Source organism: Podarcis vaucheri (assembly GCF_965113315.1).
Source record: "Podarcis vaucheri genome assembly, chromosome: 2".
In the NCBI taxonomy this organism is placed as follows: domain Eukaryota; kingdom Metazoa; phylum Chordata; class Lepidosauria; order Squamata; family Lacertidae; genus Podarcis; species Podarcis vaucheri.
Window position 1 is genome coordinate 25,262,856 of NC_138760.1, and position 54,058 is coordinate 25,316,913.

At 47.0% G+C, this 54,058-nt stretch overlaps 2 protein-coding genes across 2 annotated transcripts; one reads left to right on the forward strand and one right to left on the reverse strand.

Annotated features, from left to right (window-relative positions):
• Positions 1–4,184: 4,184 nt before the first annotated feature.
• On the forward strand, positions 4,185–14,591 carry LOC309526498 (tubulin alpha-1C chain). The gene is made up of 4 exons (XM_082212683.1): positions 4,185–4,337; positions 9,585–9,807; positions 9,907–10,055; positions 13,511–14,591. The coding sequence occupies exons 1-4, from the start codon at positions 4,335–4,337 to the stop codon at positions 14,483–14,485; spliced, it is 1,350 nt and encodes a 449-aa protein (XP_082068809.1). The 5' UTR covers positions 4,185–4,334; the 3' UTR covers positions 14,486–14,591.
• Positions 14,592–25,372: 10,781 nt separating this feature from the next.
• Positions 25,373–40,063, reverse strand: LOC309526500 (tubulin alpha-1C chain-like). Its single transcript, XM_082212685.1, has 4 exons — positions 39,924–40,063; positions 28,203–28,425; positions 27,045–27,193; positions 25,373–26,453 (listed from the first exon to the last, which is right to left on the reverse strand). The coding sequence occupies exons 1-4, from the start codon at positions 39,924–39,926 to the stop codon at positions 25,479–25,481; spliced, it is 1,350 nt and encodes a 449-aa protein (XP_082068811.1). The 5' UTR covers positions 39,927–40,063; the 3' UTR covers positions 25,373–25,478.
• Positions 40,064–54,058: the final 13,995 nt, after the last annotated feature.

Genomic DNA, 54,058 nt, shown 5'->3' on the forward strand with positions numbered 1-54,058 from the left:
ACTAGCTGCGCAGATCAGAGACAGCGTCCAGGAGAGCCGACCCACACAAGGGCTTTTGTACCTAGTGCCCTCACCCCCTTTCGAATCTGGGGGTGAATTATGGGCACAGCAGGCAAGGCAGCGTTCCCCATTCCCTTGGGGTAACGAGGGAGGCTGCATACTTCCATAACAGCCTCTTAATTACCTCATGTGAGCCAGAGAGATGGTATTGTCGGCCATCTTCCGATGTGCCCCCTAGCGGCCCCCAATGCTTGATGTTTTTACAGTGGTTCCTCGGGTTACAAACGCTTCGGGTTACAGACTCTGCTAACCCGGAAGTAATACCTCGGGTTAAGAACTTTACCTCAGGATGAGAACAGAAATTGTGCGGCGCCAGCAGGAGACCCCATTAGCTAAGTGGTACCACAGGTTAAGAACACTTTCAGGTTAAGAACAGACCTCCGGAACGAATTACAGTGGTGCCTCGCAAGACGAAATTAATCCGTTCCGCGAGTCTCTTCGTCTTGCGGTTTTTTCGTCTTGTGAAGCACGGCTATTAGCGGCTTAGCGGCTATTAACGGCTTAGCGGCTTTAAGAAAAAGGAAACAAACTCGCAAGACGTTTTGTCTTGCGAGGCAAGCCCATAGGGAAATTCGTCTTGCGGAACGACTAAAAAACCGAAAAACTCTTTCGTCTTGCGCATTTTTCGTCTTGCGAGGCATTCGTCTTGCGAGATACCACTGTAAGTTCTTAACCAGAGGTACCACTGCATTATGTTTTTAGATATGCTGCAAGCCACCCAGAGCAGCTGGGGAAACCAGGGTTGAGGCTAAATGACTCCGCTGCTTCCAACCGGGCTTGGTGGCTTGGGGGTCCCATGATCCAGGCCAGGAAAGCCGTCAACCCACAGTTGGGCCATCTCCAAGAATAGGAGTGCTCCTGCAAGCACTTAAATCAGTGTTAAATGAAGGGTTAATTGTGCAAGGCCACCCACACCTCCTCAAACGGTGCACGGCTGGAGATCTCTTTGGGGGGCACCTGGTTCCTGTGCCCCCCAGATTGTGCGCCCAGGCCACACCCACCCCTCCACGCTACTTCACTGGTGCCAGGAGAGGATTGCAAGTGTGGCAGGAAGATGCAAGGGCAAAGAAACAAGTACCGTATTTTTTGCACCATAACACTCACTTTTTTCCTCCTAGAAAGTAAGGGGAAATGTCTGTGCGTGTTATGGAGGGAATGCCTACGGGTGGCGGGTGGGATCTGCTGCAGTCGTGAGCAGAGGATCCATGGTTCCCCTTCCTTCCCTCCTCCGTGGTTACAAAGCATGGATCCACATGGATCCTCAGGATTTTTGCATTGGGCTACTCCAAACTCACTGTCAGATCACATGTCTGTGGCCACAGCATGAACCACAAAAATCATATATCCACTATTTCGTTTAGAATATTTTTTTCTTGTTTTCCTCCTCTAAAAACTACGTGCGTGTTATGGTCTGGTGCATGTTATAGAGCGAAAAATACGGTATTTTGTGGTTTTATATTTTGATTTTGTTCTGTGAACTGCCTGAGACCTCCAGATATAGGGCAATATATAAATTCAATAAATAACAATAATAATAATAAACATTTCAGCATAGTATAGTATAGGATAGGATAGTATTTTTTTAAAGTTGTGTTATAAATCAAACATGGCTAGTTTTTTCCTTCAAGGGAGCAGAAAATCCTTTTTATGTATGCAACAACAACTGTGCAGGTGCTTTCTGCCCAGAGGTAGAACTGAAGGAAGATAAAAGTTCCAACCAGAGAAGAATGAATATACAAGATGATGGACTATGCTGAAATGGCAAAACTGACTGGGAGATTTAGAAACCAGGAAGACAAGGAATTTAATAAAGAATTGGGGTGTGTGTGTGTGTAATTATAGATTACGTAGAAGAACACTTTAAACATTTTAAAACGTTAGCAGGATCGATATAACACGTAATACTTATAAGGTTAAAATAAGATAAGAACAAAATTTGGATAAATGTCATAAGATGCAGTAGGAAAAGGTTTGCAATGGAAACCATGAGGGGACGGAGGGAGGCCCAAGGATTCGGGGAATCCTATACTGTGTGTGTGTATATATATATATATATGTGTGTGTGTGTGTGTGTGTGTGTGTATAAAGGTAAAGGTAAAGGGACCCCTGATCATTAGGTCCAGTTGTGGCCATCTCTGGAGTTGCAGCGCTCATCTCGCTCTATTGGCTGAGGGAGCCGGCGTACAGCTTCCAGGTCATGTGGCCAGCATGACTAAGCCACTTCTGGTGAGCCATGGGAGCGCAAGGAAATGCCGTTTACCTTCCCGCCAGAGCGGTACCTATTTATCTACTTGCACTTTGATGTTCTTTCAAACTGCTATGTCGGCAGGAGCTGGGACCCAGCAACAGGAGCTCACCCCGTCGCGGGGATTCGAACCGCTGACCTTCTGATCGGCAAGTCCTCGGCTTTGTGGTTTAACCCACAGCGCCACCCACGTCCCTCATATATATGTATATGTATGTATAAAATTGATTACATTTGAATGAAAATTATATTTGTAAAAACGGGTGGGGGGTTAAAAAATGAGTTATTTCCTCCCCCCATGCTATTTCTTTATCAATTAAAGGGGGGGGAAATCTATTTTTTTATTCTGAAAGTGTGGCGCACAGGGAGGAAAAGTTTGATGCGTCACGAGCCTCTTCCCACCCCTCTTTGTGTATGTGTGCGTGTGTGTCTTTCGTTGTAGCGCACCAGCAGGGCTTTCCCTTTGGAATGTGCAGCGCCGGCAATTCCGAAGCAGGAATCGCGGAAAACTGTCGCTCGCTCGCTGTTCCCAACCCGGCTGATTCCTCCTTCGTTGTTCTTCTTGGGCTCCTCCCTCAATTACCTCATTCATCACCCTTCCGGATCTCCATCCCTCCGTAGCTGCGCTATGGGCGCAGCCAGGATTTTTGTTGGAGGGGGAGGGCAGGTTCTTTGTTGTGGGGGGAGAGCCTTTTGCTAGGAGAAGGCAGAACCTCAGCTGTGTGGTTTTACTGATTTTTGATTATTGGGGGGGGCAGATGCACCTCCCTGCCCCTCCTTGGCTACGCCCATGCGCTGCCCCCCACCCCACATCCCGCAGCGCATCACCACCAATGGGGCGCAGCAGGAAATAGATACCGGCGGGAAGAGCAAGGGCGCAAAGCGCATTTTGCGCAACTTGCGCAGGGGCGGGTCTCTTTTTGTCCAACACATTTAATTGCCTGCCGGAAGAATAACGGTCTGTTAAGCCTCACGAATATCCCTCTTGTTAGGTTGGAATTGAGTTTCAAAATAAGCAGGCTTCCATTTTTTGAACAACTATATGGTGGGGAGGGGGGGTTGCCTACTTAAAGTAAGGCTGTCACACGTCCGGATCGCCCCGGACATTACCGGGGGGGGGATCTCTAAATTTTTTTTAGTGCTTTGGTAAGAAAAAGCTCGACGATTTTGGGGGCGTTCTGGTTTTTACTTTTTTGAAATATGCCCAAACTACTTGAATGAAACATTTGGAGGTGGGGGGGCGGGTAAGCCCCGCCCCACATCCTCGATCACGTGGCACGGTGCACGCACACCGTTTGAATGGCAATGCCTATCAACCTTTGGAGCCGACTCTTAGGGGCCGAGGGGTCTTCGGAGCCCCTTCAATAAAATATTTAAGGGGTTTAAGCCCCCCATCCCAGTTTATATGGACCCACCCCAGTTTATAGACATTGCCATTCAATAGTGTGCGTCCACCATGCCACGTGATCGATGATGCGGGGTGGGACTTACCTGTCGTCCCCCCAGTATTTTATTCAAGTTGGCACCCCTGCAATCAGTTTGGGAGGGGGGGCTCAGATATTTTGTTGGAGGGCCAATTTTGGGGGGGGGGCACAGAACCTTAGTTAAGTATTTTTTTTTATCTGTGGGGGCAGCTGCTCTCCTCTTGGCTACGCCCTTGGCTCCTATGAATTCCTCTGTGAAAAGCGGGGTCCTTGTCCTCCCCCCCGCCTCCATTCATGGCGGTAGCCGCTTCTCCCCTCCTCATTCGCTGTCCCGCCCGCCTTCACCTTTCGGGAAATTCGAACCCGCCAATCAGGAGCCGGTGAAGGGGCGGGGTAGGGCGCCGCCTTCTCCCTCCGCCAAGCCCCGCCCCTGCTGCCGACGACACGCTTCCCAACCCTATAAAAGGCCCCGCCCCAACCCGTCCCGCAGTTCGGACGAAGTTTTGGCTCACCGGCGGCTCCCTCAACGGGTCGACTAGTGAGGAAGACTCGGTTCCTCCTTCTCCCGCTTCGTTGCTTTTTTGCTTCCTTGCCGTCGAGGAAACATGGTAAGTAGCGAAGAGGAGGAGGAGGTTGCGGCGGCTTGGAGACAAAGGTTTCGCGTGGGTTCGTGCCTGGGAACCAGGAAAGCGAGGCAGGGTGGGGTGCAGCGGTGCCAAATTGGCCCCACAAGCGTGAGTGCCCATGCGACATGCATGGCCCTGGCACCCAGGTTAGTGGGTGCTCTCCACAGGGAATTTTGTGGGCGCTCGGGCATCCAGGGCCATGGGGTGGGAGGCGAGGGGTCGTGCGAGGAAGCAGCGCCCTGTGGGTGTCGGTAGCCAGCTCGGGGCTCCTGGGACGCAGGGTGTCGAGGAGCGGATGGGGGCCAAAAGGCGCTGGCGAGGCGGTGATGCTTTCTTCTCCCTCGTTGTCCCAGGAGGAGCTCCCGGGAAGAGCGTTTCCGCGTGCAGGAAATCGCGCCGCGCAGACACGTGTCCGCTCGGCTGCGTGTGCGCACATCCGGAGGAGCGTTGCCCCAGTCGTTTCCGCGCAATGGCTTGGGGGAGCGAAGGGAGCGAGTGGCCTGAAACTTGCGCGCACGCGGTGGGACGCCTAGCTTCCTTGGTGTATGAAAAGCCCCTAAATGGCCTTACAGTGGTACCTCGGGTTATATATGCTTCAGGTTAGAGACTCCGCTAACCCAGAAATAGTGCTTCAGGTTAAGAACGTTGCTTCAGGATGAGAACAGAAATTGCGCAGCGGCGGCAGCGGGAGGCCCCATTAGCTAAAGTGGTACCTCAGGTTAAGAACAGTTTCAGGTTAAGAACGGACCTCCAGAACGAATTAAGTACTTAACCCGAGGTACCATTGTACTCCTCTTTAACCTTTAACGCACCATTTAGAAGCATAAGGTGCCTCATTTGCCCAGATTCTGATAATTTTTCGGGGGCGGGGCGCTTGGGATTCAATTGCGTCTCTACGGGGCTTGTTAGGATCAGTGTCGGAAGCGGGTTCTGGGGTGCGTTGCTTAGTCCAGTCGTTACCAAACTAGACGATGAGAATATCTGAATAGTCTCAGTTCGCCTCGATTTACCCTTCCTTGGAAATGGGTCTATGGAACACAAGGTCTTTTGCAAAAAATCCTCAAGCAGCAGGATGTGGCCGCTTAATCCCGGCATGACAGCCTCTTCCCCACCCATGTGCGTAGTGGGGGGGTGGTAGGTGAGGGCAGCTGCCCGCCCCCCCAGATCAAGTAAAACAATAGAAATACTTAAGTGACGAATCACGTAGGTCCTGTGCCCCTAACAAAAGGCCTGCCTCCCCCACCCCACAAAATTCCTGGTTACGCCCATGTCCAGAACTTTTTTTCCCCTTGCTTCCGTAACTACGTGTTGAGTCACTTCTTCCAAGCAGAGTTGGAAAGCGGGAGTCCAAGGCGAGCGGCCCGCCAGAGAGAACGCGCGGGAAGAGCCTTGTTGAATAAGCAGCTTGTTGCGTCATTTCCCCGGGCGGTTGAATGCAGAACCTTGTGCGCTTCATTTGCCTGTTGGCAAAAGAAGGAAACGCTGCAAACCAATCCTGCCCCCCACCCCCCCATACAAGAAAAAATAAACACACACTCTTGTCCCCAAATGCCCATTGCAAATCAGCCAGGCTAAGCGGCTTAGGTTGCGCTTAAGAGGCATCCTTAGGCAAGGTAATCCTTTTTGGGGTTGGGTCGCATCTTGAAAGCAAAAGTGGCCAAGTTTGAACTTGCCAGCTGCGAAGCTTGGCTCTGGCAGATAGATACTGCATAGAAGGGGCATTATGTGGCATTGCATAATGTCCAGCTACCAGCAGGCAGGGCAAAATTGCTTAAAAGTTGCTGGAAAGCAAGGCGTGTTCAGCCAAAGTGAGTTAGGAGGGACAGATCTTCAAAGGGCATAACAGCTCCATTTTGTGGCTCCGTTGAAATACAAAAGATGCAGTTCCAGCATCAGTTATTGTTTTTAATTTAAATTAAGAGATTACTCAAAACAGAGCTGTTGAGTAGACTTTTTAATTTTTTGTTTCAAATCTGAATTAACTGGAGGAAATTAAGGGTGTATCCTTGCACCAGATATCATGAAAATGGTACCTCCACCTGTTGGCAGTAGAGTCTGATCCCCAGGGCAAATGGGGCATTGCCCCCCCCAGCCCCAAGTCTCCCACCTTGCAGTTGATCCAAGGAGCGGCGCTGCCTCTCACTTGCCTAGTATCTCTGCTGCCTTTGTAGAACACTTATGGGGAACAGTATGAGAAACAAAGCTTTTATTTGGCTCCCTGTCTTGCACACTGCCTGTTGGTAAACCTGTGCTCCACAACTTGTCGGAGAGACACGTTAACCCCCTTTGGAACCCTGATCCCAGTGTTCTGGGTTCCAGAAACTGAGGCTACCTAATAATGCACAGGACTTGAAACCAAATCTGCTCCTTGCTCTCCTCCCCCTTGTTTGCGCTGTGGGAAGGATAATGGGGCTCAGTTGCCTAGCACTCAATTGCCTGCCTTGGTGGGGGGAGGCTTTGGGCCTCTTCTGCTTAGCTCTTGCTGCGTGCTGGCAGCAACTAGCTAAAACAAGCCAAATCCTGTTGGGAGTTCAAAAGAGCTGGCTCTGAAACATCAACTCATTAGCATCTGGATGAGCTATCCGAAGAAGCAAGCATGAGCAAGCTAGGAACCGTGTCTCGCTTAAACTCCTATAATCTCCAGGCCTTAGTCCTTTTGACCAATGGAACAACTTTGAGCACAGCGCCTGTAGTCATGGGTGTTCAGCGTGGGGGCAGTTGCTCCCTCCCATTAGGACCCATAATCCCCTGATTCTCCTATCAAAAAGAAAGTTATATTTGCTGCTTTGTCCTGGATAGTTGAAAAATTTCAGGGGTTTTAAAAAAGAAAACACCACTCAAAAACTTTCAGGGTGCGCTGGTTTTTACTCTTGAAATATGGCAACTCTGTATTTGCTGCGTTTGTGTAACCTAAAGCATGAGGCAAAAATGTGATACTATACAGATTTTATAGTCCTGAGGGATACATTGTGCTGCTGCTGCAGCAGACACAATGACTCAACAGGCACCGGGTTGTTTGAGTCACACCCAAAGCCTGCAGTGCCGATTAGGAATGAGTAACAGTGTCTTGCATACAATTGGTGCTTCAGGGTTGAGTTACAGTGTTGTCGTGTAGGGCATCGGTTGGTCCCATTGCACACCCTTGGCCAAGCTCATCTGGCTAGTCTGAGGTAGGACCTCTTTCCTACCCAGGGGACAAGACTACTACCTCACACTTCAGTCTGTCTCTCCTGCTCATTTATCTCACCGTCTGCATGTTCAAGTAGGTTTATGAACCTTAAGAAGGGACAAGATTGTTGCAGTTCTATATAACGCTTCAGGAGTTCACTTGTGGAAAATACAAATAAACTGCAGTGACCAGTGTCCCTATTATTATTATTATTATTATTATTATTATTATTATTTTATTATTAATTCCCCACTCATGTGGCTAGGGTTTCCCAGCCACTGTGGGCAGCTTCCAGCATATATGAAAACATAATGAAATGTCAAACATTAAAAACTTCCCTGACAGCCTTCAGATGTCTTCTGAAAGTCAGATAGTTGTTTGATTGGGAGGGTGTTCCACAGGGTGGGCACCACCACCAAGAAGGCCCTCTGCCTGGTTGCCTGTAACCTCACTTCTCACAGTAAGGGAACCGCTAGAAGGCCCTCAGAGCTGGACCTCGGTGTCCGAGCTGAGTGATGGTGGTGGAGACACTCCTTCAGGTACACTGGGCTGAGGCCGTTTAGGGCTTTAAAGGTCACCACAAACACTTTGAACTGGGAGCCAGTGAAGATCAGGGCCAGTGTTTTTAGGGGTGAGAGACTCTGGGCACCCCCCCAAAAAAAAGCTCAACAACTGTGGGCAATGGATAGGTCGCTGCCAATTTTATAATACTGGGAGTAGATCGCAGTCTCTAGAGAGTTGGATATGCCTGTACTAGGTGCCATCTATATAACATTTTCATAGAAATTTCTCTTACATACTGTGGATTTTATATCCGTATTCTGTAATCGTTCCCATGCTTCCATTTCTACATTATGATGAATACCTATTGCCCAGTGTCTTGTTTGTTTTGTTTCCCATTGTACATTTTAGACATCACAAAGGCCTACCCTTTCTAAAGGAAAAATGAGGTATCCCATTCTGTAGGTGCTGGTGTCTCGTTTAAGAGTTCCCTTCTCTTCAGATAGGATGATGGGGGAGAATTGGTTTTCACCAACAGTTTCTGGGTAAAAACTGTTGGCTTCCAAAGCTGTCACAAGCCACTTTCTTCTTATCAATCATCAAAAAAATGGATTAAAGTCGCAACAGACTGGCATGTGGACAAGTTCCTTCTTTTAATGACTCCCGAGTATTATCAGCTTAGCTTTAAGAAAGTGAGTGAATTTTCCACATGTCTTATTTCCTAGGCAATGGATTTTGTTTGCATTCTGGTTTCTGGGTCTTTGGCATACAGTGTTCTAAAAATCTGTGGTTAAAGCACAATTTCTATAAACACAGCTTGAATTCTGCAAGTTTGAGGCCACAGAAGTGGGGCAGGATGGGGGACTGCTTATTCCCAGCTGTACCATGGCTCTGCCTTGGGGATGATGACATTGCATTGTGAGCAATTCATTAGCTGCTTACTTCCTAGTAGACTGCCGACTAGGTAAAGTTAAAGGACCCCTGGATGGTTAAGTCCAGTCAAAGGTGACTATGGGGTTCCGGAACTCACCTCGCTTTCAGGCCGGGAGAGCCGGCTTTTGTCCACAGACAGCTTTCTGGGTCATGTGGCAGCGTGACCAAACCACTTCTGGAGCAACGGGACACCAGAGCTCATGGAAATGCCGTTTACCTTCCCACTGCAGTGGTACCTATTTATCTCTTTGCATTGGTTTGCTTCCAAACTGCTAGGTTGGCAGGAGCTGGGACCGAGCAACGGGAGATCACCCCGTCACCGGGATTCAAACCCCTGACCTTCTGATCGGCAAGCCCAAGAGGCTCAGTGGTTTAGACCGCAGCGCCACTGCCGACTAGCACAGCTTTGCTCATTGTGTGCGTGCACAAACTGCTCTAGATACATCACTTCATTCCTTTCTGAAGTTCTGAAGGCAGGCCCTAAACTCACACTTAAGACGCAGGGGTAGGAATGGGGGATTTAAAATAACATGGAATTGGTTGGACAGGGGAGTTCCATGTCTGTGGGGGGGGTGTCTGCATTGAGGAAGGATGCATGCATTCATTTTAACCGCTTCTCTCTGCAGCGTGAGTGCATCTCCATCCACGTTGGCCAAGCCGGAGTCCAGATTGGCAATGCCTGCTGGGAGCTCTACTGTCTGGAGCACGGCATCCAGCCTGATGGGCAGATGCCCAGTGACAAGACCATTGGGGGAGGAGACGACTCCTTCAACACATTCTTCAGTGAGACGGGAGCTGGCAAGCATGTGCCCAGGGCGGTCTTTGTGGACTTGGAACCAACTGTGATTGGTGAGCAAACAAGGCACTTTCTAATAGCTTTCTAGCTGTGTTTGTGTCTACAGGAGGGATGCCAGAGGTCTTGATGCTTCCAATTGCTTCTCTCCGCAGATGAGGTGCGCACTGGCACCTACCGCCAGCTCTTCCACCCTGAGCAGCTCATCACTGGCAAGGAGGATGCTGCCAACAATTATGCCAGGGGCCACTACACCATTGGCAAGGAGATAATTGACCTGGTCCTCGACAGGATACGCAAGCTGGTGAGTTGATGTCTGCAGCCTGTGAGACTGGAGGATGGGGCTTCTAAACACAACAGGAAAGATGTTTCACCAAAACACCCATTATAAATGGGGGAAGGACATTTCTTTAATATGTTCCTTCTTGTTTCCTCTGTTCCGGCTGTGAGCATGGTTGTAGCAAGAAAAAGCACTGCCCATGTTAACAGGGAAAGGCCAGCTTTTCAGAAATAGACAAAACCCTTTAAAAAAATGATAAATGTGGACCCTCCAAAATTGATAAGTGAAGACTGAGTGTGCTTGGAGTCCATAGAATTCTATGTGCCAGGAGGAGAAAATATAAAAACAAAGGGGAGAGGGGAATGGAATGGCAAAGGGGGGTGGATCCTGACACCCCCCCCACTCCTCCCACTGCAACATTTTGTTGCAGGTTTTGCTTTATGTCCAAGCTGTGTTAAACTTTTGAGCAGGTCCTCCCTGCCTGTACTGTTTGTGCAAGTCTGCCGTTTTCCTTCACCTCCTTAAAGGCAAGAATAAATTGTATAGTCAGTTGTACACTGCTGCTAATTAATACTTCACATCCACTGTATCCTGCTTTTCCCCAAAGAGCTTAGGATAGCAGAGGTGGTGGTGGTGTGATCAGGCAATAGTTTGTTAGGTTATTTTGATCTGTCTTCCAAAGCTAAGCGCTGGGGCAGGAGTAGGATAGTCATAAATTTAGCCGGACCAGTTGGTCTACGAAGGGGAGCTTAATGGTTGAGATGTTCTCAGTATAACGTCTAGCCCTTGAATTAACAGGCCATGGTTGTTAGGAAGCTACAGGGACATAGTATTAAGCGAGGCTCAGTGTCTCTGTCCCCCTCTCCTTCATCCCATTCAGAAGTCTCTGCTGCACTGCCTAGGAGCCTTCAGCAGAGACTTACTTCTGTTGTGTGGTCTTCTGAAAAGCTGACTGGGGGAAGGAGGTCTTCACAGGATCTTCTAAAGACAAAGGAAAGGATGCTTGAGATAGACTTAAAAAACCCCAACTCCAAATGTGAATGTGCAGTGGTTCTTCTCCCCTGCCTGCCCTCAAAGAGCCTCTGAAGGCAAATTCTTTGATCTTGGCAGGCAAGAGAGGAATGTCACTCTACAGCTGCCAAAATTGGGCTTGCAGGAAAAACCTGGAGTGGATTTTTGTGAGAGGAAGCCCATGGTCTCTAGTCCTTGAATGCATTTGGGAATGCTTTTCCCCATCGCTACATGCACAATATTCCAAGCAAGGGTGTGCATCTTATTGGACTTAGGGGTGTGTGGCCGCGCAAATTGGAGTCTTTTCTTTTTTGTTGCCTAATCTCAAGTTTTTGGTTATTTTTGCCTGTATTGTGTTTTCTCTGCTTCTCCTGGAGCTTGGGGGCAGCTTTTTAATGAGCCTTTGTTCCGTTTCACTTGCAGGTGGGATCTCCCAAACACCTACTCCACAAATAGCAAAGGAATAATATCCAAAGTAGTACTAAGTAACCCCTAGCTCAAGCAGAACACTTTCACAATGAGACTTCCCTCCTCTTTTCACCCCAGAAACTGTTCCAGGGGTTCCTCAAGCCACCTGGATCATATTTTGGGGTGCACGTGGGAGGGCGAGTTCCATTGCGCAAGCCAAAGTTTTTCCGCTCGCATAATTATTTATTTGGATGCCACCCAAAGAAACAATTGCTTGGTTAGAAAAGCAGAAATAGAGCTTTGTGTAAAGTGGAAGAGCTCTCTGTATAGCTCTAGTCATGGGAAAATAAAATTCCTAGGCTGTGAATGTGCTCACAGGAACCTTGTTATTTAAATTCTAATCTTTCAGCCTATGGAAATAAAACAAGCACAGAGAGTTGTGGGGGTGGGGAATTGTACAGTTTAAGGAAGCCAGGAGTGGCATTGTTGAGTTTCTGAAGATAAAAGCTCTTGGGCTTATCTGTATGGGAGACTGTTAGCTCTGCTCTTTATCTTTAGCAAGAGTTGAAGAGGTAGGATTGTACAGGCTGTAGTTTCTCATAAATATTTGGAGGGGAAACTGCTCTGCGTATGCTAATAGGCACCCTGCTGCTTTAAGGCTAAAGAACAGTAACTGAGTAAAAATGCACGCAGCCAAGCTGTTAATCTGCTTGTTGTATTGAGGTGCTTTTTATAGGCAATCATAAGCATAGTTGCCTTTTCCCAGGAAGTTGGAGATTGCTGAGTCTCTGTGATCTCTAGCTCTAAAATGGGGCTTCGTGATTTAAGAAAGTTGGTGCCATTTGCTGCGTCTTATATAAACCACAGCTCGAAGAAGAATTATTGGACGCATGCTTTGTGGCTTACCTTGTGGCTTCAGTGGTCTTCTGTAAAATGAGCATTGTTCAAAGGGAGACTTTGATTAATACCATTCCTTACTTCATGGGTGAGGAAGCTTTGGACTTCTGGAAATGGTTAAGCAAAAATGTCCCTGTCATCCCAGACCATGAGCTATTTTGAGTCCAGCAGTGTATGGAAGCCACAGGTTCGCATCCATGCCTTATGCAGATTGTCCCAGTGGTGTGCAAAAGGTCATTTGTTTCAGCCCCTGTGTCCCAATTTTGGATGTTGCTCAGGCTGGTAACTCCCAAGTTGTACAAGAGAGGAAAGAGATAGATCATCAGTCTGTCCTTGATGTGTGGACGTGGTACATTGCTCAGTCAACAACTCATGGGCAATTATGTTGAAGGGGGTAAGTGCTGTGGGTGGGAAGGAGATAATCATAAAGAATAGTCTTCTTGTGTTGTGATCTTAAATTAGTGTTAGGGTCAAAATTCTTAAATAAGCAAAGGCCCAGGGATTATCTTCTGCTACAACAGAGTTAGCTAGCATTGTGACATCTGGACGTTGTTAGACTACAATCCCCATCATTGCTTACCACCTTATAAGATGGTGAGTGCCAAGACTGCTTGGGTTGATGGGAGATAGACCCCACAGCCTTTGGAGGACACTACGTTGGCAACTGGAGGAATATGCCATCTTCAAGGAAATTGGATTTTGCTCTCTCTAAACCCCCAGTAGCAGAGGAGGTGGTGTGATCATGCAATGATTTGTGCGGTTAGATTGATCTGTCCTCCAAAGCTAAGAGCTGGGGCAGGAGTAGCATAGGTATTAATTTACCAGGACCAGTTGGTCTAAGAAGGGGAGCTTAATGGTTGAGTTGTCCTCCATATAAGGTCTAGCCCTTGAATTACAGGTCATAGTTGTCTGGAAGCTACAGGGACACAGTATTAAGTGAGGCTCAGTGTCTCTGTCCCCCTCTCCTTTATCCCATTCAGAAGTCTCTGCTGCACTGCCTAGGAGCCTTCTGCAGAGACTGCCTTCTGCTGTATGATATTGTGAAAAGCTGACTCTTACTGTCTCCAAACCCCCAGTAGTCTCCATATTAAGTGACTAAGGCTTTTCAGCAAGACCATGTCAGGACTTGTGAGAATCCTTTAAAACCTCTCTCTTTCCAACAGGCCGACCAATGCACAGGTCTCCAGGGCTTCCTGGTCTTCCACAGCTTTGGTGGGGGCACCGGTTCTGGGTTCACCTCTTTGCTGATGGAGCGCCTGTCCGTTGACTACGGCAAGAAGTCCAAGCTGGAGTTCTCCATCTACCCAGCTCCCCAAGTCTCCACAGCTGTCGTCGAGCCCTACAACTCCATCCTGACCACCCACACCACCCTGGAGCACTCCGACTGTGCCTTCATGGTAGACAACGAGGCCATCTATGACATTTGCCGCAGGAACCTGGACATTGAGCGCCCCACTTACACCAACCTCAACCGCCTTATCAGCCAGATTGTGTCCTCCATCACGGCCTCCCTGCGATTTGACGGTGCCCTGAATGTAGACCTGACAGAATTCCAGACCAATCTGGTGCCCTATCCCCGAATCCACTTCCCCCTGGCCACCTACGCCCCGGTCATTTCAGCTGAGAAAGCTTACCATGAACAGCTGACGGTAGCAGAGATCACCAACGCTTGCTTTGAGCCGGCCAACCAATTAGTGAAATGTGACCCTCGTCACGGTAAATACATGGCCTGCTGCCTGTTGTACCGTGGGGATGTTGTTCCCAAAGACGTCAACGCTGCTATTGCCACCATCAAGACCAAACGTAGCATCCAGTTTGTGGACTGGTGCCCCACCGGTTTCAAGGTTGGTATCAACTACCAGCCCCCCACGGTGGTCCCCGGGGGCGACCTGGCCAAAGTGCAGCGTGCCGTCTGCATGCTGAGCAACACCACAGCCATTGCTGAGGCCTGGGCTCGCCTGGACCACAAGTTTGACCTGATGTATGCCAAGCGTGCCTTTGTCCACTGGTACGTTGGGGAAGGGATGGAGGAAGGCGAGTTCTCGGAGGCCCGGGAGGACATGGCTGCCCTAGAGAAGGATTACGAGGAGGTTGGGGCAGACAGTGCCGATGGGGATGACGAGGGCGAAGAATACTGATTTCTGTTTGTATCCGTTTGTTTTCTACTTCTCGCTCCTTGTCTCCTTCTGGATGCCTTCTGCTGCCCATTGTGTTAGACTCATTAAACAAAATGTTTAGCTGAAAGCAGTCTTGTTTCTTTCTTTATAGAACAAACCGTGCCCTGTCCTTTTGAGTTGTAGGCCTGGGTCCAAGATTCAGCACTGGAAGCCATGTGTCTGCAACCCTGTTGCTGAGGAACACGGGCAAGAAAGGGCTATTATGCCCCTGTCCCTGTTTGTAGGCTTCCCATCAGTGTCTGGCTGGCTACAGTGGGAACAGGCGGGCACATTTGGAACTCAAAGTCCCATGGGTGTCGGTCAACAACTGGGTGTGCTGGCGGTGGAGAGGGCATAACACAAGATGGCTGTCTTGGCAGTGTGGCTTGACAAATAGCTGCCACATTTAAAAGAGCAGAAAAGGGGCATATAAAATGGTGCACCCCATGTCACCCAGAGAACAAGGATGGCATCCTATATTGGTCCCTGCCGCACTCCGTCCCATAGACAAGTTACTTGCACTTCTCCTCTTGTTGTTTGTTGAATTTATATACTGCCCTATACCTGGAGGTCTCAGGGCAGTTCACATAAAAAGATCACGGTATAGAAAATAAAAATAAAAGCAATAGCCCAGTAATAAAGGTAAAGGGACCCTGACTGTTAGATCCTGTTGCGGACAACTGGGGTTGCGGTGCTCATCTCACTTTGCTGGCCAAGGGAGCCGGCGTACAGCTTCTGGGTAATGTGGCCAGCATGACTAAGCTGCTCCTGGCAAAACCAGAGTAGTGCACGGAAACGCCGTTTACCTTCCCGCCGGAGTGGTACCTACTTGCACTTTGACATGCTTTCGAACTGCTAGGTTGGCAGGAGCAGGGACCGAGCAACAGGAGCTCACCCCATTGCCCTTCTGATCAGCAAGCCCTAGGCTTTGTGGTTTAACCCACAGTGCCACCTGCGTCCCATTCATTCCTTTGTGCCGTACAATTGCCTATCAATCAGATTCATTCTGTTCGTTAGGTCACTTTATACCTAGCCCATTCAATAACCCAAGTTGCATTTTATGCTACCTGCAACTTCTAGACCAGCTTCTAGGGGGCAGCCCCACATAGGGTGCATTGCAGTAATCCAATCTAGAGACTACAATAGTAAACCGCCTATCTCAGTCCATGAATGGCTGTAGCTGTCTTGCCAGTCAGACCTGGGAAAACGACTTCCTCTTATATAAAGGTTTTACGAACCATATTCTACGGAATTTGTATAGAGTTTGGGAGAAATATAAAAATCTGCTGGAAAGGAAAACACCATTATGGCTATCTGCTATTAAGGCTATTACAAGTAAGAGAGTTAATATGGATAGTGGGCAACTTACAGGGAATTGCTATACTTTACAGAGGGGGAACCTAAACTGAAATCAATGGAAAGTGTAAGGAGCCATTTCATAGACTGCCTACAATATCATCAGTTACGTGAAATGTTTAAAATAGGCAGGAAAAAATGTTTTTTGGGGGGGCAAAAGCTCACAATTTGAAAAAGAACTTCTACAAAAGAAACTTTTATCTAAAATGTACAATCTGTTCTTAGATTGGGAAACGAGACGAGTTTGTCAAAGCGCCTCTGAAACATTGGGCAATAGATACAGGACATAATATAGATTTTAATCTCTGGGGAAAACTTTGGGAAAGCGTTCTGAAGTTTACAGCATGTTATTCCTTGGAAGGAGAACTACCTGAAAATGATATACAGGTGGTATCTAACTCCTGAGTAGACTTGCTAAGATGTATAAGACTGAATCTGATAAGTGCTGGAGATGCAATGAGCCCGAGGGTACATTCTGTCATATGTGGTGGACCTGTAAAAGGGTAAAAGAGAACAGTGGTACCTCCAGTTGCGAACTTAATCCGTTCCGGAGGTAACTGGAAACCGCTCGTAACATGAGGTGCGCTTTTCCTAATGGCGCCTCCCACTGCTGCCGCGCCATCGGAGTGCAATTTCCCCTCACATCCCAGGGCAAAGTTTGCAAGAAGGGGCATCTACTTCCAGGTTAGTGGAGCGCATAACCCAAAGAATTTGTAAGGGGGACAGTTCACAACATGAGGTATCACCGTATTGGGAAATAATTCATAGTTAACTGAAAAAAAATGTTTAAAAGTACCTTTCCAAAAAAACCCCAAACAACACCAGAGTGCTTTTCGTTGGGGATAATTCAGATGGAAATTCCCAGGTGTCAAAAAAGGTTATTTATGTATGCCACTACTGCAGCCCGTGGTTTGTTATCCCTAAAAATGAAAAACGAACAAAGTCCCAACTAAAGAAGAATGGAGACTTAAGCTGATAGGTCTGCAAGCTGCACCTATTCCAACATATAGAATAAGAGAACCAGAAGAACATATGTTTAAAGAAAATTGGAAAATATTTATTGAATATATGGGGGGGGGGAATTGTGTACATATGAAAACTCTGGCAGCAATAAGATAAATTCAACAGTGCAAATAAGTTTTGATGGATGCAATAATGGAATACTGAATGGTTTAGTTTATATAAAATATGCAGGGATTTATGTTACGCAAAGTGAACCATGGAAAGAGAAGGGAAGTCACTGTTGTTTAAATGAATACAGTGGTACTTCTGGTTATGAACTTAATTCGTTCCAGAGGTCTGTTCTTAACCTGAAACTGTTCTTAACCTGAGGTACCACTTTAGCTAATGGGGCCTCCTGCTGCCGCTGCGCGATTTCTGTTCTCATCCTGAGGTAAGGTTCTTAACCCGAGGTACTACTTCTGGGTTAGCGGAGTCTGTAACCCAAAGTGTTTGTAACCCGAGGTGCCACTGTATTCTAAAATGTAAAACAGAAAATTTAATAAACAATTATGGGGGTGGGGAAGGAAAAGGCCTTTCTCGCCACTGAGGTCATCTAGGAGCACCCTCAGCTTGTGAACCTGTTCCTTCAGAGGGAGTAGCATGTCGCTCAAAACAGGCCGTGGACCAAATGATCCAAAATGGCTAACTGCCCACCCACAGCGCTTCCACCTTGGCAGGATTCAGAGCCTGTTGCTGGCCATCACGCAGCCCACCTCTGAGTCTAGGCACTGGTCCAGACCTCGCATGACCTCTCTTGATTCAGATGTGGCAAAGAAATTTATTCCTACTCATTATTTACTTGCCCCTGTGATTGAGTTTGTTGGATCGTTAAACCTTCTATTTGTGGCCAAACGTTTTCAAATTGATTTACTAAAAAAATAAAAAAAATCAGTCAATTAAGTTTACAGGAATTCATTCATTTCCTGCCCAACCCCTACACCCCCCAAAAAAAATCTCCCACCCTTCCTTCCTTATCTTCCCCCCTTCTCCAGTGACACAATGCTTTTGCACTGGTGGTTATGCCCTCCCCTTGTTTTCCTCAAGTTTCTCCTGATCCAGCCTTGTCAGTGTTCTGCTCTCACCACTTATTGTCCAGTTTCTTCCAATAACTCTTCATCCTCGCCTTCTCCATCTAACTCAGGTTTCCTCAACCTCGGCCCTCCAGATGTTTTGAGACTACAATTCCCATCATCCCTGATCACTGGTCCTGCTACCTAAGGATCATGGGAGTTGTAGGCCAAAAACATCTGGAGGGCCGAGGTTGAGGAAGCCTGCATTAGGCATTTGTAGTTTGCTTAGCGCTTCCACACTCAAACCCTGAAATAATTGGATCTGATCTCTGCCATAGTGTACACATCCCATCTGACACACATTGTTTAAAATGGTATCTTTTGTCCAGCTACAGATGAATAGTTCATTTGCATTTATTGGACAAACTTGGAATACTTTAGTTGAAAGCAGTGTCTCGGTGGAAATCGGCTAAATGTCAAGGAAAATCTGGACCTATGGCAACTGATGTCAGCAGTGTTATTTTTGCCAATTTTCCTTAAAAAATAGCTTTTAAATTTTTAAAACATTTTTTAAACAATAAATTTTATTTTTGAATTTTCTATTTTACATTATCAAACAAACTAAATACATAGACATATAATCCCTTTTTGACTTCCTCCCCCCCATGTGGACTTTAATATAATGTTTTCCCCTCTGCACCTCTTTTAGAACTCCATTCTCATAAATCCTTTGTCAATCCATAGTTCAAATTTTTATCTACAAGTTTTATGTCAATCCTACCAATGTACGTAATTGTACAAATGTGATCAGTGGTTGGCCTCCACCTTTCGTCAACGCCTTCATTCCTCAAATTCCCTCCATGAGAAAGTTAGGCTAAGGATCTGCCCTACATCTCCCAGTGAAGACAGAGGCAAGTTATTCGTTCAGCCCAGGGCTGGTCCAAGACTTTTTGGCACCTGAGCCCCACCCCAGCCAGGGAAGAAAGAGTGTGTGAAGTGAACATGGGAGGAATAAATATACAGTGGTGCCTCGCAAGACGAAATTAATTAATTCCGCGAGTTTTTTCGTCTAGCGAATTTTTCGTCTTGCGAAGCACGGTGTCGGAAAAGTTTTGGAAAAGCTTCAAAAATCACCAAAAGCCTCAAAAAAGGCTACCACACGGCGTTCTATGAGTTGCTCCTCGAAGTCAAGTCACAACTGTATTAACGGTGTTAAGAAAAAGGAAACAAACTTGCAAAAAATGCAAGACGTTTTCGTCTTGCGAAGCAAGCCCATAGGGAAATTCGTCTTGTGAAGCAGCTCAAAAACCGCAAAACCCTTTCGTCTAGCGAGTTTTTCGTCTTGCGAGGCATTCGTCTTGTGGGGCACCACTGTATCCACCAGAAAGAGGAGGAGACTAGCAGCATCAATGTTTTAAGCATAATCTTCAAATTCTTCTTGAAAACCTGTTTTGTCAACTTGCATTTCTTTTACCAAAGTGTGGGTCTCTTCTCCCCATTTGGACAAGGCCTCCACTTCCTAAACAAAGCCTCCTTTCCACTTCCTAAACAAAGCCTCCTTTCCGCCTTCTTTGACTGATCATGAACTACATTAGTGTCCTCTTGGCCTTGGTGGTACCTTTCCTGATCAGTAGCACACGTTCTGCCTGAACTCCTATTGCATCCCTTCCAACATTTCTCTGATTAAAATAGGAATGTCCTATTCCATAATATGCCTGTTGTCTTTGCCCATGGAGTTTTCTTGGCAGGGATACTGGAGTGGCTTGCCGGTTCCTACTCCAGGTGGATCACGTTTGGTCAAAACTCTCCACTATGACCTGTTCATCTTGGGTGCCCTGCTCGGCATAGTTCATAGCTTCTCTGAGTTATTCAAGCCCCTTTGCCACGGCAAGGCAGTGATCCATGAAGAACTGCAAGAAGATCAAACCTCTCAATTCTTAAGGAAATCAGCCCTGAGTGCTCACTGGAAGGACAGGTCCTGAAGCTGAGGCTCCAATACTTTGGCCACCTCATGAGAAGAGAAGACTCCCTGGAAAAGACCCTGATGTTGGGAAAGATGGAGGGCACAAGGAGAAGGGGACGACAGAGGACGAAATGGTTGGACAGTGTTCTCGAAGCTACCAGTATGAGTTTGACCAAACTGCAGGAGGCAGTGGAAGACAGGATTGCCTGGCGTGCTGTGGTCCATGGGGTCACGAAGAGTCGGACACAACTAAACGACTAAACAACAACAACATTCCATAATAATAATCATTTTATTACTTGCACCCCTCGTATATGTCTCTGTTGCCCCAGCCAGTCTGGGCGGCTTCTAACATACATGAAGCATAATTAATTATTTTAAAACTTCCCTATACAGGGCTGCCTTCAGATGTTTTCTAAAGGGTGTGTAGTTATTTATCTCCTTGGATAAGGGGTCACATAATTCCATACCCTCTAATATTTATCCGATGAAAATAGGGATGTCCCAAGAGCACGGAGCCTTGGGCTTGCCAATCAGAAGGTAGGCGGTTCGAATCCCTGTGATGGGGTGAGCTCCCATTGTTTGGTCCCTGCTCCTGCCAACCTAGCAGTTCAAAAGCACATCAAAGTGCAAGTAGATAAATAGGTACCACTCTGGTGGGAAGGCAAATGGCATTTCCGTGTGCTGCTCTGGTTAGTCATGTTGGCCACATGACCCGGAAGCTGTCTGTGGACAAACGTTGGCTCCTCGGCCAGTAAAGCAAGATGAGCGCCGCAACCCCCCGAGTCGTCCGCGATTGGACCTAACGGTCTGGGGTCCCAACTCATGCTGGCAGCCAGTGTGGTGTAGTGGTTATGAGTGGTAGTCACGTAATCTGGGGAACTGGGTTCGTGTCTCCGCTCCTCCACATGCAGCTGCTGGGTGACCTTGGGCCAGTCACACTTCTTTGAAGTCTCTCAGCCCCACTCACCTCACAGGGTGTTTGTTGTGGGGGAGGAAGGGAAAGGAGAATGTTAGCCACTTTGAGACTCCTTAAAGGGAGTGAAAGGCGGGATATCAAATCCAAACTCTTTAAGGAAAAATGAGACATTCCAGGATCAAATCAGAAACCACTATCCCTGGAAAATAGAGACACATGGAGGGTCTGCTATTGTTGTGGTTTTCCAAACAGCTTATGGAGAAATCTAATGCTCTTGATTTTCCCATTCAGCTTCCATTTTACTAAACCCCTCATTTTTGTCTAGTCAAATGTGACTTTTATACTTCCCGAGCAATTATCCCCTCATGTATGCATTGAGTTGAACAACACTTTCATCCCACTGACTGCATCCTAGGACAGAGTCATTTAGGGTAGAAATTTTACTTCTTTGTCATGCCTGGAACACACATCTACCCAATCTCATAGCCTCCAACATTTCTCTGATGAAAATCAGGACGTCCTATTTAATAATAATAATAATAATAATAATAATAATAATAATACCTCACCCATTTGACCAGGTTCCCCCAGCCACTCTGGGTGGCTTCTAACATATATAAAAAACTTTAAACAATAAAAAAACTTCACTATACAGGGCTGCCTTCTCCTAAGGGTTGCATAGTTACTGATCTCCTTGGCTTGTGAATAGCATAACTCCATACACTCCAACATTTCTCTAATGAAAATAAAGTAAAGTAAAGGTAAAGGGACCCCTGACCATTAGGTCCAGTCGTGACCGACTCTGGGGTTGCGGCGCTCATCTCGTTCTATGGGCCGAGGGAGCCGGCGTACAGCTTCCAGGTCATGTGGCCAGCATGACTAAGCCGCTTCTGGTGAACCAGAGCAGCGCACGGAAACACCGTTTTACCTTCCCGATGGAGCGGTACCTATTTATCTACTTGCACTTTGACGTGCTTTCGAACGGCTAGGTTGGCAGGAGCAGGGACCGAGAAACGGGAGCTCACCCCGTCGCGGGGATTCGAACCGCCGACCTTCTGATCGGCAAGTCCTAGGCTCTGTGGTTTAACCCACAGCGCCACCCGCGTCCCCTCTAATGAAAATAGGGACGTCTTAAGGAAAAGCGGGACATTCCAGGATCAAATCAGAAACCAGGACGGCTTCTGTAAATCCAGGACTGTCCCTGGAAAATAGGTTCTGCAGTCTATGTGAAGGAAGGGAAGATGGATGTAAGAAGGAGCAAGCAAAGAGGCAGCTGTTCAAAATATCACCTAACCAGACATAGCCAACTCCACATATGGCTAACTGGAGTCCGTCCAATGATGCTTTTGTATTTAAGCAGATACAGCAGCAGCAGAAGCTGAAGGAGGCAGCAGTCATTAATGTAATCCATTCAGATTCGCCCTTGCTGGAGTATCCTGCTGTCTGGAAGAAACCACTTGGCAGGAGCTTGCTTTCTCATGCAGAGGCGGCTGAATTCCGAGCTGCAGACTTAGCAACCCGCACCCATCCATTTATTCCACTGCTTGTTGGGGCTAGAACAAGCTCTGCAGATTGGAAGCTTACTGGCAAAGGACAAAAATGAAGCAGAACTGTTTTGACACTCAGAGGAGTCCTGCAGGCCTCATTCCTAACCTACAAACTCCTTGATGTCAGGGTACTTTTGTAGCAATACAGGAAAGACTGCTGACACAATCTACAAGGATACCCTGGTTCTCAAACGCCTTGCTACTCAAACAACTTGGAACCCAAACACTGCAAACCCAGAAGTAAGGTTCCGGTTTGCGAACTTTTTTCGGAAGTCAAACATGCTCCATTTTGAGAGTTACACTTCCAGTTTGAGTGCCACACTTCTATTTTGAGTGTTACGCTGAGGTTTGTCTGTTTTTGCTATTTATTTTGCGGTTTTTGTTTTGTTTTGTGACTGTGTGGAACCCAGTTCAGCTACTGATTGATTGATTGATTGTGTGACTGCAGTACATTGTTTATTGCTTTCATTTTATGGAACAATGGTCTTGTTAGTAAAATTCATGTTAAATGGCTGTTTTAGGGGTTGTTTTTAAAAGTCTGGAATGGATTACTTTTTTGCATTACTTTCTATGGGAAAGCGCTCTTTGGTTTTGGAATGCTTTGGTTTTGGAACAGACTTCTGGAACGGATTAAGTTTGAGAACCAAGGCACCACTTTACTGAAAAGTACTCAAAAATGAAGGGGTTTCAAAGAGCAGCAATATACGGCTCCAGAAACACATTTTGGAAATGCAGGTTTTAATTCCAGCACGATCACGGCATGTAATAAGGACTTGTACTTTCTCATTCTAATATGCAACTTCTGTATGTAGTTAGTCATCAACTTCTAAGACAGCCTTCAGAACCGATCTCAGCACATCTTCTTTGTTCCATTTCCCCACTTTTTCTAGTCACCTTTTAGCCATTTTTATTAGATTCGCTTTTCTAGGGTGGCTGGTGTCTTTATAGCAACAGGGCATAGCCCGGGAGTTAAATGCTAGCAACTGAGATTTATCCCCCACCTACTCACCAAGATTAAGTTCTGTATCTTGTAGCCCTGGCAGGGCTTACTTCGCCGACAGAAAGAGCTTGCGTATAGCTTTATTACCTCCACTGAACAAAACAGGCACGCAAAATAAAACCCATGTGCTACTCTAGTGGGAGGGGAGATGGCATGTTGCCCATGCAACTCCTTATGAAACAGCCAGGGCCGTCTTACCCATAGATGCTAGGGGTGTGGGGCACCCAGGTGCCAGGCTCTCAGGGGAGTAACCAAACAAACCCCTGTGTGGCAAAGAGAACGTCAGCAATGTCTAGGCAACACAATGACCATATACACCTTGTGGTCTCTTCCAACTCTATGATTCTATGATTCTATATGTAATAGACAATCTTTACAGAATTGCTTCAAACCGTAACAAGTACAAAATGAAATCTTTAGTCTCAAAGTCTCTGAAAAATCTTTAAATGAAGCGAGGTGCCAAACTTTGTACGATGAAAGACAAGCTGTGAAGCTTTGTGTATTCGGCAATTATGATGTCCAACACTGAACAGTGATTCTGGATATTGACTACTGGTTCGTAGAATTCTTTGTCAGCATGGTTGGAGGATATAGAATTGCTTCATAAACTGAAAATAAAATTTTACAGACGATCATATTTGCTCCAGTGTGCTCCAGGGGTGAAATGTTAGAACCATCAAAAAGGTGATCAAAATATCACAAACCTTACCAGGACCCAAATGCTGCAAAACCGGTGTAACTAGATATAATGAGATTCAAATTTGCCCTTTCACAGAAAGTTGTAGCGCCTCCCTCCAATTTAATAAAGATTGCAGTGAAGGCCAAGCAATCTGTTTGCAGACCTTCTGGTGCATTTTGTTACAAAGGCAATGCTTACAAATCCATAAAGTCACATAATGTAAAGAACGGTCAAGAATATCTATGGGGCTTGTTGCATTGGGGGTGGTCAATCTTAGTAACCAGTCATAAGTTAAGGAGAACGTGGACTAAGGTCAAAGGTCCATCAGCAAACTCCTATTTCTCTTTGCTAGTCAGTATACAGTGGGACGCGGGTGGCGCTGTGGGTTAAACCACAGAGCCTAGGACTTGCCAATCAGAAGGTCGGCAGTTCGAATCCCTGCGACGGGGTGAGCTCCCATTGCTCGGTCCCTGCTCCTGCCCACCTAGCAGTTCAAAAGCACGTCAAAGTGCAAGTAGATAAATAGGTACCGCTCCGGCAGGAAGGTAAACGGCGTTTCCGTGCGCTGCTCTGGTTCGACAGAAGCAGCTTAGTCATGCTGGCCACATGACCCAGAAGCTGTATGCTGGCTCCCTTGGCCAATAAAGCGAGATGAGCGCCGCAACCCCAGAGTCGGTCACGACTGGACCTAATGGTCAGGGGTCCCTTTACCTTTATACAGTGGTACCTCGAGTTAAGTACGTAATTTGTTCCGGAGGCCCATTCTTAACCTGAAACTGTTCTTAACCTGAAGCACCACTTTAGCTAATGGGGCCTCCCGCTGCCGCCGCCCAATTTCTGTTCTCATCCAGAAGCAAAGTTCTTAATCTGAGGTAATATTTCTGGGTTAGCAGAGTCTGTAACCCGAGGCGTCTGTAACCTGAGGTACCACTGTAATTTCTTTGATACCATTTTAAAGATGTTACTTTGGAGCAGGCCAGAGGAATCTTGTTGATGCAATGGCCAAGTTTCTCAGTATCAAATCCGTAAGCAGGAAAGTGGAGTCATGCGCCCCAGCAGGTGAAAAGATTTTACAACAGAATTGCTAAAGTGCTGCAAATATATAGGTCAGTGCCCTTGCATGCTTCAGTGGACAGCAAATGCCTGTGTTGTCCTGGTGCAAAGACATTCAAGCTTTGCCAACCCTAAGAGCCTGGCCAGTCCAGCTCCACTCATTCAAAAAGCATGTTCTCAGCTGACATTATCTATAGCAGGACCGAGTCCTACAAACCCTTTATGCAACTCTAAAGGACAGGGCACAGACACATGGTCTCCAATGCTGAATCTTGGACCCAGGCCTACAACTCAGAAGGACAGGACACAGTTTGTTCTATAAAGAAAGAAACAAGACTGCTTTCAGCTAAACATTTTGTTTAATGAGTCTAACACAATGGGCAGCAGAAGGCATCCAGAAGGAGACAAGGAGCGAGAAGTAGAAAACAAACGGATACAAACAGAAATCAGTATTCTTCGCCCTCGTCATCCCCATCGGCACTGTCTGCCCCAACCTCCTCGTAATCCTTCTCTAGGGCAGCCATGTCCTCCCGGGCCTCCGAGAACTCGCCTTCCTCCATCCCTTCCCCAACGTACCAGTGGACAAAGGCACGCTTGGCATACATCAGGTCAAACTTGTGGTCCAGGCGAGCCCAGGCCTCAGCAATGGCTGTGGTGTTGCTCAGCATGCAGACGGCACGCTGCACTTTGGCCAGGTCGCCCCCGGGGACCACCGTGGGGGGCTGGTAGTTGATACCAACCTTGAAACCGGTGGGGCACCAGTCCACAAACTGGATGCTACGTTTGGTCTTGATGGTGGCAATAGCAGCGTTGACGTCTTTGGGAACAACGTCCCCACGGTACAACAGGCAGCAGGCCATGTATTTACCGTGACGAGGGTCACATTTCACCATCTGGTTGGCCGGCTCAAAGCAAGCGTTGGTGATCTCTGCTACTGTCAGCTGTTCATGGTAAGCTTTCTCGGCAGAGATGACTGGGGCGTAGGTGGCCAGGGGGAAGTGGATTCGGGGATAGGGCACCAGATTGGTCTGGAATTCTGTCAGATCTACATTCAGGGCACCGTCAAATCGCAGGGAGGCCGTGATGGAGGACACAATCTGGCTGATAAGGCGGTTGAGGTTGGTGTAAGTGGGGCGCTCAATGTCCAGGTTCCTGCGGCAAATGTCATAGATGGCCTCGTTGTCTACCATGAAGGCACAGTCGGAGTGCTCCAGGGTGGTGTGGGTGGTCAGGATGGAGTTGTAGGGCTCGACGACAGCTGTGGAGACTTGGGGAGCTGGGTAGATGGAGAACTCCAGCTTGGACTTCTTGCCGTAGTCAACGGACAGGCGCTCCATCAGCAAGGAAGTGAACCCAGAACCGGTGCCCCCACCAAAACTGTGGAAGACCAGGAAGCCCTGGAGACCTGTGCACTGGTCGGCCTGTTGGAAAGAGAGAGGTTTTAAAAGACCCCAGCTCAAAAGTTTAATTCAGCTTGAACATAAAGTGAAACCTGCAACAAAACATTGCAGTGGGAGGAGTGGGGGGGTGTGTCAGGATCCCCCCTTTGCTATTCCATTCCCCTCTCCCCTCTGATTTTGTATTTTCTCCTCATTCTAGCATCTAGATTTCTATGGACTCTAAGCACACTCAGTCCTCATTTATTGTGTTGTTTTTATGACATTAACTGCTCTGAGCTCGGCTTCAGCTGGGGAGGGTGAGATACAAATAAACAACAACAACAACAACAACAACAACAACAATAATTAGTTTTGGAGGGTCCCCATTTGTTCTTTTTTTAAAGGGTTTTGTCTATTCCCAAAAAGCTGGCCATTCCCTCTTGACACGGGCAGTGCTTTTTCTTGCTACAACCATGCTCACATCCGGAACAGAGGAAACAAGAAGGAACATACTAAAGAAATGTCTTTTCTCCATTTATAAAGGGTGCTTTTGTGAAACGTCTTTCCTGTTGTGTTTAGAAGCCCCTGAATACTTCCTTCCCCCAGTCCCACGGGCAGCAGACGTCAACTCACCAGTTTGCGTATCCTGTCGAGGACCAGGTCAATTATCTCCTTGCCGATGGTGTAGTGGCCCCTGGCATAATTGTTGGCAGCATCCTCCTTGCCAGTGATGAGCTGCTCAGGGTGGAAGAGCTGGCAGTAGGTGCCAGTGCGCACTTCATCTGTGGAGAGAAGTGACCCCGAGTGAAATGGTATTTAAGACCATCTGCCCTTGGGGAATCATATTTGTTGTACACCAGGACAAATACACGCCTAAGGCTTCTGAGGAGATTTGGGCGGCATGCCCACCATATAGGTAAAGCACATGACTTCTCCCAAGGAATCCTGGGAACTGTAGTTTGTCAAGGGTGCTGGGGATGTTGGCTCTGTGAGGGGGAAACTACAGCTGCTATGATTCTTGTGGGTGGGGAAGAGAATGGGCTTTAAATACATGGTAATTTAAATGTCTCCACCCCCATCGTTCAGCCCAGACACTGAGGTCCAGCTCCGAGGGCCTTCTGGCAGTTCCCTGCCTGCGAGATGTGAGGTTACAGTGAACCAGGCAGAGGGCCTTGTCGGTAGTGGCACCCGCCCCATCAGATGCCAAGGAAATAAACAACTATCTGACTTTTAGAAGACATCTGAAGGCAGCCCTGTTTAGGGAAGTTTTTAATGTTTGATCTTTCATTGTGTTTTCAATATCCTGTTGGAAACTGCCCAGAGTGGCTGGGGAGGCCCGACTAGATGGGCGGGGTATAAGTAATATATTATTATTATTATTATTATTATTATTATTATTATTATTATTATTATTAGACATCCCTATTTTCGAATCCTCGTGACGGGGTGAGCTCCCATTGCTTGGTCCCTGCTCCTGCCAACCTAGCAGTTCGAAGTGTCAAACTGCAAGTAGATAAATAGGTACCACTCTGGCGGGAAGGTAAATGGCATTTCCGTGCGCTGCTCTGGTTCACCAGAAGCGGCTTAGTCATGCTGGACAAACTGTCTGCGGACAAACACTGGCTCCCTCGGCCAATAAAGCGAGATGAGCACTGCAACTTCAGAGTCAGTGGCGACCGGACCTAATGGTCAGGGGTCCCTTTACCTTTTTACCTTTATTTTCACTGGAGAAATGTTGGAGGGTATGTAAGCTACAGCCCCACCTGTAGCCTGTCTTGTTTGTATGCTCACCAATCACAGTTGGCTCCAAGTCTATGAAAACAGCCCTGGGCACGTGCTTGCCAGCTCCCGTCTCACTGAAGAACGTGTTGAAGGAGTCGTCTCCTCCCCCAATGGTCTTGTCGCTGGGCATCTGCCCATCAGGCTGGATGCCGTGCTCCAGACAGTAGAGCTCCCAGCAGGCATTGCCAATCTGGACTCCGGCTTGGCCAACGTGGACAGAGATGCACTCGCGCTGTGAAAAGAAGCAGCTATAGTAGTAGCTCCAGCAGAAATACAGCTCTCAGGGAGGTTTCGGTTGAAGGACCAGTCACCACTTGACAATTTCCCCACGTGTCAATCAATTACCACCTGTTCCCATGCAAATTCAAGTTTGTGAAATTAAGCGTGTCCTGTACTTAGAAAACATTAACCATTCCCCCCCTCCCCTCCGTGGGCAAGGTACACTTCATCAGCTTAAACTCATGTGCAAGTCAACCTGTAACTACTTATCCACTAATTCACAGGGTGACTTTGGGCCGCTAATTGCAGCAGCCTCGTTTATCTTCTACTTCAGAAGTGGAGGCGTTTGACTTGCCTCCAGAACTGCAGAGATGAAAGAGCAGTTCTCACAAAGGCACTAGCCACTGTTTCTGAGCAAATCTTTGCTAGATAGCTGCTTAGTTAATGGTAGGGCTGCCATCTTACTAAAAAGTAAAAACCAGGACATCCCAAAGGTTGTTGAGTTTTGGGGGTTTTTTTTTACAAAAACACCTACAATCTCGCTTGAGATCCAGAACAAAGGGCCGACCGACATCAATTCCCCCGCCCCCAACATCAATTCCATCTTTGAAATCCCAATAATGTTACAAGTGTAAAATACATTGCAAGTGTCATGTCTTTTGCTACTTGTAATGTGGCAGATATTACGGACAAAATGGAGAGATATAAAATATGGATTATGAATTAATATGCAGTTGAACGGGGGCAATAGGACCCGTGGAGGGGAAGATGGAAAATTCTAAATATGGATATGTATTTTATATTGTTATAATTCTATATTTGTAAAACCAAATAAACTTTATTTCAATAAAAGAAGTCCTGATAATGTCCTGGGAAAACCAGAAGTATGGCAGCCCTGGTTACTAGCAGGCTGTTGTGTAATTTTCATGCAACAGAACAGTCCATTCATAAACCCCTATCATTAAGGAAGTCTTCTTGCCCCTTCAGAATTGAAATGCATGTTATTAGAAACTGTGTGCTTACTGATGACTTGTAGAATATTCTGAAGACTCGACAGCACGAAAGCAAAGGCAGCCACAATTCATTGACTTAGAAACAGGATATGTGAAAAATACACTCCACTTTTAATAAGTGAGATGTTGATATTTGGAGTTCTTTTCAGCAGGGTTGCCATATTTCAAAACAGAGCTTTTTTTTTTTTTAACCCCCAAAGTTGTTGAGTTTCCCCCCCACAAGATCCTGGACAAAGCACCACATTTTGGAAATTCTCCCTGGAAATATGGCAGCCCTATTTTCAGAAGAATGACGTTCTCACTTCATGCTTCTGTTTGACCATTGGTAATAGAGACACATGACAGCTTTTGCAGCTAACAGCATCTGCCAATCTGAAGAGAACTCAAAATGGAATTCCTACAGCTTCAACTGATATGCTTTGCCTTTCACCTTTGAAACAGGAATAATAATAATAATAATTTATTATTTGTACCATAGGCGCCGACTCCATGGGGCCTGAGGGGGCCCGAGCCCCCTCAAAAATTCGTTTGGGGGGGCTCTGCCCCCCCAATAATCTCGGGCGCCTCTCCAGCAGAGCGCCACCGCCGCCCCTCCCCCAGCCCAAAATGCACAGGGTCAGGCTGCATGCCTCCTGCCCTCCCTCCTGAGCAAAAGCTCCACCCAATATCCTTCGGAGCTGATTAATAGGCGCAGCACGCTCTCCCCTATTCGCTCACGAAGAGGCGGCGCCACTTTATCTGCATATTCATGAGCTTATTTATTATTCATGAGCTTTCGCGGGCTCCCCCAATGTTTTTTATAAGTCGGCGCCCCTGATTTGTTTCCCCAGCCACTCTGGGCGGCTTCCACAGGGACCAAAAATACACTAAAATGTCACACATTAAAAACTTCCCTGAACAGGGCTGCCTTAAGATGTCTTCTGAATGTCAGGTAGATGTTTATTGCTTTGACATCTGATGGGGGTGGAGACGCTCCTTCAGGTATACTGGGCCGAGGCCGTTTAGGGCTTTAAAGGTTAACACCAACACTTTGAATTGTGCTCGGAAACGTACTGGGAGCCAATGTAGGTCTTTCAAGTGTTATATGGTCTCGGCGGCCGCTTCCAGTCACCAGTCTAGCTGCCGCATTCTGGATTAGTTATAGTTTCCGGGTCACCTTCAAAGGTAGCCCCACATAGAGCGCATTGCAGTAGTCCAAGCGAGAGGTAACCAGAGCATGCACCACTCTGGCGAGACGGTCCGTGGGCAGGTAGGGTCTCAGCCTGCGTACCAAGTGGAGTTGGTAGACAGCTGCCCTGGATACAGATTTGACCTGTGCCTCCATGGACAGCTGTGAGTCCAAAATGACTCCCAGGCTGCGCACCTGGTCTTTCAGGGGCACAGTTACCCCATTCAGGACCAGGGAATCCTCCACACCAGGCCCGCCCCCTGTCCCCCAAAAACAGTACTTCTGTCTTGTCAGGATTCAACCTCAATGGAAGACTTCCCCATCTCCACAAACATTCCAGATTAAAATGTTGTCCCTTTCTTGGTGCCTGAATAGCAGTCTACTGGATGGGCAATGTTAGCAGTGCTCATTCCAAGTATTCTTTAATCCTCAAATCTGGAGTTCTTCACCACACAGACTTGTAGTATAAATAGTCAGAGGAATTGGTTAGGGTGAATTTCATTCCTGAAGGCCATTTTGAAGTCATTAATCCTATTCAGAGGTTTAAATGGGCAGCACAACTTCAATGAGCTCAGCAGTTTCTAAAAAAATTTTTTAGCAAAATGTATCTGCCACTTGACTTTTAAAAGAAACACATCAAATCGGTTCATAGAACCTCAAAGCAGTTTACACAGCTGCCCTTTGTGTTTAGGGGTAAGTATGCCCCAATTAATCCTATATTTGGTCTTTCAAGAGAAAGGTACAAACCTCAAAACGACCAGCGGTGAAGTTTTTGCAACAGATTGTTTAAAAGAAAAAGAACTTATCAGAGGCATTCTGTGCTTTTGCTCTAGACAAGACTTTCAAGGCTATACTAACCCTTATCCTGGAATCCTTCTCGCTTAATAATCCCATGTAAATATGCACAAGATGGCAGTTTTAACTCCAGAGGAATGCAGTGGACGTCACTCAAGGAGACATTAAGTAGGATTGTGTAGCCAGTGTGAGAAACAAGACGGATAGGTCAGAGGAAATTCAACTATGGTAGCAATTTGTGAATTGTTCATGCAAAGCAGAACATGTTTTGCATTCTGTCCTTGTTTGAAGACAATGTGCCTCTATTTCCTGGCCTTAAAAGCTTAGAAGGTTCATAAGTAATGTTCTAGCCCATGGGTAGGCAAACTAAGGCCCGGGGGCCGGATCCAGCCCAATCACCTTCTAAATCTGGCCTGCGGATGGTCCGGGAATCAGCGTGTTTTTACATGAGTAGAATGTGTCCTTTTATTTAAAATGCACCTCTGGGTTATTTGTGGGGCATAGGAATTCGTTCTTTTCTCCCCCAAAATATATTCCAGCCCCCCACAAGGTCTGAGGGACAGTGGACCGGCCCCCTGCTGAAAAGGTTTGCTGGCCCCTGTTCTAGCCAGTACAGTGGTACCTCGGGTTAAGTACTTAATTCGTTCCAGAGGTCCGTTCTTAACCTGAAACTGCTCTTAACCTGAAGCACCACTTTAGCTAATGGGGCCTCCCGCTGTATAAGACCTGTAATGTATAAGACCTGTAATAAGTGTTGGAAATGTAAAGACAAAGAAGGTTATTTCTATCATATGTGGTGGGAATGCAAAAAAGTGAAAGATTTCTGGGAAAAGATATATAATGAGATGAAGAAAATTTTAAAATATACATTTTTAAAGAAACCAGAGACCTTTCTGTTAGGAATATTAGGAAAGGAGATAAGGAGAAAAGACTGTAATTTTTTTCAATATGCAATGACTGCAGCAAGAGTGTTGCTGGCACAGAAATGGAAACAACAGGAAATACCGATGGTGGAAGAATGGAGAATGAAACTGTTAAACTACGCTGAGTTGGACAAATTGACTGGGAAAATTAGATACCAAAGAGACCAAAGGTTCATCGAAGACTGGGGGAAATTTGTGGAATATCTGGAAAATATAAGTGAGGGACAGATAACGCTAGAGGGGTTTAAGAAAGTTCTATGAAAAACTAAGAAGTATTGTCTAAAGAGAAAGAAATTAAGGATATTACTAATGTCAATACATATTATGAAATGCGTATTAAGAATAATAACTATGGGTGATTTTGGGGGAAGCTGAAGGAAGTCCAGAAAAGAAGTAATTTGTGAAAATTTGATGTGAAATCTACTGTTTGTTTTATTTTGTATTAAATTAATAAAAAATATTTTTTTAAAAAAAATATTTCTGTTCTCATCCTGAAGCAAAGTTCTTAACCCGAGGTACTATTTCTGGGTTAGCGGAGTCTGTAACCTGAAGCGTATGTAACCTGAGGTACCAGTGTAATGCATATGGAGCGTCTGTACTTATTGAAGGTACTCTGTCCATTATGATCTGTCTCCCTGCCTGATATTCTTCAACTAGGCTGGTGCTGCTTAAGGAGGAACAAGATGTTTGCATTTATATATCAAACTTCCATGTAGTAGGCATTTCCCTGTAGAAAAGACTGGTCAAGTGAACAAGCAGTGCCTGGAAGCATGAAACCTAATACAGTGGTACCTCGGTTGATGAACTTAATCTGTTCTGGAAGTCCATTCATAAACCAAAGTGTTCTTAAACCGAGGTGAGCTTTCCCTACTGAGGCGTCCTGCCACCGGTGCCCTTCCACCGTTCGGCTTCCATGGCAAAGTTCGCTAACTGGAACTCTTACAGTGGTACCTCAGGTTACAGACACCTCAGGTTACAAACACTTCAGGTTACAGACTCCACTAACCCGGAAGTAGTACCTCAGGTTAAGAACTTTGCTTCAGGATAAGAATAGAAATCGGGCGGCAGCAGCAGGAGGCCCCATTAGCTAAAGTGGTACCTCAGGTTAAGAACAGTTTCAGGTTAAGAACAGACCTCCAGAATGAATTAAGTTCGTAACCAAAGGTACCACTGTACTTCCGGGTTTGCGGAGTTCGTTTACCCAATAGTTCCTAAACAGGCCTGTTCATAGACCGAGGTACCACTGTATACAGTATACAGTGGTACCTCGGGATGCGAAGGGGATCCGTTCCAGAGCCCCGTTCGCATCCTGAATAGAACATGCAGATGCAACAGCGCGTCTGTGGGTCGTGTTTCGCCACTTCCGCGCATGCATGTGACGTCTTTCTGACTGTCTGCGCATGCACAAGCGGCGAAACCCGGAGGTAACGCTCTTCATTACTTCCGGGTCGCTGCGGAGCACAACCCGAAAATACTTATCCTGAAGTATATTTATCCCGAGGTATGACTGTACAGTTGCAACAGTCTTGCCCCTTCTTAAACACCACTACTCGAAGAATACGCAGACACAGAGATGAATGAACAAGTGACTGTCCTGGTCAAAGAGTACACTGGAGTGTCTCCAGGTAGAATTATGTTTACAAGACTCCTATAGTCCCTTTAAGTGTATTGTTAGCAGTAGGCATAAGTTCCAGTCCTTCTGCCCTGCCCCCCCCCAATCTTCTGCCCCTTCCCCAACCTTTCTAAAATCTTAATTTTAAACTGTTTGGACTTTGAGGCTGCTGGGCATGCTTCACAGCACCATGCAGTAACCTGTGATCTTAATTTGCCCAAAAACAAAAACTTACATCTATTTATGAATAAAATTTGGCATGTGCAATTGCAGGCAAATTTATGCCTTGGGATTTGCCCTGAATCTCTCAGGGCAATGCCCTGGTCCTTCATATATCTCAGCTGCTAGTTGTTGGAAGTCCATTGTCCACATATTTTCCATGGGCAGCTTTGAAATCTCATTACTTGTTCGGATCATTCATGTACATCCCTAGAGTAGCGAAGTGTTTGCAGCTCAACAAAAGGCCAGGCTAAGTTGTTGCTATGTCACTGAACATCCCAGGCATTTGGAAACTATGGCTGGATAGGTCTCAGCAATGGTTAAAAGTGCAGACCCCTTAATACAAGGAGTCCCCAGCAGAAACAGCTGTGGGGATAGTTGTTTAACTAGGCCTATAATAAGATAAGAGGGACGCAGGTGGCACTGTGGGTTAAACCACAGAGCCTGGGACTTGCCGATCAGAAGGTCGGCGGTTCAAATCCCCACAACGGGGTGAGCTCCCGTTGCTTGGTTCCTGCCCCTGCCAACTTAGCAGTTTGAAAGCACATCAAAGTGCAAGTAGATAAATAAACGGCGTTTCCATGCGCTGCTCTGGTTCGCCAGAAGCGGCTTCATCATGCTGGCCACATGACCCGGAAGCTGTACGCCGGCTCCCTCGGCCAATAAAGTGAGATGAGCGCCACAACCCCAGAGTCCGCGACTGGACCTAATGGTCAGCGGTCCCTTTACCTTTACAATAAGATAAGAAGCCAAAGATAAAGTGGTATTGGAAGCTGGTGATTTTTGGAAACCAGCGTGGATAGCGGAGAGGAAGATGAGGAGCAAATTGTACTCTGTTTTGGACTAGCTCACCAGACCTTAAGAGCTCCAATTTCCAAGACTCATTTCCTCAAGTGCAGCACCAGGAAATCTCTTTAGACATTTCTACAGTGCTTGAAGGGACGCAGGTGGCGCTGTGGCCTAAACCACAGAGCCTAGGGCTTGCCAATCAGAAGGTCAGCAGTTTGAATCCCTGCGACGGGGTGAGCTCCCATTGCTCGGACCCTGCTCCTGCCAACCTAGCAGTTCAAAAGCACCTCAAAGTGCAAGTAGATAAACAGGTACCGCTCCGGCGGGAAGGTGAACAGCGTTTCCATGCACTGCTCTGGTTCGCCAGAAGCGGCTTAGTCATGCTGGCCACATGACCCGGAAGCTGTCTGCGGACAAACGCTGGATCCCTCGGCCAGTAAAACAAGATGAGTGCCGCAACCTCAGACGTCTGCAACTGGACTTAACGGTCAGGGGCCCTTTACCTTTACCTTTACAGTGCTTGAATAGTCTAGTCCTGTGGTAGCATATTACACTGATCCTGGTTTGACTGCACTGGCTACCAATGAGTTTCTGGGCCCAATTCAAAGTGCTGGTTTCGACCTATAAAGCCTTAAATGGATCAGGACCACAATACAGTCATACCTCGGGATGAATACGCTTCAAGTTAGGCAGATTTGGGTTGCGCTCTGCGGCGACCCGGAAGTAACGGAGCGCATTACTTCCAGGTTTCGCCACGCGTGCATGCGCAGACTGTCAAAATGACGTCACGTGCATGTGCAGAAGCGCCCAATCGTGACCCGCGCAAGCGCAGACACGGGTTACATTCACTTCAGCATGCGAACGGGGCTCCGGAACAGATCCCGTTTGCATCCCAAGGTACCACTGTACCTCAAGGCCTGCCTCTTTCCATATGAACCTACCTGGACCCTGAGGTCATCTTCCGAGGCCCTTCTTTGTATGCTTCCTCAAGAGATCTAGAGCAGGGGTCAGGTCCACTGTCCCTCAGACCTTGTGGGGGGCCGGACTATATTTTGACGGGGGGGGGGACAAATTCCTATGCCCCACAAATAACCCAGAGATGCATTTTAAATAAAAACACACATTCTACTCATGTAAAAACACACTGATTTCCAGACTGTCCACGGGCCGGATTGAGAAGGCGATTGGGCTGGATCCAGCCTCCGGGCCTTAGTTTGCCTACCCATGATCTAGAGCAGCCTTTCTCAACCTGTGGGTCCCCAGATGTTGTTGAACTACAACTCCCATCACCCCTAGCTAGCAAGGCCAGAGCTCAGGGATGATGGGAGTTGTAGTCCAACAACATCTGGGGACCCACAGGTTGAGAACTGCTGATCTAGAGTGTGGCAACACAAGAACAGACCTTCTCTGCAGTGGTTCCCCATTTGTGAAATGCTCTCCCCAGGGAAGTTCACCTGGCACCTTCGTAAAACACTCCTTTTTAACCAGGCCTTTGGTTTATTTGATTGACATCCTTTGCCTTTTTAAAGTGTGGTTTTTTTGGGGGGAGGGTGTTATTGCAGTGTTGTTTTTATTTTGATTATATATTCTGTGGTTTTACATTTTTTTATTTTGCTCTGTGAACTGCCCTGAGACCTCTGTGTATAGGGTGGTATATATATTCAATAAATAAATAAATAGCTAACATATCCCAATATCGCTGGAGTGCAACTCCCAACCATGATGAATGGCCTTGCTGGCTGGAGCTGATGGAAACAGGTGAGTCACCCAGTAACCGTCTGGACTCCAAAATACACTTTATTGGATATTTGTATATTTCTATTTCTTTATTAAATTCATATACTGCCCTTCATCTGAAGATCACAGAGCAGTTTACAGCAGAAAGATACAAAAGGAAAACACAAAATACATATAAATGACAAAAAACCTCCTATAATGACACTTGGTTGTGTTTAGTCTAATTTCACAGAAAGAGAATCTTTTCCATCATATCTGGACAAACAATTAATTACTGTACAGACTATTTAAATGTAATAGCCGAGTTGAAACCGCAAAGAGATAGTTGGAAGTCAATAAAACTAATAAGGGACTCAAACTAGTATGAAGGTAATTTCTTCTTATAATTTTGTGTATAGATTATTTAAGTTATGGTTTGTACTCCTTAAATAATGTTGTTGATAAATATTTTTCTGTCTTGTTTAGGGTTTCCCCCCTTTTTTCCTTTTTTCCTGTTCATAAGCTGAGTTTATCTTTTTTCAATGTTTCACATTATATCCTTTTGCGCTGCTACCTTACGCATCTTTTATTTACTTTTTTGTAAACTTTGGAAATGTATTGAAATAAAAAATTAAAAAATAAACACATGACCAAAAAAAACAATAACACCCACTCACAAACAAATGCTGTAATTTATTTATTACATTAATGGCTATCCCTGCCATCAACTATATTCTAAGATTAACTGTGTTACATTTATGGCATCTTCAATTTGAGCCTGTTCTGCTTCCATTCTTTTAATAATCTGCACAGAGAGATGCCAGACTGTAACAGCCACAATTGCAGGCCCTGTGTTCAGAGCTCTTCCCTTGATTAAAAAAAATAGGCAAGGTCTGGATATTATAGGGGAGCCTGAGTTCAAGGGAGTCGTGGTTCCTAGTCTGTAATGCTTGCTTCCTCAGGAGTGCCCATCTAATCTAGATGCTAATGGGTAGATGTTTCGAAACCAACTATTTTGAATTCCTGACTAGATTAGGCTTGCTGTAGCTGGTTGTTTGCGGTGGAGGCAGTATTCAGCAACAGCTGAAAACAGAAGAGAAGACTACCCACACGACAGATCCAAGGCGGGGTGGGGCTTACCTACCCCCACCCCGAATATTTTATTGAAGTTGGCATCCCTGGTGCAGACGTATATAAACTTTATGAAGTAAATAAATCACTACTTGCTGAGCAGCCTCATACATTTTTTATTGACGCTGGAACTGCATCTTGAGTGCTTTACTACATCCCTTTTCGGTTATAAAAATTCTACCTTCCATTGTCCTTCCTTGACTCTGGCTGTACGTGCCACATCTTCCAGCACATGTTAAAAGAAGTTTTGTCCTTTTCACCAGCAGCTGGGCATTATGTAATGCCGCAGAAAGCCCCTTATAATAATAATTTATTATTTGTACCCCGCCCATCTGGCTGGGTTTCCCCAGCCACTCTGGGCGGCTTCCAACAAAGATTAAAAATACATCAAAATGTCACACATTAAAAACTTCCCTGAACAGGGGTGCCTTCAGATGTTTTCTAAATGTCAGGTAGTTTGACATCTTTGACATCTGATGGGAGGGCGTTCCACAGGGCGGGTGCCACTACCGAGAAGGCCCTATGCCTGGTTCCCTGTAGCTTAGCTTCTCGCAGTGAGGGAACCGCCAGAAGGCCCTCAGCGCTGGACCTCAGTGTCCTGGCAGAATGATGGGGGTGGAGACGCTCCTTCAGGTATACTGAGCCGAGGCCGTTCAGGGCATCTCTTTGCAAGAGCAGCTGGCAAGTCCAAACTTGGCTACTTTCGCTTTCAAGATGCTACCCAAGCCCAAAGGAGCTTGCCTTTTAAGTCTTACCCAAACAGCTTAGGCTGGCACTTTTGCAATGGGCATTTGGAAACAGAGCGGTTTTTAGAGAGCTGTGATTTGGAGAAGCTCTCTGGTTCACAGCACTTCCTTCTTTTAACCCATAGCCAAAATAAGCAAGCACAAGTTTGGTTCTTCGACAGGCCCCTTCCACCACATTCTCCGCACCCTGCTTGTGTAGATCTTTTGAACCCTGCTGTGTTAAGCATCTTAGCATGCCATGTCCAAAGTCAAGAAGGGAGATGGTGCCAGGAAACTGTCATTCTGAGCTTAAGAGGGTCACGTCCTGCCGCTGAGCATCGCAAAAGCAAGATAACCGCGCAGTCGGGAGGATCTTGGAAATAGCTTATTTGCAGATCCATGGAGACCCATTTCTCAGAATGAATAAAGGGAGGTTTCTAGCAACCCCTCCCTGTTTCTCGCGCATACTATTATCCTCCTGGGCCTGTCTTGTTGCTCCTTGACTACCCATGAATCCTGCTTCTGGCTTATCTCCTACCAGGCTCTACAGAGCTGCAAGAGAGCAACAAATACACTCCAAGCCCTCTCCCGCAGGATTATCAGTATCCAGCGCCTGACTCAGGCAGAGAAGGCACCTCACGTCAGCTAAATCGAGATTCAGAAAAGTTCCCCAGAGCTGGGTTCGCCCATTGGGTGGGAGTGGATGTCTATATTATTATTATTATTATTACACATGAGAAAGCTGGCAACAGAGCTGCGCATCCTGCCCACATACCTAAATCTCAGAGCATTATTTTGCTCACCCCACCCCTGCCGTGCGGCAAAAGCCTGAATGCGGCTCCTCAAGACATCAGCCCAGCAGACACGTGTCTGCGCGTTACGATCCCCACGTCCTACACGCAAATGCTCTTCCCCGATGTTTTTTTGTTTTCCTAAGCGCTGGGCCCCATCGCAGGAGTCAGAGAAAAGCTCCAACGCAGCCGATGGGGCCAGGGGCCATCTCCCGAGGGGAAGGGAAGGGCGACTCGACGCCACACCTCCCCATTCACACGAGATCTCAACCTGGCGCGCTTCAGCCACACCCGTGACCGGCTTACCGCTACACACGTGTTCCGGGAGACCCAGCTGGCTGCCAACACGCGCAGGACACGGTGCCAACGCCCTGGGGTGCCCGAGCACCCACAAAATTGCCCACGAAGGGGCCAGGCACCCACAAATTTCGGGGCCAGGGCTGTGCACGCTGCATGGCACCCACAGGTCCAGCTGACACTCCCGGGACACAGTCCTGCGCGCCTTCCCAAGACCCACGAGGAAACACGCATTGCGCTTTAACCAGCCTTGTTTTCCCTTTCCCAAGGCACCAAAATCCCCAGAACCGAAGCCGAGGTGAGGCTACAGGAGCATCCGCCCCACGACTTACCATGTTTCCCGGCAGGCAGGATAAAGACCAAACAGATAAAGGAGAAAGAGAAGGCTGAGAAACGGGATGAGCTCCGCCTTCCTCACGAACCGACCCGTTCAGGGAGTCGCCAGTGAGCAAAAACTTCTTCCCAACTTTAGCACTTTTATAAGGCGTGAGTGACGTAGGCAACGGGGGCGGGGCTTCGTGGCTGGAACAGAAGGGGGGAGAGGGAGGCGCACCGCCCTCGCTCTGACCCCTGATTGGCACGTTCGAATTCCCCGAAAGGGAAAGGCGGGGACGAGCGAGCGCAGAAGTCGAACCCAGAGCTTGACCCAAGCTAAAGGCGCTTTCCACCTCCACGAAACAGAGCTGGGGTGCCAACTTGAATAAAATGTGCGGGGGGGGCAAGCAGGTAAGCCCCGCCCCGCGCAATCGATCACAAGACACACACACACACAATGGCAATGCCCACCAACTTTTTTGGGGGGTGTCAGCCCCCTCAAATATTTTATGGAGGGGGAGGATCTCAGCCCCACGCTTCCCATGCCTGCAAATGAAAGCATTTGCAAGTTAATTCCATCTTAAATAACAGGACTTATTCTTATCTGAGCCAGCTTTTCCTGCCTGTGGTTCTGGAGGGATGCATTGGGCCATGACTGACCATTAGGTCTAGTCGTGACCGACTCTGGGGTTGCGGTGCTCATCTCGCTTTATTGGCCGAGGGAGCTGGCGTACAGCTTCCGGGTCATGTGGCCAGCATGACTCAGCCGCTTCTGGCAAACCAGAGCAGTGCACGGAAACGCCGTTTACCTTCCCGCTGGAGTGGTACCTATTTATCTACTTGCACTTTGATGTGCTTTTGAACTGCTAGGTTGGCAGGAGCAGGGACCGAGCAACGGGAGCTCACCCCGTTGCGGGGATTCGAACCGCCGACCTTCTGATCGGCAAGCCCTAGGCTCTGTGGTTTAACCCACAGCATGTCTTACTTGAAAGTTAATTCCATCTTAAATGAAATGACTTATTCTTATCTGAGAAAGTTCTTCCTGCCTGTGGTTCTTGAGGGATGCGTTGGGCCATGACTGAAGTATTGGGCTGAGCACAAAGACTTTATTGTTTTTATGTCCTTCCCCCAGATCTTCCTACTGTTCTATCCAATTCTGCAGTCTCGTGAGAAATCTTGCAAGCTGATTCTCCGCCGTGCAAGGGCTCCCAGCCCTGCTTTAGGCTGATTTAATGTTGATAGCTGTTACCTGACCTACGAGGTTTCGCTGCAATTAAAGCAACCTGCCATCTTCATTCCCCCACAGCACTCCAGGATGGTTGTGCCCTGAGGATATGTGCCAGTTGTCATTGATGTTCATAAATAAATAGCCATTGTTCCCTGGGCAACAGGGATTTTTTTTCCCCTGTGGCTTTTTCCAGATCAACATTTGCGCCTCTGGGCAAGTCTTCTTGAGTGACACACACATACAATCAAATCAGTTGATAGCTGAAAGCAAGGCTGCAATCTGTGCTGCAGATCTGGAAGCTGTTTCAGGGACTCTCTGAAATTGCAGGTTGTTAGACTAAACTCTGAGTGCAAAAGGAGCAGGATGGCGGCGGTGGAGGAATTGCTCCTAAAAAAAGGTCCAGATTTGATCAGTGTCTGGATGAGAAGCTGCCTGGAAGCCCCTTTTGACCTTCCTAAACATAAGTGTAATAAATCTCTGTGCATGTAACCAGGAAGTAAGCACTACTGAAATCACTGGAAACGTGTGTAAGAAAAAAGTGTTCCCTGCATGTAGATTGTCACATGTGACTGTTTCACATGTGTATACATGCTGCAGGTGGGAAGTGTGGAGGAAACCCATGTCCTGGCATGTCCTATGAACATGGATCTGGCTTTGAATCAGACTTTACCACATCTAGCAAGACTTAATGGTTGACTTGTGACACTATTGTTGTGATGGGGAATTGGCATAGGGGAATCTGTAGATGGAGTGGATGGTTACCCAGCCACCCGCCCATTCTCCCTTACAATTTATCCCAGTTGCCCCCTCCCTTCCTTTCAACTAGTTCAGAGATTGGAAATAATCCACTGCTGGAAGGAGATGTCAACCAGAGGGTATCCTATTTATTCTCTGCTGCATCTCCATATAACACCGGTCCTGAAAGTTCTTCATTGGCTCCCAGTACGCCTCAGCACCTAGGGCTTGCCGATCGAAAGGTTGGCGGTTCGAATCCCCGCGGCGGGGTGCGCTCCCGCTGCTCGGTCCCAGCGCCTGCCAACCTAGCAGTTCGAAAGCACCCCCAGGGCAAGTAGATAAATAGGTACCGCTTACCAGCGGGAAGGTAAACGGCGTTCCGTGTGCGGCTCTGGCTCGCCAGAGCAGCGTTGTCACGCTGGCCACGTGACCCGGAAGTGTCTCCGGACAGCGCTGGCCCCCGGCCAATAGATGTGAGATGGGCGCACAAACCCCAGAGTCTGGCAAGACTGGCCCGTTTGGGCAGGGGTACCTTTACCTTTACCTTTACCTTTACGTTTCCGAGCACAATTCAAAGTGTTGGTGCTGACCATAAAAGCCCTAAATGGCCTTGGTCCTGTATACCTGAAAGAGCATCTCCACCCCCATCATTCAGCCCAGACATTGAGGTCCAGCGCTGAGGGCCTTCTGGCAGTTCCCTCACTGCGAGAAGTGAGGTTACAGGGAACCAGGCAGAGGGCCTTCTTGGTAGTGGCACCCGCCCTGTGGAACGCCCTCCCAGCAGATGTCAAGGCAATATACAACTATTTTACTTTTAAAAGACAACTGAAGGTGGCCCTATTTAGGGAAGTTTTTAAAGTCTGACGCTGTATTGTTTTTAATATCCAGTTGGAAGCTGCCCAGAGTGGCTGGGGAAACCCAGTCAGATGGGTGGAGTATAAATATATTATTATTATTATTATTATTATTATTATTATTATTATTATTATTATTAACTAGCTAACACATTGTTGACACACATGATGTAGCTCTTTCCCCAGGATGTGACTGTTGTTCTTGAGAGAGGAAGGGTGCAATAATGAGGTGAATTTACACCCCTGATAAGAAAAGACCCTCTTCTCAGGAAGGAAACATACAATAGCAAGATCAGATCAAGTTACAGATAGGTAGCTGTGTTGGTCTGCCAGAGTCAAAATAAAAAAAATCCTTCCAGTAGCACCTTAAAGACCAACTAAGTTAGTTCTTGATATGAGCTTTTGTGTGCATGCACACTTCTTCAGATACACTGAAACAGAAGTTGCCAGATCCTTCTATATAGTGAGAAGGTGGGGAGGGGTATTACTCAGAAGGGTGGTGGGAATGGGAGATTGGCAGATAGCTGAGATGAGCCTGTTGACGACTCTTAACGACTGTAATAGGTCTTACAGGAAAAGGCAAGGGGTGAGAAGGTGAGAAATGGCTTAGTCATGTATAATGAGATAAGAATCCAATGTCTCTGTTCAGACCAGGTCTCTCCATGGTTTTAAGTTTGGTAATGAGTTGCAGAAATAGACTGGAAAGAGAAGCTGCTGAATCCCAGAGCTTTGCAAGGTGTTGGGAAAGTTTGTTGGATTAGCTGGGCCATCGACCTTATCCAGCAGGCTCTTTTTACGGTCTTACGGATAAAGTAAAGCAATTCATACAGGCTTGCATCCTGATCCTAAATAGGTGCTTGAAACCATGCCTTCTGTCCCCACAGACCTCAAAGCACTGGAAACACCAGCAGCTCAAAAATATTTGTTGGCGCCTCTCGATTAATGCCACCACCATGCTGTAGTCCAAACCACTGAGTCTCTTGGGCTTGCTGATCAGAAGGTCGGCGGTTCAAATCCCGACAACGGGGTGAGCTCCCGTTGCTCTGTCCCAGCTCCTGCCAACCTAGCAGTTTGAAAGCACGTCAAAGTGCAAGTAGATAGATAGGTACTGCTGCGGTGGGAAGGTAAACGGTGTTTCCGTGTGCTCTGGCTTCCGTCACAGTGTCCCATTGCACCAGAAGCGATTTAGTCATGCTGGCCACATGACTCGGAAAGCTGTCTGTGGACAAACGCCGGCTCCCTCGGCCTGAAAGCGAGATGAATGCTGCAACCCCATAGTCGCCTTTGAATGGACTTAACCATCCAGGGATCGTTTACCTTTTTACCTTTACCTAGAACATGGAGTCCATACCACAACTCTTGGAAGAGTAAGTCTCCATCAGTCTATGTGCTATGCAGTATTCCCCACTACTGTTAAATACAAGGTGCCTTTCCACATCTGTCAATGGTTCCCTAAATGTCTCTGTTCCTCTAGCCCAGGGGTCAGCAAACCTTTTAAGCAGGGGGCCGGTCCACTGTCCCTCAGACCTTGTGGGGGGCCGGACTATATTTTGGAGGGGAAAATGAACGAATTCCTATGCCCCACAAATAACCCAGAGATGCATTTTAAATAAAAGCACACATTCTACTCATGTAAAAACACGCTGATTCCCGAACCCTCCGTGAGCCGGATTTAGAAGGTGATTGGGCCAGATCCGGCCCCCGGGCCTTAGTTTGCCTACCCATGCTCTAGCCACAAATTTGCATCCCATGGGCCCAGCTCTGTTTCTGGGAGGAAACTTCCTTTTTGTTTTTAAAAACAATTGGCTGTCTGTAGATAGGTAGCCGTGTTGGTCTGCCATAGTCAAAATTAAAAAAATTCCTTCCAGTAGCACCTTAAAGACCAACTAAGTTAGTTCTTGGTATGAGCTTTCGTATCTGAAGAAGTGTGCATGCTCACGAAAGCTCATACCAAGAACTAACTTAGTTGGTCTTTAAGGTGCTACTGGAAGGAATTTTTTTAATTGGCTGTCTGTCCTCTTTGTAAGACCTTGGGAATTCCTAGGACTGGAAGCTAACTGAAGTTTGTTGCATTAATAAGTCTATTGCCTTTTGTTGCTGTTTGCAACATAATCTAGTGTGGTGCAATGTGGCCTAGATGCAGCTATGCTATAAAAATCTAATATACCTTCTCACGAAACAATTAAAATCTAACCTGGGGCAGAGGGAGGGAGTGTGCCTGAAAGGTGTTGCTTGCTCTGATGCTTATTTAGTACCCGGAGCAGAAATAGCAGAGAAAATAGATGTACAGGGATTTGATACGTTTGATTCTGGAGCAGGCATTAGATGTCTTTCAAAACATATTAGCTGTGGCATCTGCAAGAAAATGTTGCAGTATTCCAGCCAGCCATGCCTCTTTCAGCGCACTCCATTCCATTCTCATCCCTTCCAAGTCAACCAGGGCTCAGTTTACACAACATATTCTTTGAGCTGTATTGGAATTTCCCACCCCTGTTAGAATTATTTTTTGACAGGTTCCCCTGCTCCAAACTTTGGGATTCCCCCAACCAGAAATCTTCCTCTTGTGCAAGAATGTTGCCTTTTAGCTACACCATGAATTCACTTATAAATGCCAGATACTTTTGAATACCAAATGCTGGGAGCAAGAAACAGACCGGGGGGGGGGGCCTGTTCAATTCATATATTATGTTGAATTATTTATATATATTATGGATCTTATGTTGATCTTGTTCTGTGAATAGCTCTGAGACCTCTGGGTATAGGGTGGTATGTAAATTCAATAAATAAAAATAATAATACCCAGTTCATCAACCTCTCCCAAGCATCAGGCTGAGCACTGTTGGAAAGACAATAATACAGCAAGTGGACTTCTGGTCTGATCTATCAAGGCTTTCTTTTTTAAAAAAAATCAAGGAGCAATTACCCAAAGTGGTTGCTTTACAAGAAGGAAGCCAATTCTTACATTGCACTCATATTCAAGATGAATTATGCCCAGAAGTAGACACACTGAAATTAATAGACATGACAAAGTTAATTTCAGTGGGTCTCTGCCCTAGTAAAACTTAGTTTTATACAACCCTCGGAAAGAGCTAGAACATGGGTAGGCAAACTAAGGCCCGGGGGCCGGATCCGGCCCAATCGCTTTCTAAATCCGGCCTGCGGATGGTCTTGAAATCAGCGTGTTTTTACATGAGTAGAATGTGTCCTTTTACAGTGGTACCTCGGGTTACATACGCTTCAGGTTACAGACTCCGCTAATCCATAAATATTACCTCAGGTTAAGAACTTTGCTTCAGGATGAGAACAGAAATCATGGTCTGGCGGCGCGGCAGCAGCGGGAGGCCCCATTAGCTAAAGTGGTGCTTCAGGTTACGAACAGTTTCAGGTTAAGAACGGACCTCCGGAACGAATTAAGTACTTAATCCGAGGTACCACTGTATTTAAAATGCATCTCTGGGTTATCTGTGGGGCATAAGAATTCGTTCATTCCCCCCCCAAAAAAAATAGTCTGGCCCCCACAAGGTCTGAGGGACACTGGACCAGCCCCCTATTGAAAAAGTTTGCTGACCCCTAGCTAGAATCTCAGCATAGCTTTTCCCTTCATAGTCTTCTCCTCTGGGCATGCAAAGCCTTCTCTCTCTGAACTGCTCTAACTAGTTATCTCCAGTCACATTTCATTGACTGCATTCCTTCCCTGTCCTCAGCCACCCACACCGTGCTCAGGCATAGGGCCAGGGATGGTGATTCCTTGTGCCAGCTCTATTCTCCCCAGCAGGAGAGGCCTGGGGTGAACTGTACAATGCAGCTGAGAAACCCATTCAGGGAAAAAGCCTTTTCTCTCATCCATCTAAGCCAAATATGTATTTTCTCCCCGCAGTTCGTAACAGAACACACACAGAGCAGCTTTGGAAAAACCAAAGGATTGCAGCGTGTCCCCACCCACCCAACATCCTTTTTAAATGACTCGTTAAACAGAAGGGGCCCAACCACATCTTTGCATGCCCAATATGCTTTGTTACTGGTCCCATTATTCCCACACAGCTCCCTTACCCATTTGCCCTTGTATACGCGCTGCTAGCAACTAGGCTTAATGATCTTTGGCCAGCGTTTCAAGCCAACCGTGAGAAAGGACTGCCACATAACCACTGAGGGTTTTCTGCACTCCCAGGGGTTTCCTCTATCGTGGGAAGAGCTAGGACAAAGGTTTGCCCCGGAGCTGGTAGCAAACCAAGCCAAGCAACCAGGAAAGAGATGTTCTGTTCCTTCACCATGGCCCCATGCCTTTGGTTGGGGGAGATAAAATTCATTGGCAGAGGCAACTGCCTCATACCTGATCAGACTAGTGGCCCATCTAGCACAATAATTGGCAGTGGACCTATGGGCTTTCAAGCCAACATATTTCCCATCAGTGTTAGAAACTCAGATATCTAAGCTTGGTGCCAAATGGCTGCTTAAACCAGGGTTACAGTAACCAAAACAGAATGTCTAGTGGCCATTTTGGGGTAAGACAGCTCTAAAGCAGGGGTCAGCAAACTTTTTCAGCCGGGGGCCGGTCCACTGTCCCTCAGACCTTGTGTGGGGCTGGACTATATTTTTTGGGGGAAATATGAATGAATTCCTATGCCCCACAAATAACCCAGAGGTGCATTTTAAATAAAAGGACACATTCTACTCAAGTAAAAACATGCTGATTCCCAGACCGTCCATGGGCCAGATTTAGAAGGTCATTGGGCCGAATCTGGCCCCCGTGCCTTAGTTTGCCTAGGTAAAGGTAAAGGGACCCCTGACCATTAGGTCCAGTCGTGACTGACTCTGAGGTTGCAGCACTCATCTCGCTTTATTGGCCGAGGGAGCCGGCATACAGCTTCCGGGTCATGTGGCCAAAGCCGCTTCTGGTGAACCAGAGCAGTGCATGGAAACGCCGTTTACCTTCCCGCTGGAGCGGTACCTATTTATCTACTTGCACTTTGACGTGCTTTTGAACTGCTAGGTTTGCAGGAGCAGGGACCGAGCAACAGGAGCTCACCGCGTCACGGGGATTCAAACCACCAACCTTCTGATCGGCAAGTCCTAGGCTCTGTGGTTTAACGCACAGCGCCACCTGCGTCCCTTCCTACTCACCATAGTTATAAACAATAAGATGGTCCTTTGTATAAGGGTGTGCATGCTAATGACCCAAATCCTGAAAGACCTACATTGGTTCCCTGTACGTTTCCAAGCACAATTCAAAGTGTTGGTGTTGACCTTTAAAGCCCTAAATGGCCTCTCGGCCCAGTATACCTGAAGGTGCGTCTCCACCCCCATCGTTCAGCCTGGACACTGAGGCAGGGGCAGTCCAAGGGGGGCGGGGGGGCGGTCCGCCCCGGGTTCCATTCCAAAGGGGGGGTGACAAGATGCCGACCCCTGATCAGTGGCACCCCCCGGGGCACGCACTGCTCACCGCACACCCACACCCACACCCAGGACGCACACCACGCCCCCAGGACAAGTGCCAAGGGAAAATAACTGAAGGAAGGGGCTGTTATTCATTCAAGGTGGGTGAATCCTTTCACACACACACCAAGAACACATTTCCTGAATTAAATAATAATAACATTAAACAGGAAATCTGTCTTGAAATGCAACAATATGCATGGTTTGATTCAGGTCCTATGGCTTTCATCAGCGTCAACTGGTGTTGCCCTTTTCTTTGGCAGAGGGATAAATGACACACTGTGGTGGATTTGCAAATGAGGAAGTCCACCCTGCACAGCAGGGACTTCGGAATAAAAATAAATGTTGAAGCAAAACAGGAATTAAGCCTCGCAAACATGGGCAGGGAGCAAATGAGAAAGCCCCTCAGTGAGGGAGGTGAATGCCAATGATTTACTAGTGATTTTCCCCCAAAAAGGCTACAGTGAGAATCTGATGTTCCATTCTAACTAGGGTTGTCCATCGTGCTGGGAACGTCTAAAAATAGGCAAGGTCTGTTAACATTCTCTGCATGGGTATGTGAGTCTGCATATTTTATTCCCTTGATTTAATGGGATTTTCCGACCAGCTAAAGAAAAGATAACTCTGAATAGATGTGTGTGAATTTCCCAGTGCTGTTTTTCCAAATTCCAAGGCAAGCTGAAGTGAGACAGGGGGCAGAAACCTCATGCTGTCTGTGCCCACTATGTGAAGCTTGGGCAACGATCCAATAGTGTCCTCTGAGGTCCTGTTGATCTATGAGGAAAGTTTGGGCCCAGAATGCCAACAGGCAAGCTATGTTGCTTTGCTTTCCCGTGGCAAGCCTATGATTCTTCCCCAGCTTGACTCTCTCTCTCTCAGTTTCCCTGGGACGCAGAAGGAATTTATGGATGTTGAAAATCATCTCCCATGAGTCTGGGTGCCAGAGGGCAATGCTTTGCTCTGAGACTGGAAGGGCGTTTTTTTCTGCCCATACCATGATACCATACAGGTGTAGTGAGTTGGATTTCCATTGGGTTTTAGAAATTACAAATTATGCTCTAAGCCAGGGATGGGAAACTGTGACCCTCCAATACAGTGGTACCTCGCGTTACATATGCGTCAGGTTACATACGCTTCAGGTTACAGACTCCGCTAACCCAGAAATAGTGCTTCAAGTTAAGAACTTTGCTTCAGGATGAGAACATAAATTGTGCGGCGGCGGCGGCACAGCAGCAGCAGCATTGGGAGGCCCCATGAGCTAAAGTGGTGCTTCAGGTTAAGAACAGTTTCAGGTTAAGAACGGACCTCCGGAACGAATTAAGTATGTAACCAGAGGTACCACTGTACAGTGTTGGACTCCAACTCCCATCAGCCCCAGGCAGCAGAGTCAACAAAGAGGAATGATGGGGATGACCAACATTTTTGTTGCATATTTTGAATTTTGAGACAGTACGGAGGGTGCCAAGTCCCAAATGGCTGCCATAGGGGCATGGCACAACACAAAATTAGAGAGGATGCAGTCTTTGTTCCCCACCTCCGCCTGCCTGCCAATACCCTCATACTTCTGGAGGGAAGTCATCAATACCCTGCTGGTCCTGATTGTGAAGACTGTTCAATATTAATTTTGCCACCACCCCAGTCCACACACAATGATGCTGTCTAAGGACAACAGGGAATATTCTCTAGGACCAGCAAAAAGATACAAGGTCAATACACCACTTTCTCTCTCACACACACATTTCACATATAAGGTAAAGGTAAAGGACCCCTGGATGGTTAAGTCCTGTCAAAGGCCACTATAGGGTTGCAGGGCTCATCTCGCTTTCAGGCTGAGGGAGCTGGCATTTACCCACAGACAGCTTTCCGGATCATATGGCCAGCATGACTAAATCACTTCTGGCACAATGGAACACCATGACGGAAACCAGAGCGCATGGAAACACCACAGCGCTACCTATTTATCTACTCACACTGGTGTGCTTTCAAACCGCTAGGTTGGCAGGAGCTGGGTCAGAGCAATGGGAGAACACTGCATCCCAGGGATTCGAACTGCCAATCTTCCAATCGGCAAGCCCAAGAGACTCAGTGGTTTAGACCACAGCGCCACCTGCATCTCTCACACATAAGACACACAAACATCCCTGTCTCTCTGCCCAGGTGCATTTCTCTCAGTCTCCCACAGAGCATGCTCAGCACCTACACATTCAGAAAGAACCTCCATTGATGAAGGAAGTGCATGCCATTTCCCCTCAATTTAAAAAACAAACAAATCCAATTTCCCTCCCCATTAAAAAACCAACAACAACCTGAGGGCCGCCCATTGGGTGCCCCTGGGCACCAAGTTGGTGAACCTTGCATCAGAAGAACACCCCCATGTTCAACCATGGAATGTTTCCAAGGGCTATTCCCTCCACAAAGTATAATTTGGAGGGCAGAATCTGTTGTACACTTTAAAAAAGAGAGAGAGAGAGATGAAAAGCCTCATCACTGCAACAAATTTATTATTGGCAAAGCCAAAGGATGACACCCTAAGCTAACTTTTCAGAGGAATCAGTGGCACTTCCAAGTAAGCACAGTTAGGATCAGATTGTTTTGTGCTAAGGCCTCACACTGAACAGATAATTTGCTTTATCAGTGATAACAGTGATACTGTATCAGTTATCTTTGTGGCTGTTGCTTCCAGTTGCTTCCAGAAGGTGGTGCCACAACAAAAATTTTATCCTACTCGCAGGCCTCCGGAAGCACTGTGGTGCACAAAACTGCAAAGACAAGGCTTTCTATTTTCATCCCTTTTTGCAACGTGGCAACGTTAAAAAACAAAAACACAACCTTCCGCTTTCCCCTAAGATGAAACTGGCTCGGAAAGGCAGAAGGCCAGATTAGTGGACAACTAGATTTTATGCTTAGCTGCTGCTGTGCATGTCTCTTTCCTTTGAGTAGACACAAATTCCCTCCTGCTCATAGCTGTACCTGGGCAAGCTGCTGGGGTTTTTTCTTCCTACATTCCTCAGCACAAGGCAGGGCAATTTATCCCCATGGTGCAATAAGCCGGCCGCCGGTTTCAGGGACGGCAAGTGGCTTAGCCCCTCTGCCAGCGCATGAAACATCCAGCAACCGCTGTGGTCCCTCAATTTCCCCTGCCGCCCATAATCCCAACCCCCGACACACAGCAGCCACTATGCTGCAGTACAGACCCCTATGCCACCACACACACACACACACACACACACACACACACACACACACACACGATGGCTCCCTACCCTACTGCTCACAGGGAATCTCACCAGAGTTGTCTAAGATTCTGGGCTACAGCATCACTGGCCTGAGGGTTAACCCGGGTCTACTGGGATGTAGGTGCCCTTGAAACAAAATCTAAAGAGGAGTTATTATTCCTGTGTGTATAATCTAGGGGTGTGTGCAAATCCTAACTGGTGGGTCAGAAAGCTTGTGACAGAGAGGCTTAGAGGCAAGACAAGATGATGGGCAGCAGATTGGGGGCTGGCTTCTGGCCCTGTTTAGGGTTGACATTTCAAAACCACTTGCATGACACAGGGAGCTCTTTTAGCATGGAGAAGCTGGACAGACAGGATTTTGATCCATTGCCGCATTTCATTAGCATTTCATTAGCGGCTTCTCCTATGTCAGGGTTTTTTTAAAAAACTATGTGATGTGATTATGCCTATATATCCTAGGGTGTGTTAGCTTGAACTATTTTGCCACAGTGGAACATTCTTACACATCTCGGAGCGATGGAGGGCTTGCATTTCCTGCTAAAGGGTTATTCTGATTCTGTTGGGTTTTCTTTTTTCAGTACAAGTGAAGGGAGTACAAATTCACTTCCACGGAATGGGGTGGGGCGGAGTCTGTAATTCAGTTTCCCAATAGTCTAGAGTGGAAAGTGGGTGTTTGTGATTCTACTACAGTGGTACCTCTGGTTACGTACTTAATTCATTCCGGAGGTCCTTTCTTAACCTGAAACTGTTCTTAACCTGAAGCACCACTTTAGCTAATGGGGCCTCCCGCTGCTGCCGCGCAGCCAGAGCATGATTTCTGTTCTCATCCTGAAGCAAAGTTCTTAACCTGAGGTACTATTTCTGGGTTAGCAGAGTCTGTAACCTGAAGCGTATGTAACCCGAAGTACCACTGTAGGTCTTAGGGCTTTTCTCCTAGCTTGGAATTCCTGGATTTCTGTAGCCCAAGCACTGGTGGAAGAAGGGGGTGTGGTGCGTGCTGTCCGCCCTGGGTGTCATCCCTGGGGGGGTGACATCACCCCCCACCCCCCTGAGATGCTCGCCCTGCCCCCGCATACAGCTAGCCCCGCCCCCAGGTGCCAGAGCAGCTAGCTCCGCCTCTGAGCCCAAGGCAATTTGGAATTGGCTGGCCCTGGTTTGGTACAGTAGAAAAGTAACTGTGGACCTGTCCACATTTGAGCATTATTTAACTGTTAGTCCATTTTTCTCTCATTTGTAGCCCACACCTGCACTTACTTGAATTGGTGTATGACTGAAGAGCAATGTTGGTCTTTCTCCTTCATACCAGTAAATATCCCCTTTTTTATTTGTTCCTGCCTTCTGATTTGTTGATTCTATTAAGAAAATTAAGTACTGTGCACTTTGGTTGTTGGGTGTGTATTTTTTAAATGCCCAGGCAATGTGTGCAAAAGCACCTAGTTAGGCAATCGTAAATTTGCTTGTGTGCTTTCTGATTTTGTAAAACCCAGTAAGTTTGCTCAGGATTTGGACCGTAAACCTCCCCAGCCCTAAACGCATCTATGTGTATAGATCTCCCCCTGGAGGTAATGGATCATAAGCATGTAATCGTTTTCATGATTCAGATTAATGCTATTTTTAAAAGAAGTGTCAACAGCAGCCTAAAAGCTTGGGGAAACAATGTTCTGAGGGCCAGACTACAACGGTATGTTGGAAATCCTGTGGTTGGAATGTCAATGCAATATTCTTCAAAAATAGCAGCCATGGAATGGGGTCTTGATTTGGATGGGGGGTCAATTTGCACTGTCCTCCACAATGCTGTAGTTGTGACCCAAATTGTACATTCATTCATTCATTCATTCATTCAGCCTTTATTGGCATAGTGCAAATTGTACCTGCCTCTGGGAGCTGCTATTAATTAAAAAAAAAAGACAACAGGAAAGCAATATAGGCAAAAAAATTTGTGCTGATATGTTTGCTCCTTCAGGAATAACAGCAACTAAAGGGGGTGGTGAATTAAAGTGGAAAGCAGAGGTTAAGCCTTCTGCAAACACACACAAAGAGAGAGCGTTTAAATTGTTCTGTTTAAATTGTCCCTCCAACAGATGCTTTTCTAAAAAAAAAGGAACTTCACACTGGGTGTTTTGATCCTGGAACTCCCAACCTAATGTTCATCTTTGCCCTGAAAAACCAAGCAAGACCTATTATCACACTACTACATTTTTTATATGTTATTTTATTTGCTTTTTTTCTGTCCCGTCCCCTCTGGCTGCCAACATCTCCCCCTCCTTCGCCACTGCAGCACGGCCTATCCATCGTCTTTATAAGGAAGAATTTGAGCTGCTGACACCACCGCCAGAGATCTGTGAGGAATGGATACTGTAAGGGAGTGGACTCAGGATGTGTGCAATGATGATGCGTTATCTGTGGAATGGAATTAGAACTATCTCACTGCGGCGCTGGAGGACAGGAGGAAAGCCAGATCAGGCAACCATTGGGCTAGAGTTCTGTGAGGATTGCCAAAGGAGGGAGTCAGGCTGTGCCCTGGCCAAAGGCCTGGTGGAATGGCTCTGTCTTGCAGGCCCTGCGGAAAGATGTCAAGTCCCGCAGGGCCCTAGTCTCTTGCGACAGAGCGTTCCACCAAATCGGAGCCACAGCTGAAAAAGCCCAGTAGAATATTGGTTAAACCA

Excerpts from the sequence above, each read along its gene's own strand:
- LOC309526498 (XM_082212683.1), top strand. Across the intron at positions 9,808-9,906 it reads CTTGGAACCAACTGTGATTG|ATGAGGTGCGCACTGGCACC; the intron begins GTGAGCAAACAA and ends TTCTCTCCGCAG. Across the intron at positions 10,056-13,510 it reads TCGACAGGATACGCAAGCTG|GCCGACCAATGCACAGGTCT; the intron begins GTGAGTTGATGT and ends TCTTTCCAACAG.
- LOC309526500 (XM_082212685.1), bottom strand. Across the intron at positions 27,194-28,202 it reads CTTGGAGCCAACTGTGATTG|ATGAAGTGCGCACTGGCACC; the intron begins GTGAGCATACAA and ends TTCTCTCCACAG. Across the intron at positions 26,454-27,044 it reads TCGACAGGATACGCAAACTG|GCCGACCAGTGCACAGGTCT; the intron begins GTGAGTTGACGT and ends TCTTTCCAACAG.